At 36.8% G+C, this 72,089-nt stretch overlaps 2 protein-coding genes and 1 long non-coding RNA gene across 5 annotated transcripts; 2 read left to right on the forward strand and 1 right to left on the reverse strand.

Annotated features, from left to right (window-relative positions):
• Positions 1-2,132: 2,132 nt before the first annotated feature.
• On the reverse strand, positions 2,133-38,255 carry LOC121862300 (salivary glue protein Sgs-3-like). Of its 3 annotated transcripts, XM_042360453.1 has the most exons (7): positions 38,105-38,224; positions 30,012-30,240; positions 26,241-26,366; positions 19,404-19,772; positions 17,023-17,094; positions 16,439-16,529; positions 2,133-4,543 (listed from the first exon to the last, which is right to left on the reverse strand). In XM_042360453.1, exons 3-7 carry the CDS (start codon positions 26,329-26,331, stop codon positions 4,522-4,524), a joined length of 645 nt encoding a protein of 214 aa, XP_042216387.1. In that variant the 5' UTR covers positions 26,332-26,366; positions 30,012-30,240; positions 38,105-38,224; the 3' UTR covers positions 2,133-4,521. The 3 variants fall into 3 exon arrangements, with proteins under 3 accessions (XP_042216387.1, XP_042216378.1, XP_042216397.1); XM_042360444.1 differs by lacking the exon at positions 30,012-30,240 and having other exon boundaries at positions 38,105-38,226; XM_042360463.1 differs by lacking the exons at positions 26,241-26,366; positions 30,012-30,240 and having other exon boundaries at positions 38,105-38,255.
• A 325-nt stretch (positions 38,256-38,580) lies between these two features.
• Positions 38,581-44,080, forward strand: LOC121862314 (zinc finger C4H2 domain-containing protein-like). Its single transcript, XM_042360476.1, has 5 exons — positions 38,581-38,675; positions 39,919-40,090; positions 40,392-40,570; positions 41,988-42,197; positions 43,321-44,080. The coding sequence occupies exons 1-5, from the start codon at positions 38,605-38,607 to the stop codon at positions 43,448-43,450; spliced, it is 762 nt and encodes a 253-aa protein (XP_042216410.1). The 5' UTR covers positions 38,581-38,604; the 3' UTR covers positions 43,451-44,080.
• A 6,953-nt stretch (positions 44,081-51,033) lies between these two features.
• On the forward strand, positions 51,034-55,710 carry LOC121862319. The gene is made up of 2 exons (XR_006088212.1): positions 51,034-51,438; positions 53,790-55,710. It is a non-coding gene; the product is annotated as an uncharacterized LOC121862319 (long non-coding RNA).
• Positions 55,711-72,089: the final 16,379 nt, after the last annotated feature.

Here is a 72,089-nt window from a genome sequence, read left to right on the forward strand (position 1 = left end):
TACAGAGGTTTTCTGATGTGGGGGAGGTTATTGACATGATGGAAGGTTTTGAAAGACAGACATAGGTATATCACAAGGGATGTCACTGTACAGAGCTAACATTTCAATACTTGCAATAGCAATACAATATCAAAGTTCAATTCTACAGGCACACACTGTTATACAAAGGCAACAAAGACACTCATTCATTTCCAGTTCCCAGGAAGATGACCATCTATATTAGTGAGGTGCCACCGATTGACAACAAATCAGGGGATCAAAGCTAACATGACACTATTTTTTTCACCTGTGAGTGTACATGTGTAAATAAAAGATTTAAAGTGTGTGTATGGTTACAAATATCTGCCTCATGCTGACTTTGAACCCAAAACTTGAAACACATATCTTGATTTTATTGTAGTTTACAACCTAGGATTCAAAGTTGGTATGACAAACTTCTGTATCCACTGACGCACTGTAAATGTCTTCTTTAAAAACACACACACACAGATTCCCAAACATGATTATGCCAACATTGCATTCCTGATTTGACCTCTTAAAGCACATGTATAAAAAAAATTGTGAATTGAGGAAGTCATGGAAGGGCAATACTGTATAAGGTAGGATATATGCTTTGTCACTGTGCTTATGTGAGCCCCAGAAAAAAGATAAGAATTATATTGTCCTGCGGTGGTTGACAGAGAAATTCAAACAACGGAGCAGGTGGTAATGTAGGAGGTGTTATGCTACAAGTCACGTGGGAAACCCATTCCTAAAAGGCTCCAACTACAGGAAATTCAATCGTGTGACTTGAAAGATGTAATTAAAGTATGTTAGTAGTATATAAGCAGGGTGGTTGTGTTTTGCAAATATTACAAACACACTAGAATGTATACACAGATAGATTAGATAAGACAAAGAGGCTATTGAATTTTAGGCACTTGATACATTACATACAGAGAATAACCAGTATAATGATATATCCAGTGCATTAAAAATCAGGACATGTCTTCCAACCAGTTATCATACAGAGAATAAAACAAAATCATGCTAGTTAAAAACAAGAATGGAATATTAATACTGAAGTTTATATTTTCTGAGGATAGTCAGATTGAGTATTACAGTATAGAAGAACTACAGAAAGTTATGATAGGCAGTCTAAAACAGTAAGATAGATGTAAGTAGACATATTGACAGAAAGGACCACTCAAGCAGGGCAGTAACAGTGAATTGGAGATGAGGATAAAATGTTGTCTTTTCTATCCTAAACTGGAACACAACACCAAAAGCTTTATGGGGAACAAACCTATTACAATCAAATACTAAGATACCCTTTTAAAAATATTCTCAACCTTATTCATGTGCTGCTAGTGATGTACCGTACACAAGAATGCATTGCTCCTCTTAGGTTTTCAGGTCCATTTTCAGTATAAATGTATGTACAATGATAAAGGTCTATAGCTTATTGTTGAGGTGTTTAAAGATCTCTCTAAATTTTCCTTGGGCAGACAACAAGAGAGATAAGGTATGGTAGATAAGGAGTAATGATGTGTAATGTGTTGTAATGGCATTGATAAATTAGTGGAGGGTGCGGGTGGATCACTTTGGTTAATATGTCAAATGGTATATTGCTTATGGTAATACACTAATGTTGTAAGTAATCTATTTTTTCAGACCAATGCTTCGTCTCTTTATCAAACTCCAAATTAGAAATGTACGTATTTTAATCAATCTCCGAACTCCACTATAATGACTTGCTTGTAACCTTCATAATACTAACATGACCCTGAGAATTTATCCCTCAAATTGATACTTACATATAAAAACAAAACAAAAACAAATATCATCTCGGCTATTTCTGGTGTACCATTCTCAACTCAGGACAATGATGAGGCTGCTGTTCAGCTCATTGAATGCCCCAATGGAATATTTCCCACCAATCCCACCTGACCAGAAACTGAACGAGATTTTGAGGGCTGTGAGTCCCGAGCAATACTAACAGCTTGTCTCACTATCCACCAGGTAGGTATGATTTCCAGTCTGCTGTCTATCCTCAAATGCTTTCCATGTTTGTTAAATACACAATGCTTCTTGAGTTTGTTTTCCGAGTTCTTCAATAACAAATCAAATGCATTCTTTCGGTTTTTTTTTCCGTTTCCCATCAAGATACTACCCAAAAAACACTAATTCAAATTTCATCTAATCCAGTCTCCTATCAAACCAAAAACCATTTCAATTGGATTTGTTCGACAAATGCGAGGATAAACTAGACTCACACGTTCAGTCCATATACAGTACTGTACTGACATTTCTCAATCTAACAAATCTAGTCACCCTTCACAGTAATTCTATATCAGCAGCCTGAACTTTGCTTTAATCATAGTTATCCGGGTCAATACAGTGTACTGCTATACCATAAGTCAAAATCGGTCAGAAAATGATAAAGTACATTAGTACCTTTACCTTCCTTGGAAACTGTTCTCCGAGTACAAGAAACAACAAGCCAATATTGAAAAAATATATATTTTCTACCCTATAATGGATCTCAATATCCATTTTCCCCCCATTTTGTTCACGGTCAACTCGGGGTATTACAAATTTTCCATGCTGTTCAACTCCTGTTCACCTAACACTTGCTTCAGATAACCAAATATCAAAACTTACTAACATATGACAATTATCAATTATAAATAAAACACTGACAAACATGCTGCACAAGAGGCACCACTCACAACATATTCAGCATGAATCTGAGATCTTCACTTGGTAGGTAGTTTGTTACAGTTCATTATGACAAGTCTGAACACCGTTTAACACTAGTATTACAGAAATTCTACATCTCAGAGTTTTACTATATTTATATAATTGTATACAATTTCAAATTCTATAAAGAGCAAAGGTGAAAACACATGTTTCTTTCTCCTGGGAATTCAACTGTTTCAAATATTTATCCAAAACCCTGAAAAAGGCCTCAAAATTCTCTCCACGGATCACTAGCATAGTCAAACTGCACCTGAAAAACTATGGCACCCCTCATGTATGAAAAACAATCCGTTAGTACCAGAAAAGTGGGCATTGGACTGACTATATGTGGCTAAAATAAGTCTTGATAGGAATATGAAGATGGAGTGAGAGACGCACCTCTCTTATACCAGTGAGGACTCCCAGGACCAATGAAAACTAATCTTAATTTTCACATCCACATTTTGTTCCCGTCTTCCAAACTTCCTTATATTACACAGAAATGGGAAGATGCATTCACACATACACGTACCTATGTTCTTTTAGTCTAGAATGAATTGATATAAGCTTTAAATGCCATAACTTTTACAACATGTTTAGAAACTGCTCAACCAGCTAAATTATAACAAAACCAGGGTATTTTTCCTATATAGCATTTCATCATAATAATAATAAAAAAGCAATCGGGAAATACCTCAGTGAGTGGAACAGACAATGGCACTTGTTTGAAGCTCCTCTGAGGCCATGAAAAAAAAAAATTAAATCCTTGGTAAAATCACTCGACCAGTTTCTTCTGAATGTTCACTACACTAGATCTTCACTGTACAGTAAGCATTATCAGGATACTACTCACTAAAGTACAGTACACTTTCCCCACACAAGTGACCTCTCGCCTAAGTTTTGCTCCCTTTTAGCTTCTTCACCAACCATTCCAGTACAATTTAGAGAAGTTTACTGATTGTTGATGGTCAAACAAGTTGCATTTCCATACTGACAAGATTCAATGGCACTTCACTCTTCCATAGTTTAAAAGAATAATTTTTTCCAAGTTAAAACTAAACAATGAAGAGGTTAATGCACATGATTTTGCCAATTTGATGTCATGACTCACTTAGCACCTAACCAATTTCATGAATTATCACAATTGGTAAGGAAGCCAAAAGTGGGTGGAGCTTAGTTCATAGATAACTTCCTTTCACATCACATTTGCACATCAGAATTCAGTCTGGTATATAAACAAATACTGGAGATAACTTCACAAAATAAACAGAACTCTAAAAAAAATTATGGATGATTAATTTTCTTGCAATTAAGCTTTCTTCCCCATTTCTGGCTGACTGATACATCTCATTATAGAATTTTTAGTAATTGTTTAACGCCTTCTTTACCACATGACTAAGTTAGTACTGTATGAATGACAGCAATAGCCCTTGATAAATATAGTTATTTAATCATATGGTATGGAAAGGGTTAATTTCATGACATGATACAGGCTCACATGTGTAGATTACGCCACTGAAATAATTTGTATAAAAAATAATTAACCCCATGCTGCATCAGACGTACCCAAAACAGCGCACATGGAGAATAAATCACGTCCACAACACACAGTTTATCTTTTATCATTTCACCAATAGACACTCAACCTTTGATTTATAAGTAGGCAACACTTTACGTTCTGCCAATTATGTAGCAGTGTTTTGTTGATCTTGCGATAGTCGTTGTCTTCTTCAGGTGTTAAGAGTGGATCGTCAAGAGTGCATTTGTTGATCCTACGACACCTGTTGTCTCAATCTGGCGTTACATGTGGACCGTCTCGTGCCTAAGGGAGGAAGAAAATATGTTTAAATTCATATCACTTCTATAAGACTTCTCCCTTACATAAACCAGAAACTGTGTACGGTACATGTATTCAAACACAAAAAAGTAACAAATCTTAAAATTGCCGAGTATCTAGAGACAATGTTAAAACTAGTAATTAAACAATTATACTCAAGTTTGATACCCAGGTAATGACACCTTTGAGGCTTCATATTAATAATTAGGATGTTTTCACTCTTTCTGCCTGTGATTCCAATACACTGTATAATCAATGTCTCATCTGAAACAAGAATACTTTGATTCACAAATTTTCACATACACTCTTGTTTACATCAAGGTTAAGACGTCAATTTTTAATATGGTCACCACATGGGAATTACTGTATTGTACTGTACCTGTACTGTATCTCTCAACCTAGGCTTGTAATTTTATCACCAAGTATCAAAATCTTTAGCAAACAAAAAATACAAGTTCAATACATAATACATTACTTATAAAATTGAAATGAAGTCTAAACTCCTAATACTGTATTTAATTATGTATAAATGGTATCCTCCATGTGGTAAAAGAGCCCAACTCAAACCTTCCAGACGACAATTAATTCTGGAAAATAACCAACACGATATTTGTGAAGTAGCATTACTGTCATGTGTAAAAAACAAATTACCTATCATCATTAGCCATCATTACAGTATTTTGGCAGTTCTCCACACTTGTGCGGGTTAGCCTTGATTACCTGATGGCATGGTGTCCTGGTTACCATCGTGCAAAATTGAAGCAAGTTTTATGCCCAACTGGGAATAATATGTAGGACTATCAAGTGGCCTAAACATATAGTATACAGAAATAAACAATATTTCACTAAGCAGGACTTAATCCTAGAACCTCCATGTGGGAACCAGAAGTGTTAACCACTGCACCATAAAGAATCTTGTGATGCAGTGATTAACACTCCTAATTCCCTCACAGAGGTCCTGGGTTCAAAACCTAGCTACTGAGGTATTAACAAGTGGAATTTGGCTGCATCGACCTATGAGATATACAATATGCAAAATATCATTTATGCAATTTCCCAAATTGTTGGGTGGCAACTCCCAAGCAAGAAAAGCTAACTTAGGTTAGGGTACAATATTGACATGACCAATTCAAATGCTCATTGCACAATACTGCCCAACCAACCTTGTCCGGTCACGCTACTGAACTCAAAAGTCTGTCCCCCTTGTCATTTCCATTATTTCTCTTAAGTTTTTGTACCTCTTTATCTACACCCTACAGGAGTGAGAGACCAATAAAGATAATCTTATATTCCTATTTTCGGCAATGTTTCCAACTCTTACACGGTACAGACCACTTCAGTTCTCTTCTAACTTCAATTCACAGTGATTAAACCAACATGTGTTACACTTAACATCTTCTATCATCCAACTTCCTCCCAAATGGTTTTGTTTGAAAGTTGCTTTTATTCTCTCATTAAAATATTTATGCAATTTACTTGTGAATGACTTTATTTTACAGCATTTAAATCTTTTATTCTCTAGCTTCCTTTCCTGAAATAATATTGAAGAACTTGCAATTTATGTATATTTTTCTTAACATTTTAGTTATCATTCATACATACTGTACTTCACTGTAACCTGATCATTATGGAAATGTCAAATAGTAGTCCCATACTTTTCATTCTTGCAAGCCATTTTACATCATACTGCAGGGACTCTTTTCCTGGCATTTGCTTCCTCATAACCACCACATTAGTGTTCTGCAGATGTTCCCATTCCATAAAAGAAGCCCAGATCTTTACTTCATAAAACACAGAATTACACTCATTTTCATATACAATATACTGCTTATCACCATGCTTTCTAGTCAGTCATGCACATACAAAACTTACTGAATTTAATCATTTTGTTAACTTATGAATTTTTTATCATTTAAATGTAATCACACAGTATATTGCAAAATGAAAACATGACTGGAAAATTGGGAGTTTTAAAGCCTGAATTTTACGAGTAATAACTATTTAACAGAAATAACACAGGCAGTTCATTCACACACACACACACACAAACAAAGAGGAAAAAAGAAGGCCGAACAGTTTCATGCAAACTGCAGAAAAGCCTGAGACAGTTGTCTGTTGACATAAAAAGCAAAATAAAACCATACATTAAAAAAAACAAGCAAGCTTAAACATGTTTCAACAATGTGTATATTTGGGGGGGGGGGAGGTAAATATCATGAGAAGGTAGACACTAACACAATGACAAGACTGAGGTCTGCCTCCATACATTGGAATACAGGTAAATGGAAATAAGAAAAAACCCAACACCTACTACCATAAGAATCTATAGGAGACACTAATCCCCTTTTCACTACACACCAAAACTGGTATTAATGCATTGTCTGTATGCATATACAAAGCCTTTGGTATGTGGTAAAGATGGGCTTACTAATAAAACTGCTACACAGGGCTATTCCCTATGACCTCTGAGCAGCACTACACATGGTTATCATCTATCAAGGGTTTACTAGGTTACAGCAAGGGAAACCAAATCAAACATACCTGAAGCCGTTGCGAGCCCTAATGGAAGGTGGTGGTACATAGATGGCCACAACCCACGGTGAAGAACAAGGCAGACTCATTTACTACGCAAGATTGCCATACATTTCCAGGACCCATCGACCAGACTTGCTATCTTCCATAATGTACAACTTGTGAGTTAAAGAGTAGAGACAAACATTCAAGATGGATGTCTCAGCTTCATGTTTGGGTGGAAGAGAAACATCACCACATGAGGGCTTGATCCCAGGACTACCAGGATGTGAACCCCAGGTGATAAAACACTCCAGTTAGCCATTAAGAATAAGGTCTAGCCCAGTATCAGTGGTTATGACCTGAAATTTTCATCCTCAGTCCTTGGTTTAAATCCCAATGAAAAGAAGTTTCTGTATACACAAACAAATGTATTTTGTATATGGGTGAAAGCTTAATATTCATTTCTAATAATCTAGAGTACAGTATAATCATTATGGTCTTTTGAAGGATTGCAGGTCTAATGAGCAAGAGTCCTTAGTAGGTCAGTCCTACTAGATTCCAACTTGTCCTAACCTAATCATTATGCCTGAGGCCAATTACAATTAATTTGGTGAAGTTAGGTTCGGTTGAGACCAGCAGACGGAGTTTATTAGGACTAGAGCCCATTTGACCAGTCACCTTATTTTAGGATCCTGGATAATAACAATTCATGCTATGTTACTCTACTATTCCCATATACATGAATTATGTAAATTTTAAGTGCGTTCCCTGTTTCTAGATTAAATAATTCATTGCAAAACTGTCAAATGGATTCCCTTTAATTTTTTTTTTTAAACTAACATCATTGAATTACCCAACGTATTACAGGAAAAATCATATCCAGTGAGAGTGTTCGTCTTCTTGACTTTCTTTAAAGGTAAAATCCTTTAGGGCATTTTCCACAATGTGTGGAGTGGCAAGCCTCCAGTAAAAAAAGGGTGAGCTTATCCCAAGACACTGACATACTGGGCAGTTTAGCACACATCAAAACAATATTACACCCAAATAACTGCCGAGCATGGGATTCAACCACTGTCTCATCAACTGGGATTAAAGAGTGCTACCGAAAGATCCATGGAGCCCATTAATTTTCTTTATCAATGCAAATCAATTCAAAGCTACAGATCTATGTAGCAGGTGGAAGCAAACTTTTCTTATTAGTGAGGATACAGAAAGCTGTAAGCCTGAAGAATATATCAAGCATTATATAAAAATATATTTAACCCAAGAAAAACTATATAAATATAAGAGCATATATGAGCATAGTTATAGTAGTATAAAAAATGTCGCGCAAAAGTTCATTTTTATTACACGATTAATTGAATCTATAAAGCTTTTGACTGATAAATTTATATGATACTAGATATATCCTCACAGGGGTGCATATAGGGTGTCCAGTTACCTAGTTTATTGAAAAGGCATATCATCCAAGCACCAAAGTACAACCTCTAATGATACATAAATGTGCAGGAGTAACCATTTGTAATATAGACAGAGATTAGAGGATAAAATGTATATAAACCCAAAAGCTTTCCTATAATAACAATAATATCGACCCCGAAAGTTTGAGAAATCATGCCGCTGAATAGGAAGTTCCTGGTCCCCTCATACAAGATGCTACAGTATTACAAAAGACTTGGTACATTTGTCTCACTATCCTGCCCCACCCCCATGATGCTAATTCAACTGTCATAACTAGTAATGAAAAGTGATCGGACTGGTGGATGTGAGGGCCCCCTCCCCAAACAACTTAAGATAGGTACCTGCACAACTCCTAAATTACTACTTGTGTTAGCACCATGTCCAACAATTACCATCAAACACCTTCTACAGTACTGTATATTGTTTTAAATCTGGAATCACTTCTCAATCATTGGGAAAATATCGAATGAAAAATAATTTCAACATGGACGGATGGATGTCTTGGCCGTATCCTACCTACAGTAATCCTTTAGCTGGGGAGATGAGAATGCTACATAAGCAATACAACACTGAGCTTCTAGAACTACCTAGACAATATTTGTTTAACTTTAATAATGGCACAGTTTCCCCACTGCTGTCATTCTTCTATGAACTATTTACTGTATTCACATTTTTATCACCATTGCTTTTTCCCTACTACATTAGGTGTACAGTATTTATAAAACTATGCAATGATGAACGTGGAAAACCTCGAATAAATCTAGACTTGCCTCACACTCGGGAGACCCCAACACAAATAACCAATTATCTATTTTTGCTATCACTACCAGCTTACTAATACAGTACAGTATACATTTGTGACAAGTGTTAATCTGTAGATCTTAATAAAATCCATATTTGTATATACTGTAATTGTTCTAAGTTGTCATAATTAGAACATTTCCTTGTTGAGATATTTGAATGATGTGATATGGGGAATAATAATAATAAAAAAAAACTAATACCAAACCAGGAAAATTTGGATGGCCACTGACTTCCTCTGATCTGGATAGTCAAATGAGCTTGTACATCCCTGAAGAGGATATCAATGGGTAACGGAGCTGCACTGTAGTTGTGTACAATTTTCCTTCCCGGTGGGTTTGATTTCTAACAATGTAACTCAAGACTACATAATTACTGAACATCCACCAGTAACTCTATGGTGTCACTTCTACACTGTCATTCAGTCCAATTAATAATAAACTTTCATTTATATATCAAAATTAATATCACCAAAGTATATTTCTTGTGCTATGTATATTTTTATAAAGAGCATCACAATATCAAGGGTAGGGTGGGGTGGCGAGGCGAGGGGTCAGACCTTGTTCATAATGGTTTTAGACAAGGTGCAACTAGAACCAATAACTGTAGCCTGTTAACTTTAACTGTTCTAAACTCTCGTTGTCATAAACCCAGACGACCAAGGGGTGAAATATGGGATTCCATCCTTGTAAAATGATTCCGGTTATTTTGCCCCTGGAGGCGTGTCTGCTCATCACAAAACAAAGTAGAGGCAGGAACTATGTTGCACAACTTGCTGGGTACCAATTCCATCAAAAATTACCAAGAAACATCAAGTCTATTCTTTTACTATTTAAGGCCAATGTTCATTTAAGAAACACTTTTTTTAACTACTATAAAAGGCAGCTATTTGTTTTATTTATGGCACTGATTAACTGCACATATTTTAGTAATGCATCTCACATTAAGAACTGGGTGGAATGAGGCCATTCTTGCCTCTCTGAATGCTTCAGGCACACTGTGTACCTTACACTAACATACTCATTCACAGTGGAGAATCATTTATCAAAACACTGTATATTAAGAAGAAACTTCTTAACCATCATGGCAAACAAAATGCTGGGAATTTAAGTACATACAAGTTTTATCTAGTCCACCAATGTTTGACAACAATAATTTTGCAAGTAGTGCAACATATGATATACATCTAAGCTTCATATGCCACAATATAGGCTTCAAAAATGTCTTAAGCTACAGATGTTGCCTCAAATTAAACTATTAATAAGGTATACAGGGGTGTATATGAAGAGTAAAGAAGACTTCAAAATTGAGAACACTGCAGTAAGTCATACTACGAGTACAGTATGGCAAATATGACTATCCAGTACAGTATAATATTAGTAAAAAAAATCTGAGAGAATACAAAAAATTTTTCTTCTAATAAAATATCCACTCCACATAAGCACCGAGGATAGCAAAGAAAGTAAATACTAAAAATTATACAAGTTCAAATACATTAAAAGGCTAAGTTTAAGTAGACCTTCTCTGAGACAATGGTTTAAAATCAAAATTAAGAAACATTTGCAAACTAGGAATCACTTACTAGTTACTCAAATAAAAATTAATCAAAATAAGAGTTTTTGACACAGATGGAGTCCTCACGAACACACAAGAAGGTGGACTCATTACAATTTCAGTTTACACGGTACTAATTCAACAAATGAAAAAAGAAAATGCTTTATCAATACTATGCTTACAATTAAGGACATCAATATGCAAGCTCAATAGGTTCAAGTTACATATCACCAGTTTTTGCCACATGCAATATGGTTTTTAAACAAAATACTGTACGGTAAAGTACAGGAAAATTAAATTGTATGACAATTTTCCTCCAATTTTTTAAACAACTTTGAAAAATGCTGTAGCAATAAATTTATGATTTCCAAAACCATTTAAATATGTTATTCAGTTTTCTATATTGTATTGCAAACTTAAATGTCAAATTAATTTACTAGTAACTGTGATATAATTTTTATTACACTTTTAAGTCAAAGACTTAAAAAGGACCTGAAAAGCCAAGGTGTCGAGGGGTCTGTGGCAAGTTATTAAACAAATGGGTCAATCTAGAGACAGTGATGAACAGAACAACTATATTAAGGAATTAACCATGATTCGAGTTAATACATTTTCTCTTAGTACTGGATAAATACAGTACTGTATAAATGTTTTGTGCTTAAAGTAATTAGAATTGGCACACAAGTTAGTTGTATTGGTCCATTTGGCCGGTGATGGTTATGATAAACCTGTTGCTGATGTCCTTCATGATTAGAAGTCTAATAATGCATTTACAGCAATTAGTACTTAAATATTGAACCTGTATATATACATATATATCAACAAAAAAAGAAAGAAAATACTCTTAGGTCAACTAATTGCACAATACAATTGTTTGTTACAAATAACCAAATAACATAATTAGATTAGTTAATATGTTGTATACATCACAGTATATTTTGCATTAAAATACCAACAACTGTATTCCAAGTCTCTAGCATGTATCTATGGTCCCTCTTGGTTAACAATATAATTTAGCTTATATTCTGACAAAATATTCTTTTTGATGTACATACACACACATTCAGAAAAGTTGTCAAAATTCATTGGAAAATCTGATAGGGCAATTTTGAAATAAACAGCCAAAATTTTGATCTTTATACAATGAGTTACCAGATATAAACTTAAACGAATAATAATAAACCAAGCCTGCCATTCTGACCTACAGTATATACTGAACACCAGCCAATAGAGGATGGGTGATCTATACAGTACAGTGAACACCATCCACAATACGGTGTAAGGAGCGAGACCAAACAGCTTATATTTTCTTGTCACTTGTGCTAATCCTTTCCCTCACTAGTAAGACAAAAAAAACTAAAAACCAACAGGAGCCTGAGGGAATTCCCCATGCAAGGTTTTTAAAATCTTTTATCCCACAAAGTACTCGTTAAGAATGGCTGTGTGCCTGGGGGTAAGGATCATTTAAAAAGTTTTATCTCAGGAGGTACTGTACCTGGTAATTGTCAAGAGACACTTGTCTGTGTCTAGGGCTAAGGTCTTTTATATTGTTTTAGCTTAAGATATACTTAAGGGTACTCAGGAGGTAATTGTCAACAATGGCAAGGGGCTAACATCTTTTAATTCTGTGAGCACCAGCAATAAGTTTTGGCAGATTAAAATTTCAGGTACTGGTTGATTTTGAAAATCCTGCATCTGGAATCAAGAGTGAATTCCCTATGGCTGCTGGATCTGACTCTACATACATCAGTACTGAGGCACAAGATGGCTGGCATCATGAATGAGAGACCTCCAGTTGCAAGCCCAGTCTGTACCAACATTTACTCATGCTAACACAAGACACAAAAGGCTACACTAGCTACAATGAAGCACAGTGAATATATTTGAAGAAAACAATAAAACAAAGGGTTGAAAGAAAATTATAATCGTCAACTTTTTTTTTACAATAAAAAGTTGTTTTCTATGAGAAATTATTATGATATTTTTTTTGGCTTACAACTGTAAATATCTTCAAGCAATGTTCCCAAAGTATTAACCTTTGTTTTAATGTACTGTATATAAATTTAATTATCTACAATACAAATGCACATACAGGATAATAATTAAATGTCTGAATCACAGTTGGTACAGTATATTAATAATCACTATATCCTCATTAATAACAACAACAATGTCTCACATCTATTTTCCAAGTGCATGTCAATGTCATGCATGCAAGAATGATTGTTAATGATGTACACTGCGTGCAAAATTAATAATGAGGCTAAATACCAAATCATTCTCTATTATAATATTGACTCTTCTCTCTAACTTCCTTCATTAAATATTATTAGTTCTACTGACTGTCAACTAGTCATCATGTCTGTTGAACCTCAGATGCAGGTAACCAGAGCAAAAAACAAAACAATTAATGACCAACACTTTTGAGTAAACCATCTTCAGAGAATCATGGTCCCCAGAAGATGTTCCCGTCTTATATTTCCCAGTTGTTACCGCCACCTGCACAGATCCTGTGCACCTTCTAGGGGTTTGTTTGCACTGCTTAAGGTATATCATGCATAGAAAAATAAATGCTGTGTTTGCTGGAACTTGGCACCCCCTCCCCAAAATTCCAACCTTTAAGTCTTGATCTTTTACAAAAATTAATGTAAAACAAAAATCTCTCGGGATAATTACATAAGAGATGTCCGAGTACCCATTACGAAGCTAGAAATATAACTGGATTACAATTTTGATGTTTAGTTGACTTTATGGGTAACTCCTCTTTTTTATTGGCAATACTGTATTACCGCAAACATGAGCTTTATTTTTTTGCCTCAATACTTCAATTTTCTTTCACATTACAATGGACGGATATGGGATGAGCTCCAAACAGTGATGGAATATGTATATGTGTATGTATGTATGTATGTGTATGTATGTGTGTGTATATATATATGTATATGTATATATATATATATATATATATATATATATATATATATATATATATATATATATATATATATATATATATATATATATATATATATATATATATATATATATATATATATATATATATATATATATATAGGTGTAATTCACATCTTCAGGGGTGAGTACTGAAGTGAATTACACATGGGAACTTGTGGTTATCAGCATATACCTAGATCACGCTACAGTGATTTACTTGCATATATATATATATATATATATATATATATATATATATATATATATATATATATATATATATATATATATATATACCTGTATATCCCATCAAAACTCCTATTACACTGTACAGTACTAGGGATTTAAATCTATACACCAAACTTGGCTTTAGCCTCATCACAAATATATCTTGACACAAACCTTTTATCTAAAAATGAATTTGAAAAACACACAATTCTAAGATAGTTCAGTTTGCTAACTTGAAAAAGAAGAAAATACTACATTAATTGGTTAAGCCAGTCCACGAGGCAAACGCTAAAAAAATTAACAAGTGAACAGCAAAATCTGCTATGCTCTGATGAAAGAATTACAAACACTACATTTATATTTCTTGTCAAAAAATGCAATGCTAAACTGTTACATAGACAATCATTATTTTCCTAGCATTAATATATTTAATCATTACAAAAGAGGTCAATTTCATATGAAGTAGTTGTCAAGGCACCTAATCAAGAGTTTTATCACAAAGCTGAAGAGAATTTACTAAATATACAACATCAAACTGTGCCGCAACTTAAAACAAAGGTTGAAAATAAGGAGGGAGGGGGGACAAAACATGCTGAAGCAAAAAATAAATGAAAATAAAATAAAGCATCACTTACAGTTCCATCAGTACACAGTTTGCCTTGAAAGAAGAAAATTACAATTATCACTGAGGCATCCTATGTAATCCTCCATATCACAAGTGAATCACATTCTCACCTTAATGGTTACTATTCATAATAATAATTGCAAAAAGAAAAGGGATCAGGACTTTATGCTTGTGTTGTTCATCCACACCTCTTATTCAGGATACTGTTTGTTATCACAGCTCACAATTCCACTAGTCGCTGATATTCATGAGTGACATTAGTGACATTATCCTGTATACTTGTCAACTTAGGCAGGGGCAAATTTAATTGTGCTGAATAACTTAATCCAAGAAAAAAAAAAAAGCAGCTCTTCGCATAAGCTAATTCATGAAGTATATACAGGGTTCAGTCATCCTTCCCAGAGCCAGGAAAATTTATATAAACAGACAAGTACAAAGTCCAGCAGGTCAAGTAAACTTTCTGTATTAATTGCCCTGTGAGACAAATGGCCACTTCAAGTACAGAAAACATTTACCTATGCAACAAGGATCACCACTAAGAAAATTCAAGGGTATGCTGTTGGGCAATATGAAGTGTTACCAATGCGATCAACTAGAATAAAACAAACCATGTAGTTACTCACATACTGTACAGTGTAAATAAAGAGCTAAAAAAAATTCAATCATGGTGGACAAAAAATCATCTAGAACAGTCCCACAAGCCTTAAACTCCTCACGGTGATCCCTGATCTTATCCAGGTTATGATCTACTAAAAATGAAAACAAAATCTTCAATAAATGTTGTTATATATGTTATGTAAGTGCTGCCAATGGTATCAGGAATCCTTGACAGTAAAATTATTGTTAACAAAGTCATTACTTTTTGACATGACTCATTTGACAGCTGGGGTCTCTTCTTCTGTTACTGCCGACACCCCTCGTAAGGAAGCAAAAAAAAAAAATTCCATATCTACTAAACTTTCCACTGTCAATTTGAATACAAAGGCCAAAAATATTTAACAATGGTACTAGTTACAATAATTAAGTCCAGTATATAAGACACCACTATGCATTTCATTTTATACTAAGATTGTAACTTAACTTAGAAAACAACAACTATGAAACCAAGCAATAAGCTGAGTCTACATTTAATAATACTTCATATATGAACATTTACAAAATTGTGAGCAATATTCTGTCAACTACAAATAAACATATACTAAAATTAACTAAGTCTTTTATTTGAGAGCAAATATATGTCATTGAGACGGAAAAAAGATCTACTACACAGTAATTTTCTCGAACATCTTCAAAAAGTTTGTTTTCTCTCAACCGAGAGAAAATCTTTTCCAAATATTATGCAAAGTGATGCATATCTCATACAGAGAAACAAAAATTACCCCAAAAAAGAAAAGAGGCCAGGCTTTAAATCTTCAGAACAGTGGAAGATAATGAAAATCAACTGTGCTCATAACATAAAATAACAAAACAAACAAGCCTCAGTACACAACTAGCAAGTTGAGATAAACATTTCTCGTGATAGGCACTTGTCTAAGCACTGTTTAAATCTAAAGCACATGTGGCAGGAACTGCTAAACACTTGACTTGTACAACATTTAACTCGTTGACTCTCTAAATCTTCCACAGAGCAACTGAGGTTTTCATGTGAGCGATACTAAATAACAGCTGTTGAGGATCGTGAAGCAACACCCAAGTGATGTGTGGTGTGCACAGCAACCCCCCACCACCACCAGGCTACTTACAGGGTGTGGTAGTTGCTGCTGGTACGTGACCGGTAGAAGCGCCATGCAGCATAAGCCACAGCCATCATAGCTATTGCCAAAATAATTCCACCTAAAACAAAGATAAAAATATAGTACACTGCATCTCCTAAGATATATAATTATTGGGGTGTAAACTCATGTGATGTGACTGTTAATTAATGCAGAGGGTAAGTATCACAGTCAATTTGTACACGAGGACGGTAGGCTGAGGGTATTAGTATCTTCAAGTGTGATGTTTTCATTGAGAGAGAGAGAGAGAGAGAGATATTAAATGTAACATAATATACAGCATATACAGTTCATAAGCTAATTTTCATCCAGTTATAGCAATAAATACAAATTTATCTATACAGGTATATGGTAAAAACACCAACTGGGTTAATTGGACCATTAACCTTAATAAGTTTCATATACTTGTAAGTACTGTACTGAGAAGTTTCAATAAAATCCATGTCTAATTGAGTTGACACTTTCAAATGACACAAACATCAATCCCACCAACACATAAAGGTAAACAAGAGACAATTCTTTATTGCCAGGAATTTTAATCCTTTTGCACTTACCGAAGAAGCTGAAACCATCAAAATGTCTTCCTGGGGTAGGACAAGGTGTCACAGTGGTTGTAGATGGGATTTCTGGAACACATATATGATTTTACTTGAAACCACTTTTGTTTTGTGGGAAACATCCGTGACATGACATACAAATTAAGAGAGATAAATCGCATGAACTAGTAGACTCTCCTGTAAATGAGATGTGTGGATGATTAAATGAAAAAGCAGGTTCCACACAAGTAAGGATATAAAGCTCTCGTGACACCTTCCTGTATAACTGATCTGAATAAAAACCAATAGAAAAGTATGTTTAGTAACTCTCTGAAGTGGACCACAGCAGAATCGACCTTAATGGCCATCAGCTGCAAGACTGTGGTTTGTTAATCATGTAATGAGGTCTCCCCCATGAATGACACGGCAATAAATTGAAATATTTCCAGTTTGTACCCCGATGATGATCTCTAAGGATTAAAGTTATTTTACAGTTGGTTGCGTCATCTTCTTTAGTTCATAACCAATACGGTTCGGGTGGATCACCTCATCACTTTAGATGAACCCATGAATGTTGAGGGTTTAATGTATACAGTACAGTATCCAAGTGACTAAGGATTGTACAAGAGGTCTGAATTCAGCTGATTTGTTAAAAAGTCTTTGTGGAAATTTCTACTCATTTTAGCCCTTCCCTATTAGCTTTTATACACACCTTGCACCACTCTTCCTACATTTCCCTCCTCTTTTGAGCCTTTACTCTGATCATTTCTTAGTTGACTATTTAAGTCAAGATTTAGCCAAAATAATCAGTTTGAAAGATCCAAAGATAATTTTAAGTGGCAAGGGATGAAGGGATCCCTGGCATTGTACAGTCCCCTTTACCAGTGCATTTACAGGGGCTCGTCAGGTTTCGTTCAGTGTGGCAGCCCTGCGTGTTTACATTTGACAAAAGGAAGCTCACAATAATAATCATACAATGGAATCATAAAAAAAAAAATATATATATATATATATATATATATATATATATATATATATATATATATATATATATATATATATATATATATATATATATATATATATATATATATATATATATATATATATATATATATATATATATATATATATATATATATATATATATACACACACACACACACACACACACACACACATACAGCTAGACCCTTACACCTTGACACCGTTGTGACCATCCCAAAATGACACGCATTTTCTATACCGAAACTTTTTCAGTTAATGTAGTCTCCATGTATAATTAGAAAATTATGGGGCCCCATGTGCATTCAGCTGACTACATTAAAGGTAAGTGCTCAGTCACACTATCCATTCCTCATTATTTATTACTTTCACTGTACTGTATCCATTCCTCATTATTTATTACTTTTACTGTACTGTATTTCATTGTAGATTTTTTATTTAATTTTTTTTTTTATATCTATGTCGGACTTACGACCGACTCGACTCATGTCCACCCGCACTTACAACCTGCCTCAGTCGTACCAAAATTTGGTCAAATTATGTATTTTTGAGGCCCAAAGTCAGTACACAGACAAAATTTTCATCTGTAGTTCACTTTAAAATGGCTGACAAGCTTAAAAGTGAGTGTTTTGTGGTGCTGAGAAGAAAAAGAGACCCAAATTTTCGATTTTCTGTGTTATTTAAGCATTTCCGACTTACGACCTGGATGTCGGTCTCTAACCCCGTCGTAAGTCGGGGAGTACCTGTATGTATGTATGTATGTATATATATATATATATATATATATATATATATATATATATATATATATATATATATATATATATATATATATATATATATATATATATATATATATATATATATATACTTCTCAAAAGATAGCAATTTGTGGATGCTTATATAATGAGCCCCTGTAAACTCCCTAGTGAAGGGGACTGTACACTCACCAAAGCACTATGCAATCTGAAAAAATGAATGAAGAATCTGAAACCACTCCCAGATGACAAGCCCCAATCTGCTCATTCTCACATCCATCGTGCCCAGGTGTTGAGAAGCTTTTATTGAGTGTACCTAGTATATCATTAAGCAGACAGAGAAAACAAGCTATACAGCAACCGAGTGATGAATACAATTGTATTTAGAGATACATATACTGTACTACAGTCAACTTCATAATGTTTTTTTGTTTTTAAATAAATTAGGACTGATTAAGGAACAGTTTGACCAGGTTCAGATAGTAAATGAACCTGTCAATTTGGTCGACAGTGGCTGAATAATAGTGGAAACCATACTTCACTCCAACTACCAGGGCAAGCCACTCATTATTATTACAGTATTACAACTCTCCAGTTTCTTGAATGAATGTTTTTCAAGTTATCTGAAAACTGTACCTGTTGTAGGCGGCTCAGTTGTAGGCACCTCAGTTGTAGGCAGCTCAGTTGTAGGCAGCTCAGTTGTAGGTGGTTCAGTTGTAGGCAGCTCAGTTGTAGGTGGTTCAGTTGTAGGCAGCTCAGTTGTAGGTGGTTCAGTTGTAGGCAGCTCAGTTGTAGGTGGTTCAGTTGTTGTTGGAGGTTCAGTTGTTGTTGGAGGTTCGGTTGTCGTTGGGGGCTCTGTTGTCGTTGGAGGCTCGGTTGTCGTTGGAGGCTCGGTTGTCGTTGGAGGCTCGGTTGTCGTTGGAGGCTCGGTTGTTGTTGGAGGCTCGGTTGTTGTTGGAGGCTCGGTTGTTGAGGTTGATGTGGTGGTGGTTGTTTTGTTATTGCCTAGAAGGTTGCCAGGATAAATACACATCGTCAAAATACAGTAGCCACTTAACAATTAAGACAATTTGGGCAGATCATAAAATGCAGTCCACAATGTCCTGTTATCCCTATGCTCTTACTAGCTACATGATTATCTTCACATGCAGCAAACTTAAAAACCACTAACATCCTGCAGTCTGCCATTTACACCACTGCATCTCTTGGATACCCACCTTCCACACACACACACACAAACAAAGCATATATCTGAATTACTGTACTGTTAACACCCGTCTTAAAGACTGCACATACTCTTTTTTTCCCTCACATTTCCACCAAAGGTCCTTCACCCACACTGCAAATCATTAATTTTACTTAATTTTGTTAAGTCTCATGCCCTTTGACTCCATTATCCCTTCATTTCTTATATTTCTCCACTACCCCCTTCAATACTAATGGCTACCAACACTAAGTCGTCAGCACAAAACTCTTAAGTCTCACAATAATGCCATCAACACCATTATATACATAGGGGGGTTACAGACCCTTGATGGACCCCAACTTTCACCTCACATTCCTCATTCCCCTTGCCATTCACTCTCACAAGTGTTATCGTCCTCATACAACACCAAGACTACCTCACATGGTGCCCTGTCAAATGGTTCTCTAAGTATGCAAATCAGAGTATACTACAGCTCTCTCTTTTGAAATAAATATTGATATGCATTATGATAACTTTTCAAAACTAACTGTAATTAACACTGACTTACTATGTATCAAAATGCTAAGAGTGAAATAGTGCGTGCCTAATCTGATGAGTGGATCTTCCCAACCTTATGTGTGATTAGTGAAATGAATGAAGTATTAAGACTCAATGTGGAGAGCAAGGAATCATTTTTATACAGCAGAGAATATGAGTAAGTATGTGTAGGTATTTCTTTTGGTTGTCTTATTTTCACGTCATTTTGTACGCTTAAGTCTTGTACCAGATCCCCCACTGTTTCCTTCTCTTTCTATTAGGATTTTGCATTCTTTGATCCACCGCACAGTACTGGGAAAAGAGTACAGTGACAAGCAATACCTTCAGGAAGTGCCAACATTCCAACATGATATACAGGTTGTACCTCTCTAGTCCGGCATTCTGTGGTCTGGAAACTACTGTGGTTCGTAACGATTTTAGTTTGTCCAATAAGTAGATAGGCACCGGTACATATAATTTTTATTAGGTACTAGATGCAAAGTGTAGATAGTTTTAGCATACCAGCTATCTTGCCATCAGAGGTAAAGTGTTGCGCCATTGCATACAGTATGCTTGGTTCTATCCCTATATGGTTCAATTTTTTCACAATCTAAGACGAAGTGTTGGAGTGTTTAGCCATGTTTGGCTGCACACTTTACATTCAGTTTTGTTCACATCTGCCTGAGGGGCATACAGCCAGAGGTACTTACGTATATCCTAACCTTAGTCTAGCAGTTACAGCATCTTGTAATTTAGTGATCTTGTTTTATTTAATATATCTCATCATGGTAAACTATGGATCAACTAGTGTCTGTTTGTACTTGTTTACTTGCTTCAAATTCATCAACAAGCTCTTTCCGAATTACAGTTTTCAGGGTTCTGTGTGACAGTCCTAGATTGTTTTCAATATTGTCATTGCTGAATGCGAGTTTAGCTAAGGCATCAACTCTATCATGTTGGCAGATGCCAATGTGAGAGGGAATCCACAGTAGCTTGACCCCGATACCTCTGTCAACAAGACACATATACTTGTGTCTGGCTTCAGAGACAAGCGAGTGAACTTGACTTTAGGGTATCAAGAGCAAGTAGTGAGGATAAGGAGTCAGTGATGGTGAGACTGTCAGTGGCAGTGTCTTCAACAAGTTTCAGGGCTGTGAGTATGGCAAATAGTTCAGTTGTGTAGGTGGTGATGATGGGTGTGGCTGTGTGGGCGATGATGATGGGTGTGGCTACTGTGTGGGCGATGATGATGGGTGTGGCTATTGTGTGGGTGACGATGATGGGAGTAGCTACTGTGCAGGTGGTGACGGGTGTGGCTACTGTGTGGGTGATGATGATGGGTGTGGCTGTGTGGGTGACGATGATGGGTGTGGCTACTGTGCAGGTGGTGACGGGTGTGGCTACTGTGTGGGTGATGGTGTAAATGGTGACAAATTTATTGACCTTTATCTATGGATCAAGGTATACTATGGTACAGCATGCCCTTAAAATTCACGGGGGTTAGGCTCTCAAAATGGCCGCAAATAGCCAAATCATTTATTAACATTTGCTGATTGGGGGGGGTGGTTACATTTTTACATGTGTGCAAAAAAATATATATTCCTGTATGTGTTTGCCCTTAGGACAATTATTTCTTTTACCTGTATGGTACATAAGTGTGTGTGTGTGTGTGTGTGTGTGTGTGTAGACACACAGAAAAAATACGAATAAAGTACAGGTTGACAATCCCTTATCCGAAATCCTTGGGGCCAGAGGCATTTCGGAATTTTTCGGTTTTCAGAATGGTTAAGTTTTTTTTTTTTTAATTATTAGCCCACCCAGGCACAAGTCACTGATCCACATTGGGGCCTGGGGGCGAAAATATAATAATAATTATAATAATAATAATTATTCATAGGTCTAGGTCGTGTTTCTCACTTTTTATCTTTTTTCATTCTTGTATTTGTTTATTATTATTTTATTGATACAGTATTATTGTTATTATTATAAATTTTATTATAATTTATTATCATTATTATTGTTATATTTTGGTGTATTTTTTAATTAAAATTTTTTTTAACCATGAATAATTATTATTATTATTATAATAATTAGTATTACTATTACATTTTCGCCCCCCAGGCCCCGATGTGGGTCAGTGATCTATGCCTGGGTGGGCTAATCCCTGTTTAAAAAAAAAAAAAAAAAAAAAAAAAATGATCCACAAAAAAACTCGGTTTTCAGAGCTTTTCGGTTTTCGGATAAAGGGTTGTCAACCTGTATAATGGGAAAATCCTCTCACAAATAATCAGGAACAAGACAACAAAATGTATTAAAATGAGTCTACCAAAAATTCAATTCCGTGCTTTGTTATTAAAGTTATAACAAAGCACAGAGTTAACTTGAGGGTAGACTCTCACTTTCTTAATGTACAGTACTGTATTTTGTTGTCTCGTTTCTGATTATTTGCGAGAGGATTTTCCCATTACATATTATATATTTGCATGTGTGTGTGTAAACACACACACACACACTTGTCAACCACCAGCGAGACAAGACGTGCCCTGAAGGCGCTCCCAGTTTGAGCAGCTAAGTCGAGTCTGTTTCCCCCCCCCCCCTTGCTATATCCCAACGTCCTACCAGCCTTATTACACCGGGATTTATTCAGCTAAACATTCAAGTGATTAGTGAACGATTGACTACCAAACAGTGTTCCTATAATGCACTCCAAGGAAAAGCACAAAAACACAGCAGTGTAATACTGAGTGTGGCTGGATCTGACCTGACCTGACCTAACCTGAAGGATGGAGCACACCAGCATTGCCCCAAGCTACTGTCCTGGCCACATACCTGCCCAACCACATCCAGCCAATACGAGCACGAACTGATTGCTACAAGAACAGCTCAGTCCCAACCACTGTAAAAATTATCAACACCTAATTATTATACATCATACTTGTATCACTTATGTTACCTGTATATCATTTGTAAATCAAAAGACCCATTCCCCAATTATGTAATTGTATATTTTCAGCCTTCCGGCTGCCATGCTCCTTCAATAAACCATTAATTATTACTATTACACACATACAATACAGGTAAAAGAAATTAGTGTCCCAAGAATGAATGGCTCCCTGTCCCAGCTGCAAAAGTGCTAGCAACTTTTAAACTACCCTTAAGGCATTCTTGGGTAATCCAGGGTACCATCCGTGAATTATCAGAGCATGCTGTACAAGTCCCTTTATATTTATGTGGGTGAAGCTGCATAAAAAAAATACTATAAATATATTTTTCATTAAGTGTGATAAAACTTAATGCACAAAGAGCTACATAAGTTTATGAATATAAGTACATATACAGTATTTCTTAACTTTACAAATTCTAAGATTAACTTAGTCTAGTTCTGTTCACAGGCTATTACTAAAAAGCAATCTTTCCATGCATACCGTTAGTTTGCAGGAACAACTGCAATAATTATTAATATTATTATCACAACACGGTATGGTAGAGGGTATACACAATATATCTAATAAAAGTAAATTCAGTGAAATAATCATTTAGTAAACTAAGAAAAAAGTAACGTTATACAGTGCCCCCCGGTTAACGAACACAATTCGTTCCAGAAGGTCGTCCTTTAACCAAAAATTTCATTAACCGAATCCATTGTTTCAATGGGATATTGGGTAATTGGTTCCATCTCACCGAAAAGTATATACAAAGTTAAAAAAAAAATGTAGTAAGGTACACTTACTTTGAGGTGTGTATGTAGAAGGTTCCTGGTTGATGATGATGGGAATTAGAAGTGGGGGTGGAAGACAAGGGAGAAAAGAAGATAGTGGGGATGGAAGAGAAATCAGCTTTCAGGGGACCCATGCTTGATGCAGTAATTTCACCAATAAAATTTTAAGTTCATTAGGTGTAATTCAAGATTATTTTCTTTAAATTAACACTGCACTGCACTATATATTATCAATATGTTAACTAAAGTTCAGAATGACCAATAATTTCAATGAAAAATGCAAAAATATTTAAGACACCAACAAAATAGATGCTCTCTCCACTGTTTTCAAAGCCCAAGTGACGCCTTGTGGCCGACTCACGCATCTGATGGGCGCACAACAAACTAGTTCCCTGTACTGCATATATTATCAATATGTTAATATAAATGTTAAAATGACTAATAATTTTAATATAAAACATGCAAAAATATTAAAGAGCACAACTTTATTGATATTTACTCCATTGGAAACGAATGTAAACCTAGAACAGATTACCGTATTGGCAGACTAGCCCATCAGCTGATGCTCACAACAAAAAGTGATTTTCATAAGGATTTCGTTAATCAAATTTTTGTTCGTTAACCGAATTGAAGATTCTTATGGAAGGTAATTCGTTAACCGAGGGAATACTGTATTACATTCCCATAACCCTGAAAAGCATTCCAAGCAGATGTTAATAAGCAAAGATGCATCGTTAAAGAAGGGATTAATGCTTGACACACACAACACTCATTGGCCTTCAACATGACAGAATGACACATACTTGCAATATAAATATTAATAAAGCTTTAAACTACTTGAAAGAAATGCAAAAACTAGCCTGCCCAGACAATAATGACTAGCCCATCCAGCTACAGTGAAACCTTCATGTAATAGACTTTGATTTAACACACTTATTAGGAGGAGGTTTCATATACAACGGACTACGTTCTCTAATATAATCCGTATCAAGAAAGTTTATATTTAATGGTCTTTGATCGCTCACACTGGCCTCTCGCATTTACTGTATACTGTAGTCCATTAAATAAGAGGTTTCACTATACTATGTATAATTCAGCCCTGTTCATAAGGAGAAGTTTGCTTACACGATTTAACTAGACTGTGGTGAAGCTTCTGACATACGATACTAGGTTGGGATCCAAATTAACAAAATATTATACGTTTTTTGTTTTCATTTAGATCTGATTACCGGCCATAATGACTGATTCAATTTAAAGTATTCTCTGGGACACAGCAAATTATTATTACCCGACACTTAAGTTAACCTCTAAACACAGTTGTATTCATCACTCAGAATATCTACACATACATTAGTTTGTTCACTTATTTAAAGGTCTGCAATAGTGAAACCATGGAGGCCCAGATCCCTAGCCTCTTGTTCCGTGTTTTGTTTAATGGATGCGGATAGACAGAGAGGTCCCCAAAATATATCAAATTTTAGGACAGGATTCCATTTAAAGTTTCAATAAATACAAATCTTGAAAGATAGATAATCTTTTTTACCCAATATTCATTAATAAGTACATGATACTGTAAAAGCTTTCATTAATATACTTGAATTGATATTTGGGTTATTATCCAGAAAGTAAATTCAGATGGACATAAATATAGGTAATGACCCAAACCCCTCTTGTTAGGTAGGGAATAAAGATCCATCATATAAGTCTCTCTCCATCAGCTTTCACAAATTCATTCAAGTGGGAGAAAAATAAAGTATGACATAACATTTCAAACAAGATGTATGGAGAATCTGGATGTTCACTGACCTTAGCTATGAATGACATACACCAGTACGTGTATATACATGACACAGCATCCTCACAAGCAGAGCATCCATTCTTATTAATAAACATGCTGTAAATAGTACATTAGATGGAAAGTACTGTACATACATACAGTAGCAGCATTACACCTCAGCCAATGACATAATTGTAGATTAAGAGCAGGTTAGTTGCAATATTTATCATCGTATGCACAAATGAAGCCACATACACCGTGTCTCAAGACATAATTCTGGGCTGATATCACGTTTCTCACAATACTGCAGTTCCAAACAATCAAGCCAATGGCAGGGGGCAGCCATGCACTCCTCGCAGCTCCCAATATCTCGACATTTATCTGCATTACAAACATTATTGCATGATCTGGATTATTGTCTTCAATATTTTAAAACCAACATCCATTTGACTGAAAGATCTGCAGTATTTTAAATAAATTCACATACTGTATATAATTACTCAATATTATCACATAACCTGTACTTTTTCTAATCTATAAGTAGAAAATGACTTAAAATTCCAGTCCCTATTCATACCTTATTATATTATTTCCTATGGGAGAAATTTTACCACTGGCATTGACAAAGTAAACACTCTCATTGTCCTGTCATTTGGCTTAAAGTTGTGTGACTTTGGTTCCTAACTCCGACGTATTTCGGAGACACTTCGTACACTGTATGGCATATTCAATAGTCTGTCTTAAAATTTACTTAAAATCACATTACTCAATGACTTGCAATATCATCTGCAACCTTGTTAACTCAATTCTAAATTAATACCCATTTGATTGAAGGATCTACAATACTGTATGTTAATTGTTACAGTAAAGTGCTACTTGTATCACTTCTATACAGTATCACCAGCACTCCCTTCCCCCTAATATTGCCCCACCTCCTTTGAGATTTCTATATTTCTTGAGCCAATCAAAATAGTCATTTATATAATCTATAGATAAATACTATAGTAAATACCCATGGATCAATGTTTAACTTACTACAATACTGTACATCATCTCCACTGAAAATATCTAAATAATGAGATATCAAAGATAAGATAATTCACTAACAGAGCTGCTCTGATAATCTATAATTTCAACACAGAGCTTGTTATGGTGTGAAGCTACAAGGTGTGAACAGTCATATACTGTACCTGTAGAGTATACTTGACTACAAATTGATACATTTTTTACACAAATATTGCCAAAACAAATTCTGTTAACAGAAAAAGAAGCCATTCCAGAGACCAAGTTAAACCCAACTGTGCCAATTTTCCTACATTCCCGTCCAGCCAGATTTCCAAGATGTTCCCAGGAGTACATATGCATTTCTCAAAACGTTTGATGGTCACGCCATTCATTACCTTAAAAGGGGGTGGAATTTTCCCTATTTGGAGTTAAACTCACTTTGTTTTGGAAATATTAAAATATTTCATAAAATCGCGTTGGTCAACATTACCGAAACCGCAGGAGAGGGTTACGTTCATTTTGTTTTCTTAAATTCCATCGCACCAAAAGATGAAAGTAATTTATGGTTTGACTACACAACACAGTTTTATCTCATAATTTTTAACAGTTGAAGTAATAGTGTAATTACTAACCATGCTATGCAATTAAAGAATTGACTGTACATGGGGGTTAACACACAGTAATCGAAGCCCCTTTGTGAGATACTGCATACTGGTAATAATAGTAATAAAAATAAATTCATGCAACTATTACAATTCAAAGGAAAACATACTTTCTTAATATATATAATCCACGAAAGTTACAAAACCTTCCTCCACCCCCCCCCCTCCCCCAATGTAATCAGGAAACAGCAACACTAATTATCACACACATCCACATATCCTAACCATGAACGTTGAGAGTCTCCCTCCCCCCCTCCATCCTCCAAACCTTATCAGGATACCGTAATCAACGCTAGTGATAACACATCCGCATATACTTAGTTACTAAAGAATGGAGGAAACTGCAGTGGGTCTATTGGTCCATACTGGGCAGTCCCATTAACACCCAACCCCTATCACTCATATATCCATCCAACGTATGTTTGAAGCTGTCCAGCGTATTCGAGTAAATGATGATATTTGGTAACTCGTTCCACTCGTCCATTACTCTATTTCCAAACCAATGTTTACCCATTTGTGCCTAAATCTAAATTTGTCTAATTTAAAACCATTGTTACGAGTTCGCTCCTGGTTGGATAATTTGAGTACCATTGTAATGTCCCCTTTGTTCAGCCCTGAATTCCATTTATACACCTTTATCATATCGCCCCTCACTCTACATCTCTCGAGAGAGTGCAAATTAAGATGCTTTAACCTGTCTCTGTACTCAAGGTTCCTAATGCCTGGGATTAGCCTTGTCATTCTCCTCTGAATTCTTTCCAAGGATTCTATATCCTTTCTGTAATACAGTGACCAGAATTGAACTGCGTAATCCAAGTGAGAAGATATCACAAATGCAAGACATAGTTTTAGGATGACCTCACTAGTCTTTTAACTAACACTCCTTTGTATGAACCCAAGTACTTTATTAGCCTTGTTTCGAGCAACTACACATTGTTTACTTGGGTTAAGATTCCTACTTATCATTACTCCTAAATCTTTCTCGCAGTCGGATTTCTCAATGACATCATTGTTCATCTGGTTTCCCTGTTTACATCTCATATACTGAGTACTTAACATTTGTCCATATTGAATTTCATCTGCCACTTTTCAAACCATTCAAAAAATTTGTTTAGATCTTCCTGTAGTTTTGCGGAGTCCTCATCAGATTTAATTACACACCCTATTTTAGTGTCACCAGCAAATTTACTTATGTTGCCGTCTACGCCGATATCTATGTCGTTTATGCATATAATAAGTAATAATGGTCCAAGTACTGAGCCTTGGGGAACTCCACTAGTGACGTTGCTCCAATCGAATTTAGTGCCGTTAATGCTCACTCGCTGTTTCCTGCCTGTAACCACACCCTAACCCATTTTAGAATATCTCCTAATGCCATGAGCCTCCACTTTTCATATTAGTCTTTCATGGGGGACTCTGTCGAAGGCTTTGCTAAAGTCGAGATATACCACATCACAAATGTGCCCCCCGTCCACTGATTTGAAAACAGATGAAAAGACTGTTAATAGATTAGTCAGACATGAATGCTTGCTTGTGAAGCCATGTTGGGAATCATTGATCAACTTGTGCTTCTCCAGGTGATTTCGAATAGTTTGAAATGATTGCATCCAGTAATTTGCCTACAATTGATGTTTGACTGATTGGACAGTAGTTAGAGGATAGTGATCTATCTCTTCTTGAAAATCGGTATTACATTCGCTATCCTCCAGGATTCTAGGACTACACCCGTTTTTAAGGACATGCTAAACAACTTTGCTAAGGGCATACTAAGCTCTTCCTCACAATCGTTTAATACTCTGGCAAATATCTCATCGGGACCTGATGACTTATTAGGCTTTAGTGTGTCTATTTGCTTACTAACATCGTTACTAGTCACTACTATCTCGCTTTATTTATTTTCTTCACTATCTCTGTACAGAGTCGGTGCCTCGGGTATCAAGTGAGGTAAACACAGAAGCCTATTACCAGATGCCGAATACTACTGTACTAGGGTGACCATTTCCAAATTTCCAAAAAGGAAGAAATTTTTAACAAATTTACAACACTTATTTTTAACCTAAATTAAACATGTTTAATGATGAGTTGAAATATAAAAAAGTTGTATAAAATATACAAAATATACTAAGAAGTGTTGATTTGTCAAATATCACTATAATGTAATGAAGGCTAATTTGTGGTTTTTCTCAAATTTCAATTTTTTTAAACACACTGTATATGTTACATACATGATACATGCATTCATACAGTATAAATAATGAACTGAAAGAAATGAATATTCATTTTTACTCCTGCTGGAACAACATATTGTATGCTAACCAAATTAACTTACTTCACAAACTAAAGGAAGTAGCCTACTTACCATATCTTGTACATCCATAATGGCTGTCTATTCTTTGTATTTCGTCCCTTTACTTGCCATCTCCAAGAGTTTTCTGTTGGCCAGTAATTTTTTGTACATGGCTGGGCACTCTTCTGAGAAGTTGTTACAGATTTGGAGCTCTGCTTTGACTGAGTTCACTTGCAGACGGTCTCTCTCGTTTCTCCAAGCAGAGGTCATCATTGAAAAAACTCGTTCTGTGTGACCATGGCTGCATGGAATAGAGAAGATATAAGCGCTCACCTTCTTCAGATTTGTGAAAGGGACCTCAGATTTACTGAACAGCTTGAGATAACGTTCCTCACTGTGGTTCTCTATCATCTGAGGAGTATTGATATTTGCCTCCACAATCCCATACTCTTCATATAATTCATCCATATCAATATCTTGAAGGTAACAGGCCTTGAGTGCATCACAGAATTCTCCAAAAGGTTAGGCTCAATTTTGACACTTTGTTATGAAAGCTGTTTTCAGAGAAGTCATACCAGTCACTTAAGTACTTTATGGCTCTTTCAAAGAAACCAATGAAGTCTGCTTTACATTTCTTAGACACATCTGGTGTAAGCTGGCTAAGCTTGGTGTTTACTACAAAGCCAAAAAAAGTCTTTTACTCTTCTCTCAAGTTTGCTTTTCAGTTCAGACATTAGCTTAAATACTGAAGTTATGCTAAATATCTTGGCTTCTAGTGCTTCAATAGTGTCTGAGAACAACTCAAGAGTGTGACTGAGGAAGAAGAAATAGATCTCTGACGATTCACAGGCATTTCCTTTATCTCCAAAGCACTTCTATAGTACCTTGGGGCACTCCTCACCTAAGCTCTGGAAATAACTTTTTAGGACTTCCCAGCATTTAAGTATTCTGTCAATAGCTGGCAAAAGAGAAAGCCATCTAGTCACAACATGCTGCAACTATCAACCTCCACAAATTCACAAAATTCCTTTAACTGTGCTGTTCTTTTAGCTGAGATGCTGAAATGGTTATACACTTTGAGCACAATATTTTCAACATCAATGTCCAGTTTTGCTGTAGCAAATCCTGTTGCATTGTGCAAAATGAGCCAGACAGTTTGCAGCAATAACGTTTTTTGAGCCATTTCCATTTTTTGATAAACACTGTTGTGTTTTCCATAGTTTACACTTGCAATGTCAGCAGTGTATGCAGACACTTTATTCAGATCCAGACCTGACATCTCTAGTTTAGATAGTAGCATATTTGTTATGGCCTCTGATGATTCAGTTATCTCTGTAAAAGTCAAGTAACACATGGTGCACCCCCTTCTCAAAATTAAAGTATCTCAGAAGTATTGGGAAACACTTTGTTGCATCTTTGTTTGAAGCATCAGTTGCTAGTGAAAAGGGCAAACCATGTTCTTTGATGTACTCCACACGTGTTTGTACAGAATACGGTGCTAGAATATTTTCACACAGCTTATGTTTTAGTTTTCCCACATGTTACACCCTTCACTATCAATGAGTCACTATATATTTCTTTGTCAACTTTTACTCCACAATCAACACTTCTGTATGACTGATGATGCTTCACAGCATGATACACTTTACACAGTTCTGCAGCCATTATTTTGTCATCTTGAGATGATCGAGCTGGGTAGAAAAATTTTAACAAGAATGACGTACCGGCAATACGAGTGTTAATTTTATGTTTATCTGTGGCAGCGTGCCGTTCAACTGCATTTTTTCCCGTGCTGCTAACATCCACAGCACAACGGTATCGTGTACAAAATGCATGAAAGTCACCTTTTCTGCTTTTAGGAATAAATCTTTATCCGTTGGCCAATTCATGGTTAAATGTATTCTTCCTTTTCGGCATTTCTTTAGGGGCTTAATTACATCAAGAAATAAAGTCAACCAGTCTGCACTGCGGCCTTCGGCAGACTAACTGTCTCAGACTCGATGTGTACTTGATTGATAGTTTGACTGGTCTCGTACACGTACACTGTGGGTCCGCGCGTAGTGTTGCCAAAGGGAACTACATAAAATTATAATAAAAATGTCAATTGTTATTGTGGCCTTCAGTTCCCACTGTTTTAGAATACGTAAGGTAATTTATAAAATTCTTTTTAGACAGGCCCAAAAGAGAAGGACAAATTAACGTCCTGCTTGAGGTGGCGCAGGACGGAGGACTGTCCTGCCTAAAGCAGGACGCCTGGCTAGCCTACAACCAGTAAAAACATTAGCACTAGGGTACAACTTCACCATTGTGTATTTTTTTATAAGCTCCATAAACAAATCTAAATTGATAGTACAGTACTGTAATTGAGTTAGGTTCAGGACAAAGGAAAAGTTAAACACACACACACACGCACGCACACTTGGATACAGGAGCTACCCCACCACCACCCGTGGACCGTATACCTTTCAAGATAAGATAGACGTCCCAAACACACCACCCAGGTACACATTAAGACATGCACTCCACACACGACAAGCACCATACATGCACGCACGACACGCACTATACATGCACATACAAGACACACACACACCATACAAATACAAGACACACAAGCACCATACACCGCGTAAAATATAGATTTGGAGGGGGGGGGGGGGCAAGACCAATTACTGTTCCGTATATCCACAGCACGTCCCTGGGGCTACATAATCAATGACGATGAATGCAACGGAGAGGGCATTCTAGCCGGTAGTGTTAGTGCATAGCAGTCTACGTGCGCATGATGAATATGTGTATGCACGTACAATAGAGCACATTGATAATCATGCATTGTGTATGTTGAGTAGACTGTAGTGCAAGGATAAGTGTACAATGCATTTATGTGTAGATAAATGTACACTCACGCGCCATAGTTCCGATGCACACTCTGGCTCAAATGAAATCGTAGTCAGGTCTTCTGTATAGTATAGCGATGATAAATAGTAATGTGAAGACACTAAACAAAACCGTATCTTGCAAATTCTCAAACATTACACCATGAACTGCTATTTGTACAATCCAGCAAAGCTTCGAGCTACCACATTGCACCACTGAACGATGGGGGGAGGGGGTGGGAGGGAGGGGGGGGACGTTTGGTATGAAGCCAAGACCACGACTTCCATCGCGTCAGGATAGGGGATAGGGGGTAGATGGTGCATCGAAACTATGGCGCGTGAGTATACATGTAGGAATATTAATTTACGTCATATTTTAGTTTGAATATCATGGCATCCCTGAGTACAATGACCGCGCCAGTAGTCAAATATTGTGAAAGCCAATGTATGTTTATAATATCCAATATCTCGTACAGAAAACAGTACGAGATTACACAAGGCGGGTCGCGGGCAAGCTGTTCGTGTGACACCCGAGTGCTTGGGAGTGGACATGTTCGCATCACGTGCGCGTGGCAAACGCATCGCGCAACCACACACCCTCCCGACTACATCCGGTTCACTATCAAATGTCAAACAGGATGATGGCTGAGTGGCGTTAAAACTTACCGATCACAGTTCTAAGCTCGAGCATGTCTTGACACGCACCATGTTCAAAAAGGGAGACAGAGCATCAGCGTCAAATTACCGGCCGATCAGTTTGACGTCAGTAGTGGGGAAATTTCTTGAATCAATTATAGCATCTAGCATCCGATCGTATTAATATGTATATACTGTTAATATTTAGGTTAAGTATGGTTAAGGGTAATTTATAGGAAGCTGATTATTTTGTTAAGGAATTCATGGTACTTTATTATACACAACGAAAACTCGCAACCTTTGTCTACCCTTTTATAGTCCGATTGTCTTTGTTTTTTTTATTGTTGTTACCTGTTGGGATCTGGGTAGACTTCTAACTATATTCTAAATCCCCAACTCGTAACAACATTGACAGTATTTGTTCTTCCAATATTAAGTACACTGCACTTGCTGGTGTTGAATTTCATGTCATTTTTCTGACCATTCCTGAAGTTTATTTAAATCCTCCTGTCGTATCATTGTTTTTAATATCATCCAAACAACAACTATGGAAAATATGAAAAAATTCTATAAAGTTGTTTGGGTGCTAACCGTCTGCTCCACTATTAACCTATTCGTGTGTTGAAAAGGAAATTTTACCAAGAAAACTGAAGAGATGAGTGATGTGATGATATCTATATTATTAACAACAGAGTACTGTTTGTTTGAAGTTATCTGCTACCCTCGGACAGTCCAATATAAGATAATTCTGAGACTATGTCATCTCAATTATCTAAGCAGATCGAGGGCCTTAGGACTAACAACCCTTCAGGCAAGGCACAATAGGTCAGATCTCATTGATACATTCAAACTCCTGAACGGGATGGAAAACATGAATCCGGAACATTTCTTTGTGATGTCACGCACCACCAACACGAGAGGACATAACTACAAGCTCGCCAAGTTGTCTTGCAGAACGAATACTGTATAAGTACTTACAGTATTGACACAGAGGGTGGTAGACCTATGGAACAGTCTATCAGTCCTAGTTGTGGAATCATAAACAGTATGTACTTCTGATCGCAACTGTATCATTAATTTAAGTGCATATTGTAAAATTATCAGTAATTTACAGGAAAAGTTTTTTTTTGTGATGTGTATTGCAATAATGTACTGTATCATTATGGAAATAGCTACTATACAGTAAGTGTACTGTAACAGACAACAATTGTAACATTTTCTTTTCTTCTTTTTCATTTTCCCATTCAAGCAGTCAAAATAAATTAGTCTTATTTGCTTCCCACTGTTTAAGTCCTACCTAAACAAAAAAATAAAAAGACAAAACAAAAAGGTAAATTAGAATAAGAAAACAAAAAATGATCTAATCTTAATAGTCACTCTCACTAACTGCCCTTTAACCTTTCTGGACTCTCTGAATGACCCACTAACCCCCTTATACACACACTCTCCTGCATGCTTCCTACTACAGTAATATATCACCAAGGTAAACATACACTTCTTACAGACCAGTTTTTGATGTTTTCTTTGAACAAACTTAAATTAACATATTTCATAAATTCTGACTAGTAACTACTGTACTGTACAATCAGGGCTTAAGACTTATATAACTATTACACAAGACTATGTCCCACAGTCTTATTGACATTTTTTATAGTATTTTCACCAATACTGTTGTTTTAATACATGGGATGCACATCTGGTGGGGGGGGGGGGACTGAACATAGGAACCAATTAATGTACAAATAGCTAATAAAAAACAACCAAACTCAACCAAAACCACCTATACCCACGGAAAGATGTAGCTTGCTAGTAGTATAGGTATCTAGTAAGCCAAGACACACCTTTTATATAATTATTGTACTTGATTTCACTACTAAACTTCTATGATGACATTTAATACTGTACAGGCAACCATCTTGTTTATCTCAGTTTTTCTTCTAGTAGGTTAAATCCTTAGCCATGCAGCCCTCAATGGATATAAGTATACTACAGTATTGGATGAGTGTGTACTTGTAATTGTTGTTCATACCCACATTATATTCTATTGTACAGATAATTATATTCCTAATAAATTCAATCAATCACTCAAAAGTCCATATGTGTGTTTACATAATGGTTGCGGTGGATGGTTTGATTTCATTTCTTGGAGATGTAAACAAATCTTTCCAGGCTAGTACAGTGTATGCAAGAAAAAATTGTCTTACTATGGTGTATGTAGTGCCTAGTACTGTAGAATATAGCTAAAAGATCTCTTAGGGGTTGATATTCTGCTTTTGAATAATAGGTTCCCAGAGCTAAATACAGTACTGTTAATCAACCTTTTCACCTTTCAGTTGAATATTGAAAAAAAAAAAAGCAACTGTTGGTTCAGCTGTGTTTCAATGAGGAAGGACAGCTGATTCATACCGTACATGGTGGACAGCCACAGCCATAGTGAGACCTTCAGCCTTTGGTCTTATACAAGGGTATACTACACGTGGTGTAGTAATCTGTGAGGGAATTACTACACCACGTGAGGTCCCTCCTCACACCGCCTGGGAGGGAGTTACTACACTACGTGTTTGCTGTTCAACACCTACAATAATCTGTATGTTCCTTCACCTTTCTCTAATGAAGGCTTTTGTTAAACCACCAATGTATGTAATAAGTCATTTATGTCCAATGTATATTTTCAGCCTTCGGGCTGCAGAACTTTTTCAATAAACCGTTAATTATTATTATTATTAATACTGCACAGTAAATCAAACCGGATTGATAAATTTGCAGTTTCAGTCCCAACTACAGGTTTGACCATAAACTTTTGTTTTTCCCATGGTATTTGGCGATTCATTTGAATCTGACCTTCATATCTGTCCCGTTTGTTTGAGTCATCACCCCCCCCCAATAGAGCCTGACCTAACCAACCAAAGAAACCTACCTAACTTCCTAGCTGTCCACATCATATTAAACAGAAAGTACTTATTTTGATATCTGGTACTAATGAAATCAACTATGCTGAAACATCATGGTGTAATTTTTTTTTTGTGGAAGTGAGAGTACGGTACGCTCAGACCAAGCAATTCAGTTGTAAACAAACAGACGACACACAGTGATTGCAGATTTACGTTAAGTTCTTACGTGAATTTACTATATCGCTTAATATCCATTTGTGACGAAAGTGGTATTAGAAAAAGTTGTTCCTATTGATGAGATATAACTAATGATAAACACAAAATTGCTCTAATTGCGTTGGGGCTGAAGCTGCAATAATACCACCGGATTAACATTAACCATGGGATATCTCAGGACATTAATGCTAAATACAAAATGGCCCATAAGCATGTCTACATTATGACAGTTGACTACTTAAAAAAAGGCAGTGGCTATTTTGCCATGACCAGTATGTTCCTACTAGAGCTACTTTACTGTGAAGGTGCTCTAATTGTCTATTACTGGCAAAGAACATGAGAACTATACTGTACTGTATTTGACTGACTCTGGCTACATTTGGCATTTATTTCACCGCAAGTCGAATGTTGTGTAGCTGTAACCATACCTAACTATATTTACGTTGTGTATGTAAACTTATCATTATAAAAGAGGCGACATTTACTTGAACCTAAAAGAACCTGACCTAAACCAACCAAAGAAACCTACCTAACCTTACCTAACTTCCTTGCCAGTGGGGGCATATTAAACAGAAAGTACTTAGTCAATCAAAGCGCACTCACTGTAAAATAGCATTAGTACGAACTTAGCCAGTCAAGGCAAAATAATCAATACATAAAAACAAATAATGAACTAAGTAGGCTATGGTGCTACAAACCTTCAGCAATTTAACAAATCTATTCTGAATCATGTCAAATTAGCAAGACTGTTAATTTGTCGAAGCCTACTTACTACAACATAAGGATATCTCCAGGCACACAACTCTAGCAGTGTACCTGTTAGTTACCAGTACACATTGAATCAGAAAGCGCTAGAAACATAGCCCCCAAACATCCTGTTTAATGGTGGTGGTTGTAATTTTTCTTGACTCAGTAGAGCACTAGGCAAGTCAAGTGTAATATAGGTACAGTTCACTGATTCTTTGTTTTCATTTGTTAAGAGCCATCCGAGGAGCCAGGCAATGAAAATGAACCAGCTCAGAGTACACTTCATAAACACGTGTATGGTGTTGGGTATTAAATACAATTATCCTTGGATGGAAATAATTTTAAGCATAAGTCTATTGATAATAACTCTTATGTTTTTTTTCTAATTGGGTAGTTTGGCAACAAAAGCTAACTTCATAATTACCCCGACCTCAACATTTTCCTATAATTTATGAAATATTTTTTTTATGGAACTTTGCCGGGAAGTTTCCTAGAAGACAATAGTTGTGGCGAGTCTTGGAAACGTGCCATTAAAAATACATGATTGTTACAAACGTAATTCTATATGTTCATTTACCTTCACTATAAACTTTTTCACACTTCAACTACCTCACGTTGTACTGCTACAGAACATTATGGAGTAAAATACATAACATTACGCAACGGTTGGATTGAAATATTTTTCAATGTCGTTAGTCGACTGTTGATGGAATTGGCAGATAATATTGTTTTGTATTGAGTTTTAATATCTAAATATAATGAATGGCACAGTCTGTTGTTTGATGTGACGACCACTCACCGTTTGCCGATGATAACGACATCAGCCCTAAAAGGGCGAAAATAAAGATGATCTTGTTCATGGTGCTGATACTCCCCTCGACAACCTTCACTGAGGAACTGAAGGAAAATCTGCTGATGTTTACAGCTGCCAGCACCACCAGGTCAACTCACTGTCTCCTGCTCCAGGTGTTATACAATGAAAATAAGTTTTAGATATTGAATAAACAAAGTGTCTTAGCCTATCGCTTTTATATATAATTTTTGTTGTATTACGAAATTAATTATATAGTAAATATTTGTTATTAATAAAATATAATAGAGATCTTTTAGCAATTAGATTTATAGTCAAAACAAGTTTTATTTAGTATTCTACTTAATTATATCATTATCAATACATTTTTATCATTTTAAATTAAAAATACACTTCTTTGAAGTATCATCAGTTTAGTTGTTAATTTCTTATTTTCGTTTCCAAAGTTATTTCAGCGGTGAATTGACACTAATGGTTGTTTACCAAACATGTCAGGCGGAATGGCAGACGAAAGAGAGAGAGCCGTCTTCATGAAGCTGGAGGCCCTTAAAGACATAAGGTATAGTGTATGTCTGGGGTAATTTGTTTAATTAATCATAGTTTTTTCAGTTTTCGGTTTGAGAGTAGAGAAATGAATCCTCTGAGTATGACATATTGAAGCTGTTCTTTCAAGCCTGGATTTAATTTTGACCAAACTATCAGTTGAGAACCGAGATGGACAACTACATGGTTGAAATTAATATTTTGGTACATTAATTGACTTGGTTTAGTGCAGCGACATTTTTCAATAAGGCCTTGGAAGAATAAATAGTTTAGAAACAAAAGTTTTTACGTTTGTTGGCCCCCCCAGGTGTGGCCCTGTTAGTGCCCACTACTGACCCCTTGGTTGAATTTGTAAAAACAATTCAGAAGAGAAATGGTATCCTTGTCATTTCCTCATTTGTTAGATTAAAATTTAGAAACTAATGTAGTCGGACTTTTAGTGGCTTTCTTGGGTAATTCTTAATCACCTTACTAATTACCATTGTTTATCTGTACTGTTTAATTATATTGTGAATCTGTATAAACTTGTATGATATTTTTTACTGATTAAAATGTTTTATCTTAATTGGATCTCTTGTTTATGTGTACGTCTTATGTTGGTATAAATTGTTTATGGGTTGTTAGCAGGTAGTTGGTATTCAAGTATATTGGCTAATACTTGTGACACATACACTATTGTTTACATCCAGCATGTCTGGGAAGTATTGTCAATTCCCTTCATAAACAAGATAAATTGAACCTTGCCTCTCATCTTAAATAAGCATCTGACAGCTTTGTTGAATATCATTACCTTGTTTATTATTGCTGTATACCTGTACTCTCTAGGTACACAGGATACTGTATACTTCCACGGCTTGTTTACACTGTTTACTGTACCTAGAATTGTCTATATTCATGTTGACTTGTATAACTGCATAGTTTATAGACATGCCTTTCAAACTGTAAACCTGTTTTGATCATTTTACTAAGAAAATAAATATTAGTATTACCATATGTAACATTTGGATTTAGACTATTGTAGGTTAGTTAGGTCTGGTTGATTTATTTTCTCTGCTGTTAGAACTAAAACACAACTTTTACCATTGTCTAAATGATGTAAAAATTCAGTATATGTACATTTCACTAATCATTGAAAAGGCCATACTAAACGTGCAAGACATTATGCTGTACTTCATTCATCTGTAAGACAAATTTCCATAAACCAGACAGACCCTAGGGTTAATTCAATATAACCCCAATCAACAAAATTTACTTCTCAGGGCCAAGGTTGTTGCAGTGGAACGGCTGCGAGGGAGACTGGCCCAGGAGGTAGAGGTCGTGCAGGCGGAGGAAGCCAGTCTAGCGGAGTACAGGGCAGAGATGGAGTTGCTGCTGCAGGAGAAGATGGCGCATGTGGAGGAGCTCCGCCAGATTCATGCTGACATCAATGCGGTTAGTACCATCTGGAGCTTAGAGTACTTAAGCTGTGACATGTGGAGCTTAGAGTACTTAAGCTGTGACATGTGGAGCTTAGCATACTTAAGCTGTGACATGTGGAGCTTAGAGTACTTGAGCTGTAACATGTGGGAACCAGATTAACTGAATTGTTACATTCTTAAGGTTTCTAATTTAGAACATAATCTCTGATATAGTACATACAGTATAGTTTATACTGAAAAGATAAACAAAAGGTGATATTTAGTAGAAAATAATATTCCATACCATTAATGATTAAGCCTATACCTTTCCCCAGATGGAAAGCATCATAAAATCAGCCGAAGACCTTCGCAATAAGAGTCTGGAGCACGCGCGGAGGCTCTACGATGAGTACCATCCCCTCAAGCAGGAGGTGAGCCGTATAGCAACACAACAGCTGGGCCATGATCTCAATCTACCAAATTTAGCTGCCGAAGACGACCCCGTCCCTCCTGAGTAAGTATCTCTTGGTACTGTACTGTGTTATAGAGGTAAAGGTAATGTGTGTTTGGTGTCCAGATAAAGGCAGCCTAGGTTATAGGAGGGAAGAGTAGAGTAAATGATTAAGGAGAAAATGGGGAATATGTAAGTGAAATAGTTTCACATGCTATTTACTACTGTACAGTAGAACGTTGATTTAAAGTGATTCAATTTAAGATTATTGATTTAAAGCGACACCCACAATTAAGGACAATGTTTTAATTTAAAGTGAATCTTTCCTATTTTGCATGAGTCAATCTAGCGCATCATTTTAAAATTTTGCGCCTAATGTTTCTCTGCTCATGCTACACTGTTTATTATTATTAAGGGCAAAGCTGTACTGTACATGTACTCAAAATAATGTACTAAATGATTACTAAAATTTTTGTCAAGTGCAAACTATAGCATGATTATTGTCAAATTAATCATTATCTTATAAGAATTCCAGCAATGTAAATTATATTCTCCCCAGTCACTTCTGTGACATTTTATAAGCAAAAACATTAAACTCAAGCTAAAGGATATAAATAAACAAATAAATACTTCACTAGACCTTCGGTGCCAGCAATGTTAATTATATTCTCCTTGTCAGTTCATTGACATTTTATAAGAGAAAAACTTAGTCACTCTAAAGGACAGATAAATAAATAAATAAGCACTAAACCTTGGCATCAACTTTCAAACATATCACCTCACCTCCCTCCCCCCCCCCCATCTTCCCAGCCAGTAAATAGACCATTTCGCATCCCTTAATTTTAGCTGTGTTGATTTATGAGTGTTTGTTTTAACATAATACTACAAAAATCAATGTTTTGTTTATTCTAGGAGATGGCCTGAGGTACATCTGGGTAGACTCAGTCTTTTTAGTATTTTGTGTTTCCTTCAAGTACCAAACTAAATTATTCCATTGAAACAACACGTCGATTTAGTGCCAATTCGGTTTAAAGCGACCTCTCTTGGAAAGTATCTCGCGTTATATCAACGTTCTACTGTACAAGATTTGTTTTAAGTTTTAGAAGTTTTTTGTGTATTTTACAGTTAGCATAAAGTTGTTGAACTTTTAACCTAAATAAAATATTAAATGTGGCATCCCAGTAGTGAAGGGGTTAAAAATTTTATTATAATTTAAAGGGTGAAATGACCTTTTATTACATTACTCTGAAAATATAACTAACATAGTTTTTTTAATAGTGAGTGTACCTGTATATGACACTTAAGAAGATTAACTCCTTCTGTTCTTAAGTAACGCTGCCAAAATATTTATATTATATTGTTACATAGATACTATATAGATACAACTAACAACCATTAGTGTGAGTAGCTAAAACCTCAGCCTACATTTGCAGAATTACTATTGAAATTATATATATATTAAGACATTTGTTATTTTCAGTTTCTTTGAGAAGGCAGGAGTTGAGTGGAACATGGATCATGATGACCTTCGTGGTGGTGGCCTGAGTTTGTCTTCCCTGAGTGCCATGAGTGCCCCACCTTCCTTTTTGTCCCCTCAAGCCCCCCTGCAAGCACCTCTTCGAACAACTCCTCACAAAGCTGATCAGCGACCACTGCCTCCTCCACCAGGGCCACCCACTCCAGCCTTCAGGTAAAAAAAATGGTTGTACAGTGAAACTTCTATTTAATGAACTAAATATAAATGAAATTCTTTTATATCGAAGCTCCATTAGATGTGAGACCCCCATCTCACAGATTATATGGAGAGAGAGAGAGAGAAGTCAGTTATATAGGAAAAGAGGAAATGATATGCAATATTTAATGATCTGAAGAAGGTACAGTATATGGTAGGATGGATGAAGAGGCACAATGGGAGATATTGATGAATTATGGACTAGGAGGTGAACTGGTTGATGCAGGAAGGTATTCTACGAGAGTAAATAGAGCACTAAGTAAGAGATTCTAGGTGAAAGTGGGAGCGAGACAGGGATGCGAGGTGCGTGTTATTGTTCACTGGGTATAGCGGTGACAGAGACAAAGGTAAGAGTTACTGGTACTGGACAACATCTTGAGTTAATTATGTGAAGAGGGAACAGGGATTACAAAATGTAATGAAAACCTTTTAACAGAATGTATGGTGGAAGGAAAATACTAAGACGACTAAGGTAATGGTAAAGAAAGACCTGGTGAATTAAAATGTAAAATAATAATGACAGTATAAATTCTAGAGGAGATTAAAGATTTAAAATATTTGAGAGTACTATTAAGTAAAAATGATAAGATGATGGAAAGAGGTTGACTGAGAGGGTATGGACATGTAAGAAGGATGCAGGAGGAGAGAACAGTAAAGAGGTTTGTATAGGGTAAATGTAGCAGGTGAGTTAGTTAATGACAGGGAGATGGAAAAGTACAATGAAGAGGAAATAAGGGGGGATAGAGATGACAAAGGAGATGTGAGGTGATTGGGTGGTCAGTTTGTTTTTTAGTTATGGCTGCCCCTTCAGATGAGAGTTCCCCAAAGGGCCATAGAATACAGTACAGTTTATAAAAAAGGATATTTCAGGCACTGTAGTTGTCATTGGCCTTTCCTTTCATTGTCTGTTTCCCTTCTTCTTCTTTGTGATTTCTTTATCCTTTGATCTGCTATGTATGAGTGGGAGAGGAGTGAAGGTAATACTGTAGATAGTTAGGAAAAAAATATAATTTCGTCATTAATTTTGTATTATTATGATGCATTCTAGGCACAAGTTGTAATTTGTTGTATTTAATTACAGACAACAGCCACCTCCCATGAAGTCTTGCCTGAGCTGTCATCAACAGATCCACCGTAACGCTCCCATCTGCCCGCTGTGTAAGGCCAAGTCACGGTCACGCAACCCTAAGAAACCCAAAAAGAAAGATTAATTTTGAAGGTCTTGTTCTCAGGTGCTTTTTTTTTTTTTTACCAATTATAATTTCATCGTATCACTTAACATATGCTTGCAGTTCCATTTGTTATAGAAGTTTCTCTCTCAGTCGATATACAAGTAAGTTTTCAGACAATAATTCTGATAAGTTGTGTACGTACATGATGCTCACTTTTGACTTAGTGACGTTATTGAACTAGTTTAATAAAATGTGAGTACTTAATCAATACTGAGGTACTGTATATATATGTGTTAAATTACAGTGTTGCAGATGGAATATATTACCAATCTATTTTCTGGTTTAAAACTGTTCTATCTTGGCTCTCATAGAGTAAGCTGGACGGAGGGTTGATGATGAAGCAAGCTAACAACACGTGTCTTGGTAATGCAGTACAGTACAGTAGTTTAATTTTTCATTGATTTTTGAGATATGGTTACACATCAGTTTTCAGAGTTTATGTTGAACTTGGCTAGACATGTTTACACCTCATACACGTTGCTCAAAATAGTGTACATGACAGCTCGTAAGTCTAACCTGAAGCTAAAGGCAGATACTGTATAAATATTCTCAAATAATACGAAAACTTGATGTGTAATTAAGTCTCATAGCAAGGTATGATGTATAAATCAACCCAAAAGTTGAACACAAAATTTGATGAAATGTGAGACTCCTTTACATATAAGTACTAAATACTTCTCTGAACATCTCAAGTCTGCTTCACAGTTTTATACAAATCATTGTTTTTGTATGACCATGATGGTTCCAGGGTCCTTCAGGTTAGTAATTAAAAAAAGAGGCATTACTGTGGAAGTTTTAAAATACTGAAGTCTCGTACAGATACTATACTTCAGTCTTATGAGATTACAGGTTGACAATCCCTTATCCGAAATCCTTGGGGCCAGAGGCATTTCGGTTTTGGGAATTTTTCGGTTTTCAGATTTTTTTTTAGCCCACCCGGGCACAAGTCACTGACCCATTGGGACCTGGGGGGGGGGAAATAGAATAAAAATTATAATAATAATAATAATTCATAGGTCTAGGTCGTGTTTCTCACTTTTGATCTTTTTTCATTCTTGTATTTCTTTATTATTATTATTATTTTATTATTACCGTATTATTGTTATTATTATTATTAATAATTTTTTTATTATATTTTATTATTATTATTGTTATCATTATTATTTTATTTTGGTGTATTTTTTATTAAAATTTTTATTTACTATGAATAATTATTATTATTATAATTAATATTACTATTACATTTTCGCTCCCCAGGCCCCGATGTGGGTCAGTGATCTATGCCCGGGTGGGCTAATCCCTGTTTAAAAAAAAAATGCCCCACAAAAAAAAAACTTTCGGTTTTCAGAGCTTTTCGGTTTTTGGAATTTCGGATAAAGGGTTGTCAACCTGTACTACCTATATTAAAGTTTACAGTACTTATCAATGGAAAGTATACACTATGTTTATGCCCATCTGTTAAAAGAATGGTAATTATCTGGTGACTTTGAACATTAAGTATTGCCATTATGCTCCCTGAACTTCTGCTGCTGGTATTACTTTCCAGCTTTTAACTTTATAAAATTGAATGGAAAGGCTGTCAGAATAAAGTGTTTTACCCTTGTTCTTGTCAGCACACCTCCAGAAATGCTTTAACGATTTTTTTCTCTTCCAAATGTAAGAAACTCCTTATCTGTGGAGTGGTGACTGTGTAAGAGCCTACCTCACTCTGATCATAAGGAAGTGATGTGCAAGTGTGTGCGTGTGTGTATGTGTGTTTTTACCGACTTTTTTGTAGAATTTTTGTAAGTTGTAGTGTTTTGTGGTATGCTTGGTAATCGTACTAGGCAGCTACATATTTGTAATTGCATATCTTCTTATAGAAGTACTGAATATTGTATTTTCAGAATGTTCCTAATTTTATTTTACTTGTAGTGCCAAAATATAAAATTTAAGGTTAGGATTAAACTGGTGTCAGGATAAAAAGAAACAAAAAATCAAATAAAAACATGTAATAATCTTTGATGTGTGTGTGAAGTTTGAGGAAATTATGACAAATAACAAGTAAAGGTTTATTTTACAGTCTGGTTTTTATTCTTTTGGTCTTTTCCTGGGATCTTCAGCCAGTTAAGTTTAATGATTAGAATCTAGTTCCTATCAGGCAGTAAGGCAGAAGCAGGATTGAAAAGTACTTTGAAACTGATAACACGATCCAGCCAAACGTATCCACAACATAGCATACTTGAAGTAGTTTTGGTTGATCCATGTAGTATGTACCTTTAGTGGTTTACACACATATTCTATCTCTCTCTCATTTGCATTCTGTGTTTAAAAAAAAAAAAACTTTTGTTGAAGAATCCATCAAAATATTATTAGATGTAAGACTGTCGAGCTAAACAGAATTTTTACTGAAATACTTTCCTCATCTTCTCAGTAATATGCTTTTCATCTTTTGCTGTTTGAGGCACCATTACCATTAGTAGTAGAATTTAGAAATACTTCTTTTTTTTTCCTCTATTGCAAATCTTTATCTGCTGAGGTGCAAGATGGATAGAATCATGGGCATTACAGACACTGCCATAATTCCTTGTTATTGATTCCTACAAACTTTTGGAGGCAAATGTTCTGTTATGCTGTTCCCTTAACTCCAGTGCTCGTGACTGCTTACTTTACCTCTGTCGTTTTATACATCACCCAAGCATTGCACAACAGTAGCACGTCCATCTTCCAAAACCATTCATTGCCTAGTTTTCCCAGCCATGTACCGACACTATGTGATTGGTATATACAGCACAGTGCTGGATGGTTTGAGGAAGTGGAATTTACTGTTTGTCTCTTCTCTTATTTTATGATATTTCCTTTTCACCTCGTCATCAATCATTCTCTTAATCATATATCACCAAGATTCTCGTTTTCTCAATGAAGAAACCGCAAGTATGATCAGCCACAAAATGTAGATTATTAACCACAAGCTCTCTGGTGATTCACTGTCACTTTTTCTCACTAGATGTAGAGCATATCTGTTACATTAGTTGTAGAGAATGCAGGACAGTGAATGATGGGAGAGTCTGTGATGTTCTTGGCTCCAGCTATCCTGCATTATTCTGGGAAAAGGCTTATAGGAATTGTCTTTAGGTTTGTTTACATCCCAGTAACTATGAATACAAATAGAATTGGTTAAATGGGCCCCAATCTTAATAGGTCCCCAAACTATTGTGTCTACAGTTCTGTATTAGGATTGGGGCCCAGTCCAAAATAGGCCCGAATCAAGAGTTGGGTTAGGTTCAGAGTGTATGAAGACTTGAGGACCATTTGACCTGCACTTTATACACTAACAGTGAAGCAATAGCATTAACAGATATCCATGCATTTATATAAATGATTACTGAAAAACTGTAGCTAGTTGTGAGAACCCATTTTTTTCACTCTTTTTAATTGCCTGTTCATCCCATGGAATTATGCTGAGAAATGTGATTGAAAAGATATTGTTCATTTAAGAATAACTCGCCTTATAATAGAGTAAAGATTCTCCTTGACATTCACAACAGTTTGTTCTCTTCAGTTGGTCGGTTACCTCCTTAGACTCGTTCTGTTATTTCATATTTAATACCCAGAATTATCAGAAGTATTTTGAGTAAACAGTACTAAATATTGTTTGTCTTTAGTATGTATTTCTATTTAATAGTTCTCTGTTGACCTTTCAGTCTATTTTTTTTTTTTTTGTAAGTTCTTTACATATTTCAACTGATTTTCTACGATTTTGTTCAAGAAATTAGTGTTTGCTTGAACTGCATGTGATTCTACTAATTTCTAGAGTGGCTTTTTATTTCAAACTGTACATTTATTAGTGTTTAATGTCTTCCGAGTACATATCAAAATTTTCTTCTTAAATTTTACATACTGAATGAAGAAAATTTATAAACCATAGATAAGTAAGGAAATGTATAGAATGATTTTGTGTAGGAAACAAATAATGCTAAATATTCAGGGAGATGTCAGAACTTTTTATAGAGCGTGGTTCTACTAATCCGCTCCTGATGCAGATGTTTTTCCCCCGGTGACTGTGAGGCTGTTGTCTATGATCCAGCATTATTGGGAATAATTCAGTGATTCCTGTGCAGTTTGCGTAATTTGACTCATTATAATGTTGGTGTGAAAAGTTCCGACCTGGAGAGTTGATCATGATGCACTGTTGGTCCTTTGGTTCCCATGTGTGTAGGGTGCGGCTGACCATAATAATACTGTACTGTAGTTAAAAGTTGGGAATTATGGATTGAATTTTAATTGGTTTTAGAAGTATTTGTGTTTTAACTGATTGGGGAAAAATATTTTGCCCCACATTATTTGGCCAGTGGAAACATCCGGCAACCCTCTCGTAGTAGTAAACAGAGCACGTAGCAAACCTTTATAAATGAACCAGCTTTGAGCTATAGTGAGGGTGGCATTTGGATGAAACCACTTGCTTATTTTCACTTCTGATTCATAAATTATAAGTTTACTACTACTTCAAGAGAATTGCCGCATGTTTCCACTAGCTGCAGCAATATGGGCAGAATATTTTCCCCCAACTGTATGCCCTATGTGGATAAATTAAACAAAGGCTGTACATTATTTTAAGTGCAGCAGTCAGACACAAGCCATTAAACATTAACAATCAGAGCATCATTAAGTGGATTTATGTTAAAAATAGTTCTTTCTCTTCAGATTGATAAAAAGGATTTGAATGATAAAAGTTTAAACAAGAATCCCCAGTTAGTTCAAACTTATATCTGTCATGTAAACTTTACATTTTTCATCTGGTTGCATTAATAAACTGTAGTGTTGTTTTCTGTATGACTACAGAGTTTATTTTCTCACAGTTTAGTATTTATTGAATGATTAGCCAGATATAGGTATGTAAATATTTGCATTCCATAAAGAAGTGTACATGCTCCTGTTTAAGTTTGCATTTCTGTGTACAAGTATTTTTTCTGAGAATTTCATTTTCTTATGTTTATATAACTTTAGTATCTTAATGCTTGGCTTGGCTGTAACTCATGCTTCTCTTGATGTTCATTAGATTATTTTAGTTCAGTTTATTTTGGCAAAATCCTAAACTATTTGGGTTGCAGGTTAACTGGCCTCCATTCTTTATAGACCATAACATAACCAAACCTAACCATTAGGGCTGGTCTTGGTCCTAATGGTTAGGTTGGGGTCCATTAGGATTAGTTCCTGTCTGACCAGTCACCTCTATTTGTATGCGTGTAGGTTTATGTATATGACTGAGCATTTTATGCAAGAATGGTATACTGTATGGTGAATCTGTTTTGCTACACTGGAAAACAAGGGTCATGATTGGACATTTATCCCCTACTTTGTGCTGCAGTCTTGGAAACACTATCCATTGCACAAATGTGTAATCCTAAAGTAGCTTGATAAGGTTTACATCTTGTGTCATTTAATGCAGTTACAGTTTGTATGTAGTTGAGTATTGATGTTCAATAAACAATTATCAATTTATACTGTAGTGCATTATTATTATTAACCTAACTCCATAATAAAAGCATGTTCTGGGTTTTCATTTTGATCTGACTGAAGATTACACTGATTCAACTGATCTGACTGAAGACTACACTGATTCAACTGATGTGTGAGCTAGTTTGATACATTGTCTGGATTTATGTGATATTAATTTTTTATTTTATTTAATTTGATCTTTGTCAATCTGTATTTTTTCTTTTTTAATCAGAATCACATCAGTTTTTCCCATTACTGTAGTTTGATTCAGACTGTAGTAGATAAAACAGGGATCTCTTATTACAGTGCCTCTTCATATTCTCTTTGGGTCTTTTAACTTCATCAAGGGCAAATGTCCTGACCAGTGTGTTGCAGAGAGGAAGTAAAAACCTTCAGTCATGTCAACTTGATGAGTAAATTAATGTGAATTGTTTTAAATCGATATGGAGACCAGCAGCCCTCTTTGTTCACATGAAGTTCTCGGAAATAGTAGTTGAGTCTTGATTTTAAGGCAGTAACTTCAGTTTTATTTGGGCATTTCAATACTGTAGGACTTCATTTATAGAGGTAGAGGAAGAAATTTGTAGACTTTGGCAGTAATCAGTTCAAGGGATACACTATTTTATTGATGGTAATCATTTTTTCTGTCTTTAAATAACAGACTGATTTTAAAACTGCTTTATGGTAAATATATTTTTTTTACTAACTGCTCATTACCAGATCAATTTCATTAAGTGCATCTGCTTTGTCAATAACATTGAATGAGGCCTTCATTCTCAATAACTGCTATGCCTAGATCTCTCCTTAGTGTGAATGTCTACTTTTCAAACTTAGAATTTCCGTAAAATTATTAAGACAATACTGTACATCCAGTAAATATCACAGTACTAGTGTAATATTTATAGGACCACCACCTCCCAGGTTCTAGATAGCGTCTAATATGTGAACTGCCCAGCTTTAGGATATTAGTTTATAAATGGGGATTGATCCTGAAACCCATTTTATGACAGTGTAACCAAGCTGCTTGTATATCGCCCATTTCTCCCACTTGGTAGTTGTTGAGAAAATAGAACAACTGGAAGGTAATGTGTATAGATGCTGGTGTAGCATGTCTCAATTTCTAGCTTTTAATAGAAACCGTTCCTTCCAGTCTCCCTTTTTGAAGAGTAACAGGTTCAACAGGGAAGTATCTTGGGCATGCTGATCGTTCAAGTTCATGGTCTAGCCACCAAGTACATATTTGTCCATCCTCAATGTATTGAATGTTTCCATGAGATCTGCCTTATTGTGTCTTGTGTGAAGAGTTGTTTCTCCTAAGGCCCTCAATCTACTTGGATAATTGAGATGATATAGTTCCAGAATCATCTTAGTTACTCTGTGTTGCACCTGCTCTAGGGATGTTAGGCCTTTCTGGAGGTAAGGTTTTCATGCTTGTATAAAGTACAGCAATTCAGACTGGGACACACAAAAGATTTATAAAGTTGAAGGAGCATTTTCCGATCTTTATACTGTATGTGAAGGTATACAATACTTTATAATTCTCAAATCTCGTTTTTTTTCTCACTGCTGTTCCCATTTGCCATTCTCTAGATTTTTTGAACAGCTTGTGCACACTATCTTGCTAAGGTGATATGGGATGGTGATCAATATTTTAGCTCCCAACAAAGCTATTCCTCCCCCCTTCCCCCACCCACATTATAGAATGTAAATTGATGTAGTTTTATTGGTATAATTGTTATTGTTTTATCTCATTACTTGACAAATAATGATCTTTAGTTTCCAATCAGAAAACATTTTAACAAATTTGGAATGAGCAATTAATCCCCCATTTTTTTTTTAATTGAGGGCAAAATACTGTACCCGTACTGTACAGATGAAGGTTTTCCTTTTACCTGCCCCAGATTGTAAATATATGCACATAGGTATATGATATTTAGTTTTATTGTGACAAATGTTTCCCTATTGTGTTCAGTGGTAATATCTACAATCCACCCTGCCTATCGATTATTACAGTCTTCTTGTAAGGCGAAGACCAAACAGGGATAGTCTCAATCAACACCAATATTCCTGCAGTAAGGATAACTTATATGTATTAAATGCATGTGCAATATAAAGCTTCGTATCAGTGCTTTATTGTTTTATATATTTATTGAAGAAATAGATAAATTAAAAAGATCTCGACAATAATTCTGTTACAACCACAAATTTCCTCATGGAGATTATACACCTTAAACTATATATATATCCATGCTATAGAATTATCCTTAAAGATATTAATATTAAAGTGAATTGAGTACATTTAATTGGTCTGGTTGGTTTAGTAGTTTATGGAGAAGAGAGAGGACCCACAAAATAACCGACCATTCAGTGTTTACTAACAGGTGGAGGTGCGCCAAGCTTAATCATTTTAATTTGTTACTTGTAAACCACTTAATTCAAATTTATTCTAGGTGATGAATAGAGTAAGCTGATGCCTCAAAATGACCACCGTAAGTTTTTGATAGCTTAAGTAGGTAATTTTAGGTTTAGAACGTATTTGAACTGTTGGTTGGTCACTGGTTATATCTGGAACTTTTAAATTGTCTTTTTCGTATAATTGTGTCATGTGAGCATTAACGAAGGGGGTAATTAAGTCTGGTATTCGATTATTATTAGTATTATGTTATCGGTAATTGGTAATAATGAAAATGGTTGAGGGCATATGGCTACAATGAGTGATATAGGTGTGACCTTATTTGTGGATGTTTGACCTTACCACCAAGCTGATAATGTATGAGAACACTGCTACCATCAGAAAAAGTTTACGGATTTGTTTCTCTTTTTTTTTCACAATATGTTCTTATTATTGTACTGTAGTAAGAGCCTGACCTGACCTAACCAACCAAATAAACCTACCTAACCTTAACTAACTTCCTAACCAAGGGGCTCCGGTAATTGTATAGGACTAACCTACGAGCGAAATTGGTTGATTTTTTTTTAAAACACCGGATTTTCACTTGTTATATTATAGTGGACACTGTTGTAGTTTGTGGAAATATGTTAAAAAAAGGATATTTTTAAAATAAAAGCTACTTAACATTTCTGGGTATGAAGAACAGACCTAACCAAACAAACCTACCTAACCTTACCTAACTTTCTTACCTGGGGGCTCCACCCCTATGGTGAAATTTGAGGCATTTTGGACGTGAGATGATACAGCCGCATTGGCGCTATGCAGCCATGGTGGTGGAGTGATTTATTGTGATGACAGGATACGTCGAGCCACGGCGTTAAGGAAGTAATTAACAAATTTCTTTCCGGTCTCAAAGCACAGGAATTCCCGCAGAGTGGACAGTCTCTATTTAAAGGAACAACGCTGTGGTCTTTGAACAATTGAAGGGTCTCGTCTTTATCCCTAAATTCGCAAATTACGTACATGTGTGACCGGCGACAACCTTCACACGACATGCTGAAAAACAAACTGCCCCGGGTGCGGTAAAAGCGCCTCGGTTAAGCACCAGCAAGATAAACTAGTGCGCGAGTCTAGGCACCTAATTATCTATGAATCAAATAATTTCCACAATAAATGACAATCATATCAGAACTCACTGATGAAAATAATGTAAGAAAATAAACAGTAATAAAAATAACTCGTCCTCGGGTTAGTCCTATACATTAACCTCCACTCCCCTGACCCTCTGCCATATTAAACAGAAAATACTTATAAAGCTTTTAGGACACACAATACAATGATTTCATTGTTCATGTTAAAAAACAAATGGGTAAATTTGCATTTTCAACCAATAGGCTCTTGAGTTGAGCGATGTGTTTTTCTGATGGTTTAGATAATTTGAAGACACTTTTCTTCTATGATGTTTCCCTCGTAAATTACCTAAAATTACCCAACCTAACCTACCCGCTATATTTAAGTCATTTGTGAGGCTAACATCATAGAAGAAAAGTGTCTTAAAATTATCTAAACTGTTGATTGCACATAGCTACCAATTTGCCCATGCTCCGTACTGGATGTCTTATGCAATAATACCGACAAATGTTGTACAGTACTTAAAGAAATTGATATTAAGCTTTCACTGATAGCAAGTTATCTTTCAAATTTTGTAACCAAAATTTCTATGAGTTTTCCTGTAGAATTATTGTTATGCCTTACTTCTTAAAGATCTATGGTATCAAAAGAGAAAGGAAAATTATGACCTTGAAGTGATGCAGTGGTATTTCTTCATTCATCATTGTGTATGTTTTATATAGAAAACAGTATACTGTACTGTACTTGTATCTTATGTTTTACAAACCCTTTTTCTTAACAGTACAGGGTGATCAAAATCAAGATCGACAGTCTTTCATCATTGGCTTTCATTTACTCTTCCTAATTTTAGCAACAGATGTGTGCTAATTTGATATTCCCCTTCAACAAAGTTCACTTTAGTCCTCATCAAATAATTATATCAATTGAATCTTTGAGCACATTAGGTGGTCAGTGATGCTTTGATAGTTTATGCTGGGAGAAGATTTTTGTTGTTAGTTTTTCCATCAACCTTTGTTTTGTTAAGGTTATTTTATTTATTTTTTCATTTGTGTAATTTTTATTTGAATTTTTTTTTTCATTTTTTCTTATTTCTAAATGTCCAAAATTTTTTTTCTCTCTTTAATGTAGTATGACAGTGTCCTTGTTAACTTTAAGGTTTATATGTAGCAAATTTAATTTTATTTGACAAAGCCTTTGTACTGCTTTGGAGAATACTACAAATAAGAAGAAAGTATGCAGGTTAAGTTTGCTTTTAATGATTCTAACTTAAATTAAATTACTATCAAAATATTGATTTTTGTGTTGTTTTGTTTGCAGGTTGTGGTGTAGGCATTGCAAGTGTAGTGGTTCAGAGGGTTGTTGTGAGGCTTGTGGCTCATGATGGCTTCTGCTGCCACATTGGAGGGTGGCAGTTCTCCCACCAATGATGAGATCATAATACTTCCTGTTGCTCAGCCTCGTGGAGGTGTCTCCACTGGTACAAGTCCCATTCTGGTACATGATTCTACACGGCGGACTTCCGTCGGTACCTCTGTCAGCCCTGCATCAAGGGGAACCACCCTACACCCACCCGAACTGCCAGGGGGTGCTCGAAGGACCAGGAGAAATCTTGATGAAGAGAAGAAGATTGCACTTAGTCAACTGCAAGAGCTAGAAGCGGCCATAAAGGTACGCAAAGTGACCAAGGTGGATGGCCGCAAGAATCGATGGGTTGAGTACCGTGCTCGTAAACAGGCTGAAGAGGCAAAACAAGGAAATTTGAACATGAGATATGTGATGATAAAACAATGTCCAGTTGCAAATAAGAGAAATAAAAGGGGGAAAAGGAGATATACTGGTAGCAAAAAAAGAGGACACAAAAAGAATGAGGGTGTGGTGGAAGGCTTTACTGTGTATGTGTGACAGGTTTTAAGTAATGGATATGGGTAACATGGGTTACCTTGCAGAGTGTACTGTATATGTGACATTGGTTACTATGTACTGTATGTGTGTGACATGTTATTGTGTACCTGTACTGCATGTGTGTGTGTGTGTGTGTGTGTTAAAGGTTAATATGTACTGTGCATGTGTGACATGTGTTAATATTTATATATATATATATATATATATATATATATATATATATATATATATATATATATATATATATATATATATATATATATATATATATATATATATATATATATATATATATATATATATTATATACTGTGTTATGTATACGTGACATACACTGTAGACCAGACTTAGGTTTCTGTAGACTAAGCTTAGTCCACAGTATTTTGCATCTGCACTGCCCCTAACAGGCTATCAGGCCTAAAGGACCTACTCTAACTTTCTTGTGTAACGTGGATTAAAATAACTGTATACAGTGTGATGTTGATTAATACTGTATATGCAGTACTGTACTATGTATGTTTAATAGTTGTTAATATCTTTCATGTTTTCTGTGACATGGATTGATATATTGTGTACAGTTTTGTGTAATTGTGTGACATACTGTAGGTTGGTATGTACAATACTGTGTGTAGCATGGGTAAGTATATATTTTATATGTGTAATCTGCACTAATATATACTGTGTATGTGTGACATGGATTAATGGTCAGTGTATTGAAAATGTGTGATGGGTTAGTAAATGAGTTTACAAAGATGTAATGTGACTTGTTAGAAGAATAGGTTTAATTTTGTAAGCACAAGATTTTTCTCCTCTTATTTACCAAAGAAGCCACTGGCAGCAAACTGTTTTTTTTTAGAGAGGATAAGGTTCCCAATTTTGTGAAGTGATGTGTAGAATATAATAAATTTTGTATTGTAAATTTAGTTTTGTCAGTCCTCATTTTCACTAAATATAATGTAGTTCTTCAAAGTAGAGGGGTAATACTAGGTTGTGTGAAGCAAGTGGGATAACTCAAACTGATATTCTGGGGTCTTGTTGTAGAAGGAGAACACTATAGCTGAGTACATCTGTTACAGCAATCCAAGAATGAATGACAGTGAATGATGTGAAAGACTGTGTTTACTGTTGATTTTGGACAATTTGCACTAAATCAGGAAGAGGCTTGTAAGAGTGAGAAAAAGACCTAGACCACAAATGAAGGAATATTACCCACCTAAAAGAAGATGTACGGTTTCTTAACTAGAAATTTTATAATTTTTTTTAGTTATTCCTCACTAGTCTATTTCTTGATCAATAATATCAAGATGATAAACAAATAAATGTGACCGAAAAACAATATACTGTATTTTCATTTTGATAATGATTCCATCTACTGTACACATATACTGTACAGCACATCCTGAACAGCATACAGTATACTACTGTACTGTAATTGAACAACCTGTTAACAATAAAGAGCATTTGCAAATCCTATAGAAACCTGGGTTTTAATTTCTGCATATATTAAGTACAGTACAGGTTACCTTTATGTTACTAGCTATACAAGAACACATTTACACCTATGGGGATTACTTTATTTCTCAAATTAACATGACAAATTCTTAGAACACAATCTAACTATGCCATTCTTGTTTATACTCTTGGGAAAACAAATTTATCCTGCAGTAGCAATTATGGTGGGTTGAGTTATTGTGGAGGCTGCAGTCTGAGGGGAAATGTCCTTGTCACGTTTTGTCTTGGTACCAGCCCAAGACAGCAGATATACAAATCTTGGGGGTGAAATAGACAAACCCATGTCAGTCTGAGAGACTGAATCATACACCTCAAGCTGGGAAGCTTAAGTCAGGAGATGGCTAGTCTAGAACCCAGGAACCTTCCATCCAAATACAATGGGAGTTGAGACGGCCTGTGGGAGGAGCTTAATAATAATCAGACGTACTAGGAGGTGGGAAGGCTTGAGGGAGGGACCAGCCCATCTCCGGCCAATTACACGGGATACACACACAGTTATAGAGAGATTAAGATTGGTGATAGCCAGATGATATCGGGCATTAGTTTCATCCTCATGCGACCATCGGTAAAATTGTCCGGATGAAAGAGACTCTGGGAGTGGTTTCAAGAAAGCAGAACCAGTGGCAGCAAGAGTGATGAGACACTGATGTGCAATTTGTATGTAAATAAACTTACTCGAGCTACAACCTTGAAGTAATGACCTCAGTTCCTCTCAGACAGACGGGCGTTGGCGTATTCTTGCCATTTCGACGATAGTTTGTTGTTAAATCTGAGTGAAGTTTACATTATGGTGATCTTCCCTGGAATAAAAGAGGACACCATTTAGTACAGTATAGGACAATGGCGAGACCTCTGTGATTAACAGACGGAGTGTTCCTGGAATTATCTTCTTATGGAGTATATTGGTCTCGTTTTATTTGTATCTTTATCAGTTTATACTTCATTTTATTATTATTTTTTATTATCATTCTTTATTTCTAATCTTTCTGTACATCACCGCAATCCCCATCAGCTGTTTCATAGACGTACACACAGCATTGTACTGCCTTAGTCCCCTAAAAACCCGCAGTGTAACATTTGGCCACACTAAGACATTTTTGACCATAACATTACCGAACAGTGTAGCTCTGGCTAAAATAAAACGTATGCCATTACTATAGTATTAACATAATCTCGTCACATTGAGCCATTGGCTCTAACTATAATAAAAATAGTTACTCATAAATAAATAATCGTTTTCTATGATTGCTTTTAGATTCGTTTTCTATGAGTAGCATTTTTTTTTAGTTTACCCAATCCTTTCCCTCTGAGTAGTACACTCCCTAAGTAACAGGTGACGCTGTAGTAAAATTTCGGTAACTTTTTGAAAATAAATGTGTCAGTTGAACTTCCTTATTAAATATTCCTTGATTACTTTAATAGTGGAATTTTGGCTACAGTATATTGTCTCATTGTCTGTCATGGCTACTGTACTACCAGATAGCGAAACTGGCCATAGTGAGTTGTCTGCCAGGGTTATTAGTTGACAAATGTGTAATTGCCTTGAAATTACTTGGCGAAACTCATAAAGGTAAGGAAACTGGTTGTTTAATTTGTTTCTTAAGTGTGTGTGGCTGATATTTCGTTCATTATCACTACTAAATAAACTTTTCGTCTAGCTCTATCTTCACAAGCGTTATGGTTTGATTCCTGAAGGTATTTCCTCGAAAGTACATTGTTTTCGTTAGAGGTTACACCCAAGGCGTGGCTGCTGAGGTAGTCACCCAAAAAAGTCCTGTCGCGAACCACGAACCCCGAGATTCAGACTCGTGAACCCGAAGCAGTAGACACTGATACATTATTCTGTCCATAAATGCTTCAAGAGTTTGAATCTCGGGGTTCATGGTTCGCGACAGGATTTTTTTGGGTGACTACGTGCACCCAAAATATCCCGGGGACTGAAGCATCTCCTCCCGTGTTACACAAAACACACTTCGAAATGGCAGCAAAGGTTAACATCAAAAAATTTTTAATTTGGACTAAACAAAATATTAGGGAATAAAAAGACAAAAAGACCTTCGCTAAGAGCGCTTGCACGGAAGATATTTGCAACATAGTGGAGATTCTCGGAAAATTCTCATAAACATTCAGCTCGTGGACCTTCATGCCTGCCGGTAAAGACGGCCAGCATGTTCGTGGTGTGGGAGTTTCCGGGTCTCCCTCATATACTCTCCCGCCAACAATTTGCTCAGCTAACACCCGCTTGCTGACTTAACTTTTATCTCAGTTTGCCAAGTTTCCTCTGCACCAGCTGTCACGTGGAAACATTTGGCGGGGTTCACCAGGAAGCTTTAGTGGAGAACGTACAGAGATGAGAATATGCCGCCTTTGCTTTGTTACACGGTTTATGTTTTCATTATCCTCTGGTGTGTGATGACGGTCCCGAGTCAAGGCATAAAAGTTCTCTTAAGATTCCTAATCTAATTTCTTCTGTGACGTATTTCAAATCAAAGAAACTTTTAGCTAGTTTAACAACTGGTCTTATTACCTTTAAACTACATTCTTATCGTAAAAACAAAGACACTGGAAATCACAACGATAAACAGAACACATCTGAATATCTTTAGGCCTATCAGGGATAAGTAATGGTCAGGAAGCAGCATTTGATCTATCTATCACTTTTGCAAATATCAGGTCAAGCGACAGGATATTGAGAAAGCACAGGAAGTGTAATAAATCAGCATACGTGCACGTACACCTGCCAGCGCTGACTCCTGGTGGTAGACTCATAATCATTCCTTGGGAGGCTTCATCCTTAAGGCTTTAAGTAACTGGACTGTCCGTATGGCCCTCCTTCGCCTCTAGTACCTGACCAGAATACCTCATGTAAATAAATCCACCTTTACACAACACAAGCGTAAAGTGATTCTGACAACGGGGTGATAAAAGAATCTATGTAATTTAAGAAATGTCCAGTTATAATGGGAGATGTTAATATAAAAGTAGGGGAGGGGAATAAAGTACCAGAAGGTAGACCACTTGGGCCGGGTAAGAGAAAAGAAAGAGGAGAAGTTAGCAATGTTTAATAAGAGTTGGGAGGATCACCTGTGCTTTGGAGGAGTTATGGGACTGAGGACACCTGCAATTAGTAAGACGAAAGATATTCTGAGGAAAATTAGAAGGATTTAGAATTTAGAGAGTCCTGAAGGATCTAGAAGAAGTTGGAGCTAGGATATGTGGTGACCTGGGCGTGATAGGGTGTATGGTGATAATGGAAGTGTAGGAGTATCACCAAGGTCGTAGGAGGTTGTTTTAGAATTCCCTACAAGACATATAGTAAGGATTATAATTATGCAGATTAGGTTCCATCTTATTTCACCTGATGATTAAGCACCCTAATACTATCTGGGGGTTTGGTCAGGTTGGAATTTGCGTAATTAATCTTCAGGTAAGAGTTGGGATGCTGATCTTCATATGATCCCATGGGAAATACTGTATTTACAACTACTAAAAGCCATTGTACACAGCGTATGGGAAACAGAGTTAACCTGAAGTGTGCCAGGAGCAACACACGTGAGGATAGAGAATGTTACAGAAGGCGGTTGACTGAATAATTTCTTACACTTGTTGACAGTATCAGTCGCATCGCATCGCACAGCCTGTTGTATACGACTTTGTTACCATCGTTAGTCTCGTCGTCAGGAGCATTACAACAAACTCTGTCACCTTCTCAATTTTTTTTCACAAACATGTTTTCCAGGACATCATCAGCGGCTTCTATAGCCACCTTTTATGTAGGCGTCAGACGCGTCGATAAAAACAAGTTGATTTTGTGGTTATTTTTAGAACCTTTTGACTGACTGTTTCACGAAAAAAAAATTCCGTTGTGAACTTCAAATATGTTAAAATTATATTGTTTGTATAAAGTATATCTTATGCGTAGGGATATAATGACTCCCCTCATTGTAAATAATTTTCGGACAAAGAGGCTCAGAGAAAAGAATATAGCGTGTGGGTATACAGTATATATATATATATATATATATATATATATATATATATATATATATATATATATATATATATATATATATATATATATATATAGTCTAAGTTAGGAACGATCCCTGATTTCCTTGTGTGAGAGGCTGGTGTTGATGCTGCTACGCTCTCCCTACCCATAATAGTGACGGTTTTGGTGCGAGGGTAAGTTACTTGTTTACACCAACACTCTTCTACCTCCCAGGGGGCCCTACTGCCGCCACCAGTCTCGTCTGGTTCATGGACTCGATCAACAGACGTCTGTATCAAAACTAAACTAATGCTCAACGTCACCAGGAAATGTGAACTTTAAAATATAATTCAAGTATATTTCCCGACATCAAACTTCTTGAAAGAATAAGTGGAATTATTCTACGAAGACGTGAAGGACTTCCATGAAAGAGGTAACAGCCACTTCAAAGTCGTTATACGTGACTTCAGCGCCGAAATTGAGAAGCAAAAACCGAGTGACGCGCGGCAGACAGAAGAGAGTGGAGGTGTGGGAGGAGCCCGTCTTGTTGACTTTGTATAAGACGGGAAGTTGTTCGTCAGGATTTTTTTTAAAGAAGAAAACAAAATATGGAGTTCGATGAATTATAATGGAAGTGAGTGACTGACCGAATATTTTTATTTTAGCCAACAGCAGATGCATATCTTAACATTATTTATGACAATACCGAATCCAACAGCGGTCATACACAAGGGAGGAATTTAAATAAGTCGAGTTTATAAAAGAAGAGTTAAATTCAGGTGGAAAAAAGTACCATGAATTGATTAAGAATTTGTTTTGATTGTTCTGTTTTTCATTGCTGTTGACATCATTTCGGCTGAGAATTTGTTGGGATTGATTCGGTAGAAAATATAGAGCTCTTTAGTTTTGGGTAAGCTTCTTATGTAAACCTATTGATTTTTTTATGTGAGGTATGTTTATTGATTTGTTGATGTGTGAGGCATGTTTATTGATGTGTAAGGCGTGTTTGTTGTGTGAAGCATGATTGTTGATCTGTTGTCGCTGTTTCTAACAAAAGATTTTATGCTAAAATCACTATGTCGATCACTAGACTACCACCTACCACTTTGTGTTGTCCATTAAAGAGTATCTAAAATTATTAAGTTACTCGAAAATCATAAATAATTAAAAAAGGGCGTATCATAATATCCATAAAAGATCAAAAGAGAAAATGGTGTCTTGCTCTCTATAATTCTACCCATGGAATTGTTTTGGTGTGATGGCGTGATCCGTCTCACTGAATCATCTCCAACATATAATATTATACTTCTCCTCACGTCAATAACTGCACATGGATCTGGCGCCTCCACGAGTCACCACCACCCTAACATGCAGCTCTCTACAGCGTGACGTTCATCATTGCCAACAGTCACGTTCCAATATGAGTTATTGTCTCTTCCGGCTGACGTAACAACTGGCCAATATCAGTTATTGGTGGTGGGAGTAAACCATACTTCACAAAAGAACTATTGATGTTAGTTCTGGTCACCAAAACGCAGGACGTCAAGGGTAAATTACACCTTTCCGTGGACACACTGAACGCTAACAGTTCCTGCGCCAGAATTATTAATAGAGTACTTACGTCGTGGTGTGTTGTGTGCCCTTTGAACTTTAGGTCAAAACTATCATTGCCTGTGTTACGAAGGAGTGGTGTGGAGGGAGGGAGGAAGGGAAGGGAAGGCAAGAAAGGAGAGAGGGAGAGATGCGTGAAGGGAGGGAGGGAAAGATGTGAGAACGGAGGGAGATAGGTGAGAACAGAGGAGAAAGGCGAGAAAGGCAAGAAGGGAGGGAGGCGTAGAGGGTAGAAGAGAGGCAGGAATAAAAGGGAAAGAGAAAGTTAGAGAGGGAGGGAAGACTGGTGGAGAGTTTCAGGTATATACTGTACTGGACGGAACATTAAACATAATCTCGCAGGGACGTTGAGATTCTCCTGCTACACTCAAACCATTTATTATGACTCATCATAATTATTATATGTATACTAATATATTATAAGTTCCTGCCTTTATTTCAAGTATATAATGGAGAGACTGAGGCATACGCTTTATAGAGACAACATACTCGTCTAGACAGTTTCCCATCACCTTACTGCAATTTGAACCGAGACAAGCTTGCGTTCTGATGCGAGAAGGTTATCCATTTATATTCTCCAAGTTAAAGTGTTTGTTTCAAGCGTATGTGAGTTTATGGTGGACATTGTGATATGTTTGAGATTTAAAAACTATTCTGTGGTGTGAGAGAAGAGCAAAAACTTACTTGGAGGTTCTGGCAACATGCTGGTGGTGGCAGTGTGTAAATTTGCATAAAACACTTCAAATCTGAGAAGTTTGTAGTGGACGTCTCCCCTACAAACTGCGTAGCTGCACACCACCTGCTACCGTCTTCCCTAGCAACCAAGCGTATCCCCATTCCAATGCCCGCCGTATCCTAGCAACCGAGCCAAAAGGCCCGCGACTTCTCGGGTTTTCCCAACATGACTCATAGCGGCTGCTGGGTATATAAGCTCTGTCTCTCCATTGAGATTCATTCTGCCCATTTTCCTGAACAAGCAACATCTCCTCCAGCAAGCTCCTAGCTGTCCAGCATTCATTCAATCAGGAGGCCAGCAACAGGCAACATCTTCTCTAGAAGCTCCTGCACATCTACCTCTTACAACACGCAACTCACCGAACGTTTTCTACTGAGCAGCTCCTCACCAGACGGCATCTCCAGCACCAGACTGTCTCTCATATAACTTATATATTATACAAGAAAACCACATTAGAGTTTCCATCCATCCTGAGTGCTAGACAACATTAATATTTCGATACCCCTACAAGTTCACTGGTTAGCCAACACAAAGCAAAGTAGAACGGAGCATCAGTTGACGATTTTAGAATGAGTGTGTACTTTGTTCCATACTGTATGTGAGTGTGTGTGTGTGTGTGTGGGGGGGGGGCATACGTAAATTTACAAGCTTTATCCTGTGTCCTGTACCAGCTTAACAAACGCTTGAGATTACAGTATAATAATCTACTCTAGCTGACGGGGTAATGTAAGTTGTGTCTGTACAGTACTTAGCGGCATAACTTAAGAACAGGAAGAGGATCATGTGGCGATGAGATACCCCGGCTTATTTCACCTGATACTTAACCACCTTAAAGCTAACCTAACCTAACCTAACCCCCCCACCAGGCTGCCATGTTTTTAAGGTTAGTGAAAGGTTAAGGTTATAATCTAAGGGGCCAATCAACATGAATAATTAGTACCTCATTTTTAGTGGTAAATGTTATAACTTTCTGTACGTTTATTTGCTTCATATAAAGGTGTATATATGACAGTACTAGTGGCGAGTGGTGGATTGAATAGTTCATAGATCATTGTCTCAAACTTTCTCTTTAAACCTCTCTCTATCTCTAACTCGTGAACTCTCTTTATCTTTCTTTAACTCTATCTCTCTTTAACTTTCTCTTTAACTCTTTCTCTAACTCCCTCCCTCTCTCTCCTTCTAACCCTCTCCCTGTCTCTATTTCCAGCTCAATACACAATGCAGATGCTCATATAATCATCTCGAGTCCTCACAACACAACCATCACCACCACTAGTATAATATCACCCCCAAAGAGAATATTGTATCACATGAAGAAACTCACTTCAAATGGGCTGACGACTGACCGACTTCCCGTACTCGTCTCTCTCTCGCAAATTTTACAACCTTTTCCATTTGTTGCTTATATATTTATTTTCACACACACACACATATATATATACTATATTATTTTTACTGTGTTATAGAGATTAATAAAAGTTTTAATCGACAGTTTGATGCCATTTCGCAGTATACGATTATTTTGTTAATTAGTTAAAACCAGCTGTTGGGGAAAATAGACGAGGGCTTTTTTTTTTTTTCGTAAACGCCATTACTGATTTATTTTTTTTGAAGCGCTGTGTTTGTTTAAAGTGTATTTGCTATTTTTGAATTGTAGTTTGTTGTTAATTAATTGTGTATAAGAGAAGTAAAGGAGAGATAAGTATATGGGAATAGTGTTTTGTGTGTTAATACTGGATTGTCTGTCTTTGATCGCCTCTCTCTCTCTCTCTCTCTCTCTCTCTCTCTCTCTCTCTCTCTCTCTCATGCACATGTTTGTTAGTTAGTCTGTTTATCTTATACTTCTTTTTTCTCCCTCCCTCTCTCCCTCCTTCCATCTCTTTCTCTTGCTATTTGTACATAAACAGTGCAGGTATACAATGCACACATCTGGTTTACAATGTATATAGACAGTGTAGGTTAAAATGTAAATAGACAGTGTAGCTGTACAGGTATACAATGGACATATACAATACAGGTATACAATGTAAAAGCCAAAACAAAATCAAAATATGGAAGAAAAAAATTACATTGGAACATAAATGGAACGAGAAACTGAAGACAAAATTGAGAACAGAAAAGAAAGAAAGAAATTGAATTTTTCAGGGAAGACAACTTGGGGAGAGTGTGTAGGAGTAGAAAAGAAAGGAAAAATAACAAGAGAGAGAGAGAGAGAGAGAGAGAGAGAGAGAGAGAGAGAGAGAGAGAGAGAGAGAGAGAGAGAGAGAGAATAATATGAAGAATAGAAGATAATATAACGTTCAATATAACAAATATAACCCAAATATAACACCTATTATTTTTTGATTGAAGGATATATTTTACCACAGAGGAATGTAAAATGTAGACAGAAAGATACAGTACAATATTGCAAAATGAACCAAACTTTTGCCCACAACAGTGAAAAAAAACCCCACAAAGCATTATGTGCTTTTTATTATAAAGATACATAACAGCATACACAAAAGCCACTTAAAACACCATAACACAACATATAACACAATATTCCCCCCCCCCCCCTTCCAAGGAGCAAGAATTCACCTTGTCTGGGTTGTAAAAAATACTTGTTTATTGTTCTGAAGTTTGTTGATTCATTTCCATCGTCGTGTCGTGAATATTTCTCTTACTGGGTTGTCTTAGTTTACTTAGAATAAAACTACAATACTAGGATGAGAATAAGAACGCGCGCTGGATAAGTAGTGAAAGTAACATTTATGAGTTCCAAAAATACAAATATGAACGCATACATTATGGTCAGGCAATAGGTGAACTTAGCATTCAGTATATGAGAAAAGTTTTCATAGTACCTATTATTGATAAAAAAGCTTTTGTTAGGGAGAGAAAAAAATAGAAATACGTTCAATGAATAGCAACAAGTTTATTCATCATGAATGATTTAAACTTTTGGGGTCGCTAGACGAGTTTGTATTCACACAGACCGTCACAATACTCACATTGATTGGGCACCACCATGGCAATATTCACGCTGATTGGACACCACCATCACAATATTCAAGCTTATGGGGCACCACCGTCACAATATTCACGCTAATTGGGCACCACCATCACAATATTCACAATATTCGTCATAAAAATGCTTTCTCCTTCAGGTTTTAGTAAAGGTATATGGTAATTACCTGTAAGGCTGTGGTCTCCTCACGCCACTGAAATTATGATCAATAGTCAATAATGTTGTGGGTGTGGGGTGAGGGGCCCTATTGAGGTGTCTATAACACCATAGATTGTACTCATATTACAGTGAAACCTATATTAAACGGACTACTAGTTGGAGAAGAAAATCCGTTATACAGAGGGACCGTTAGATGTGAAACTTTTATTTAACAAACTATATAGAGATGAAGGTTAGTTATATCAGAGGTCCGTTAGATGTAAACACCCCCCTATCTAACGAATTCTATGGAGAGAGAAGTCCGTTATATGGAGGACAAAGTCCGTTATATGGAGGGCAAAGTCCGTTATATGGAGGACAAAGTCCGTTATATGGAGGGCAAAGTCCGTTTTATGGAGGACAAAGTCCGTTATATGGAGGGCAAAGTCCGTTATATGGAGGGCAAAGTCCGTTATATGGAGGGCAAAGTCCTTTATATGGAGGTTTCACTATCTTCAGTTGATATTCTCTCATTAACTCACTAGCGATCTAAGGTGACTCATTTTACCCTCGATTAACACAGTCTGTTTTCCTTCATATTATAACCATCAACATTCAAAATACTTCAAAGATCTTTTTCGTCTTTGTTAAGGGGGGGGCGTGTGGGGGTGGGGGTGGGGGCTGGTAGTGGGGTGGGGCAGTTGGTGAAGAGATCAGACAGTTACTCGTCTCTGATCTCACACACACACACACGTCCCTGAGGCCACAAGAGGACCCACAACAAAGGAGGAAGCACTACAAATGGCTGAGATACAAGAAGAAAAAAAAAACTATCATAAAAAAAAACAATAAATAATTTCTCCTTTCCTTTTATTATTATTACTTTCATCTCCTAATGCCATTCAGACTGTAGCCCCACTCCTATCCCTCTCCACCCTCTCCTCCCTCTCTTATCCCCATCACCTGTTATATTATACCTATCATTTCTGTTTTAACCACCACCACTACCACCATCACCTTCATATTATTACACCCCTGATATTAGCATTGTAATGGTAGGCAGATCCGCGGTTAGCATACATTGTGTTATCGGGGTGAGGAGCCTGGGGGTAATATCAGTGTTATCTTGTCATAGTAAATCTTCCCCAAATGGTTAAACTCTCCTGACTCAGCGTTAATTGTTCTTCATTTTCTTCTCATAATGCTTTTAGTGTCTGTGTGTTGTGAGACAGTTGGTGAGTTTGTGAGGTAAGGTGAGGGGTGTTAAGGTAAGGTAAGGTAAGGTAAGGTAAGGTAAGGTAAGGTAAGGTAGGGTAAGGTTTTCACTATGTCTTTCTCTTCCCTGCTTATCTACTTTATTTTCACGTTCCATTAAGTACTTCAATTTCCTTTATTAATTATTATCTTTCTTATTTATTTTATTATTATTATTATTATCATACTCGTGTCTCTATGTCTATTTACCTTGTTATTTGTTGACGTGTGTTGTGATAGGTCATACTGTACTCTTGTTTTCAAACCATTCTTTCCCTCACTTCTCACTTCAGCCTGGCACGATGTCAACTATACCATTTCACATTGTTTCTCTTATCTTAGCTTTCTCGCTTTAATCTGTTCATTTCAGGTAGAATTTTCTCGACAATTTCAGTAATATTTGGATTAAATTTTTGTGTAAACTCAGATATGCTTTGTAGTTTAGGAAGATTTATTTTTATATTGTTATTCCAGTAGCGTTTTACCATCTATAAAAATAACCCCGGAAGACTCACACGTAAACACTAGATATTGCTTAGTGTCGAGGGATTTGTGGCCGCAATTGTTTCTGTACTATTTCTTCTCTGTTTACCTTTTGTGTTCTGCTGTCTCTTTTATCATATTTTCCCGCCTCCAGTCACTAGGGGCGGCTGGTCGGGGGCTCACACAAACAAAACTCAGCGTTGTCGTCGTCTCCGGAGAATGAAGAGGTCGTGCGCGGTCTCCCTCTCTCTCTCTTTCTCTTTCTCTCTCAGGGTTGTGCTGTGACGCATATGTCTGTCCCTAAACCATTAGAAAAAAATATTCTTTTTTTTCTACAGTCTTCAAAAAATGTCTACTCTACATACTAATTAAAAAAAAAGGGAGGGAATCTCACTAACAGAAAACATTAAACCAGATTACGAGTCAAAACAGTTGACAAATTTCTTTTTAAAAACAAAACAAAAATGGAAAAATAACTATATATCCGAATTACTAAAGAAAATACAAATAAACATCCAATAGACAAATTAGATAATCACTTATTTTAAGAAACAAATTACCCGGGTGTTACGTAAATCAAAGGCGCCCACCAGCCAATTTCAGCCACCGCGTACCATGGAGGTGTGAACTGACGAGGCTATCAGTGGATGGTCGGGCCTTGGCTTGACCGGCCTCTCTACACGAGTAACCCACTAGCCTCTGTCACTAAAAATCCTCTTGTTAGATATTTTGGTCTAAACTTAAACCCTTAATGTTTTTTTAATTTATGTTCTTTGGTTTTTGTAATCTTAAGTTAACAATTTACACGTTATTTACATCAAAATGTCTCTTAGTTACCAATACTTTCAACATTTACAAATATTATTCACATTCACCAACTTTCATTCCACACTAACCAGCATTCCTCAACATTTTACCAACATTCCTCAACATTTACCAACATTCCTCAACATTTTACCAACATTCCTCCACACTTACCATCATCCATTTCACATTCACCAACACGATTATTGATACCATATGATAAGAAGACCAACACCACAATAGCAAAATCAAGAAGCCACTTTGATATTAATAAGAGAAGAGGAAATATGTCACAGATGAAGCCACATTACTCAGCATATGGCTACAGTGGTTGACAATGATATATAACCAGATGAGGAAATTGAAAATGATGATAAATGAAGCAGTGAAAGAAAGAAATAAAACATGGTGTGTGTGTGTGTGTATTGGAAACTCATAGTCTTAATACGTTCTCAACTGACCTAAACAGAATGTCCAATGAAAATGATGAGGTGTCTCGGTAATTCTTGACGAGGTTGCGAATCTCTTTGATCCCGTTAATGAGATGTGTTTGGTCGGGAGTTAGAGACGTGGTTGGCTGTATCAGATTGTGTCATGTGTCACCCTTACACACCCTTCTGCAGGAGTCATGTATCACCCTTACACACACACCCTTCTGGAGGAGTCATGTATCACCCTTACACACACACCCTTCTGCAGGAGTCATGTATCACCCTTACCCACCCTTCTGCAGGAGTCATGTATCACCCTTACACACACACACCCCTTGCAGGAGTCATGCATCACCCTTACACACACACACCCTTTGCAGGAGTCATGTATCACCCCTACACACACACACACCCTCTTGCAGGAGTCATGTATCATCCCACACACACACACCCCTTTGCAGGAGTCATGTATCACCCTACACACACACACACCCTTTTGCAGGAGTCATGTATCACCCTACACACACACACCCTTGCAGGAGTCATATCACCCCTACACACACCCCTTCTGCAGGAGTCATGTGTCATCCTTACCCACCCTTCTGCAGGAGTCATGTATCACCCTTACACACACACACCCTTCTGCAGGAGTCATGTATCACCCTTACACACACACCCTTCTGCAGGAATCATGTATCACCCTTACACACACACCCTTCTGCAGGAGTCATGTATCACCCTCACGTCAACAACATCCAGACGAGAAGAAAAAGATAAATGAACGAGTCTTGGGGGTAAGGAAGTCAAACGTATGATAATTATCTTTTAAAACTAAAGACTTGTTACCTTGAACATTAAAAATAAAATAAAGATTATAATAAAATAAACTCACTGATATAACTAACATTAAATGATTGATTGACTTGACCAACAAAATGTAACCAAAAAAAATTAACATGAATAATAGAGAAAAGATATTTTGTTTTATTTATGAATGATATTGGATAAGTTGGTCAATGTGTGTATTATACTGTGGATTTAAGGCTAGAGTCTTATATACAGTTTATCTATAAGTTAACCACAGTAATGATACTCTAACACACTGGACAGCAACAATATATAACTTAACCAAACAAGTTTCTTTCTTCTTTATAGGCCTTTCTACTGTTGGGGTATTGAAGTGGAATAACTCTATGATATTTGATTTTACGAATAGTTTGATTCGTATCAGCTGGGGTCAAAAGCCCTAGGGCCTCCCAGACTGAAGCAGTATCGACCCACCAAATGAGATAAGACGACCACACCCGCATCAGACGAATCAGGGTAAGTCAGTTAGGAGCTTCGGAGACACATATAAGGGTAATGAGAAAGCTACTAATCTGTACAGGTTATCTAAATATTGACACTAAATACAGAAATATCAATAGTAAATGAATCAGCCTTGCTAAATATTGTGTGGAAAAGATGCAGCACTAGTTGGTGTAGCAAAAATTTACATTATTTACGAACTGTTGTTGTTTTGGGCATTAATTTTCAAGCGTTGATGACGTAAGACAGTCTTTTAAATTGCTCTTGGATATCGACGTTCGTTTTTCCGATCGTATAACTTTACTTAAATAGTTAAAAAAATATACAGAACTACACTGTTTTATATAAAGAACTTGTATAACATTTGCAGCCAAAGGAGTATTCGAAGTAGGTTGGTCGAAGGTTGCCCAATATTTGCCAGCGATTCCAATATTACGCCGCGGTCAGTCTCAGTCAATTCAATTCAATTTCAATTGTTTATTCCTTGATAGAGGAAGCGGGATCCTAGTGCTGTCACTAGGTACCCCTGTACAATGACACCAGAAGCATCTGGCAAGTGTGAAAAGTATATACAGTATAAATATTATAAAGGGGCTTACTAAAGCCTAAGGAAGGAAGGATATTCCTTTAACACATAATCAATATTATTTACAAAATATCTGGCCAGTATTGGGAGGATCATCGTGTCTCCGTCAGGGGGTCGTGGAGTGGTGGTCAAGCAGGCGTCACGGAAGCGTTGTGTGTGGGGACATCTTAGGAGGTAATGAATAAGGGTGCTGCTGTCGGGTCTTCTGCATAACGCACAAGAGCGTTGCTCAGGGGATGCGGGGATACCAATCTCCCAAGCAAAGTCATACCCAATGATGATACGGGCAGCAATCACGTCCCCCTTCCGCGACCCTTTCCCGTAGACGTACGAGAGGTCAGGAAGTTTACGGAGGACATAGTACCAGGTGGGCGGGGAGTCCAGGGGGATGGCTGCTTCCCGAGCTTCTCTCTGTTTGCGGCAGATTTGGGTCCTAATCTGTAAGAGTGTTCGAGGAACAAAGTAGTCAGGTGTGGCCTTGTTGCAGCCAGTCTTGGCAAGGTCATCTGCTGCCTCATTCCCCAAGATACCGACATGACTAGGTATCCATAGGAATGTCACAGGACGGCCTGCATCCTGAAGTGTGGATGTTAACCCTCGTATTCGGAGGATGAGGTCCTTATTTTCCCCTGATCCAAATGCGATCCCGTCGAGAGCAGACCTGGAATCGCAGCAGACAAGCAAGGGGCAGAAACCATCTGCTTCTTCCTCAGCGAGAAGGGCAGCAAGGAGGGCTATTAGTTCAGCCTGAGTGGAGGATGCCCCGTCAGAAACTCTGAGAGACAGTTTGATAGGCTCAGGGGCATGAGGACGGGAGATGTAGACACCAGCCCCGGCCCTACCTGTAGCGGGGTCAACAGAACCATCAGTGTAGAGGACGACCCTACCTGGGGACCAGTGGGCGATCCTGGAGAGGTGGTATTTGCAGAGAATAAAAGGGTTCACCTGGGATTTCGGGAGCGGTCCACCGAGGGCAATCACTTCAGGTTGAAAATCCAGCCAGGGAGAAGGAGACGAACCAACAGCAGGGGTGACAACAATATCAGGCAGGAGGTCGTGTTCCTCAAGGGCTCGGATGAGTGACCCTCGCCACTGTCTTCTAGATGGAGGTCGGTCTCGGACAGCAGGAGTCAAGTTGGTTTGGACATAGTTGCCCCAAGGATCCCGTAGAATGGAAACGGCAGTTTTTAGGTAAAACACCTGGACACGATCCTGTTAGGGGGAAAGACCAAGTTCGTTATATAGAGAAGTAGAGCGTGTCCACTGAGGAGCCCCAAGGATGATACGAGCAGCTTTCCTCTGGATAACTTCGAGACGGTTGACAGCAGTCCGACTAATGTTGACGAAGGCAGGGGCGGCGCAGTCGACACAGGAACGGACAAAGGACTTGTACATGGTGAGAAGCACAGGGATGGTGGCACCAAGGGAACCCCTGCACATGGTAGAGAGGGGAGCGATACGCCGAAAGCATACGTCTCGAAGATAGCGGACTTCAGGGATCTGACAACGTGTGCGAGTTACATACACACCCAGGTATTTGGTCTCATTAACCCAGCCCAAGGGCGTTCCTGATAAGAAAAGGAGTAGAGGTACAACACGACCGTGCCACATGGCTTTTGTTTTCGCAGTTGAAAGAAGGAAACCAAGTGAATCACACTCTCTGGAGACCAGATCAAGGGCTTCCTGCATGCTGAGGTAGTCAGGGGCTTGGAGGTGGACATCGTCGGCATATCCTGAGTGGACAACTTCTGTCGGCCACGGGAGTCAGTCTCAGTCGTCAGTTCTTCACCCAACACCACCCAATCGAAAGCAAATTTGTTCCCGTTTGTACATCAAGATTTATCAGCTACT

This window comes from Homarus americanus, unplaced genomic scaffold, assembly GCF_018991925.1.
Source record: "Homarus americanus isolate GMGI-L3 unplaced genomic scaffold, GMGI_Hamer_2.0 scaffold40248, whole genome shotgun sequence".
In the NCBI taxonomy this organism is placed as follows: Eukaryota; Metazoa; Arthropoda; class Malacostraca; order Decapoda; family Nephropidae; genus Homarus; species Homarus americanus.

Excerpts from the sequence above, each read along its gene's own strand:
- LOC121862300 (XM_042360444.1), bottom strand. The coding sequence starts at position 38,165 with ATGAACAAGATCATCTTTATTTTCGCCCTTTTAGGGCTGATGTCGTTA. Across the intron at positions 26,367-38,104 it reads GTCGTTATCATCGGCAAACG|ATAAATGTCGAGATATTGGG; the intron begins GTGAGTGGTCGT and ends TTTGTAATGCAG. Across the intron at positions 4,544-16,438 it reads AGCAGCAACTACCACACCCT|GCACGAGACGGTCCACATGT; the intron begins GTAAGTAGCCTG and ends TTCCTCCCTTAG.
- LOC121862314 (XM_042360476.1), top strand. The coding sequence starts at position 38,605 with ATGTCAGGCGGAATGGCAGACGAAAGAGAGAGAGCCGTCTTCATGAAG. Across the intron at positions 40,091-40,391 it reads TTCATGCTGACATCAATGCG|ATGGAAAGCATCATAAAATC; the intron begins GTTAGTACCATC and ends ACCTTTCCCCAG. Across the intron at positions 42,198-43,320 it reads CCACCCACTCCAGCCTTCAG|ACAACAGCCACCTCCCATGA; the intron begins GTAAAAAAAATG and ends ATTTAATTACAG.